The sequence below is a fragment of the Populus trichocarpa genome, chromosome 4 (assembly GCF_000002775.5).
Source record: "Populus trichocarpa isolate Nisqually-1 chromosome 4, P.trichocarpa_v4.1, whole genome shotgun sequence".
Lineage (NCBI taxonomy): Eukaryota > Viridiplantae > Streptophyta > Magnoliopsida > Malpighiales > Salicaceae > Populus > Populus trichocarpa.
The window spans coordinates 13315131-13387219 of record NC_037288.2 but is presented as its reverse complement, the minus strand read 5'-3'; the positions used below and the strand labels follow the sequence as shown (position 1 = coordinate 13387219).

Here is a 72089-nt window from a genome sequence, read left to right as displayed (position 1 = left end):
TTTTAAGAGGTGGGTTGGACACGGCCCAGCCATTTGGGTGGGCCGAAACTCTTCTAGCCCAAAGCAACGCTACATGAACTAGAATTCACGCCTACTATTCATACATGAATAGTGGAACATGAATTATAATTCACGTTCCACTGTTCAAATATAGTGATCATGAGGGTTGGGAGAAAAAGAAGAAGAGAAGGGAGAGTTACCCGACATGGAGGCTTCAACTGTGAAGAGGGTGTTTGGTTGGTGGCTGAGGAGGAGTTGGTGGAGATGTCGGTTGTCGGCGCTGGTTGTGGGGTGGAGGAGAAAAAAACTTGCAGAGGAGAGAGAGAGGGTCGTAATGGCTGTTTCAGATGAGGGGGTGGCCGGTTGGTGGTCGTGCTGGTAGCTCGTGGTGGAGCTGGTGGTGGAGAAAAAAAACTAACCAAACCAGGGTGTAGAGAAATGTCAAGTGATCATTTTGGTACAAGTGTTGTCATATTTGGTGGACATTAGAGGCATTAAATGCAACTACAAAGTGACCTCCCCGAGTTGTCATTTTAGATAAAATTGAAGAAGAAGATTGGTCCTTGGATGATTTATTTCATTTACACCCCTGATTGGCTTTAAACTTTAAAAATTATGCAATTTGGCCTTGGAAAACTTCAATTTTAACCTCAGATTTCGATGCCTTTTCATTGTGGGCCTTGATCTCAGATTTCTTTAATTTAGCCTCTAATTGACAATTAAACTTTAAAGTTTCCTCAATTTCACCCCTGATTTCAATCAATTAGGTCCCCATAGTTCAGCGCCTTTTGTAGATTGGTCCTTGGCTGTGAATTTCTTCAATTTAACCCCTAATTGACTCCAAAATTTTGATTTTCTTGCGATTTTGTCCCTGATTTCAATCAATTGACTTGTTAAAAATTAAATTTGGTCTCTTATAATTCCAATATTCTCAATTAAGCTCAAATTGGGCTTCCGAACTTAATTTTTCACCAATTAAGCTCCTAATAAAATTAATTTGACCCTTTTAAAGTATAATTAAGTCCTTGCATCTAATTAAATCCTTCAATTAGACCCAAATTAATTCCTAAACATGATTAAAATTTTAATTTGGCCCATAATTAAATCAAATCGGCCTATTAAAAATTTAATTATGTCATTGGACTTAATTTTTATGCAGGTTTGTCCAATAAATCATTTAATTTGACCTTGAATCTGCATTATCTTTTCAATCTTGGATATAATGGGGTACAATTAGGCTTCAATTTCATCCAAAATTACAGCTTGATTTTTCTATATGTTTGAAATCCTTCTCGGTCTGCTTTCTTCACGTTGCTAGTCTTTTATTATAATTTTAAAATTTTATTTTGGAAGAAAAGAAGTGAATTTAGAAAATAACCCAGAAATGAGTTATGACACACACACACACACACACACACACACAAAACTTTATTAATCACCATAAGTCTTTGACATATCATCCTAAAATAGACATAACGTAATAACCTCCTACCTAATCCAAAACTCATAGCCTTTCCTCCTTGTGGTGACCAGTTCGCTCCTAAAATCACCATTGTTTACACTATGACAGCCCCAAAAGCCTAATTGCCTTCTCAATATCTGAACAAAACTATGTCCATAACAATCCCTTTTTTTAGCCTCGCTCATATCCAAATCACCAGACATGCAAATCTTAGGGGAAAAAAATTGAAGCAATTTGATTTATGTTCAATTATGTTTTTTTTTTTAAATGTTTTGCGGGTATACTTCAATTGGCGCATGACGAGAATGCATGTCTCATTCCAGCAAGTTAATTGTTCATGTCATTAATACACATGCATCTTATTTCCCAACTGGATTTTCCAGCATTTTTTTTCTACTGTTAAGGTCAATTTCAAACCACTAAACAATATGTTGTTGTTTATGTGTTTGATTTTGTATATGCTGATATTTGTGTTCACGAAGGTGATTGTATATATTGTGAGTCTAATTATTTCAATATTAGCATTCTCATATAAATTAAAAAAATAAGTGATAAATTTAAAATATAAAAAATATAATAAACTGATTTATCTTATGGGTGCGAATTTATTTTAGAATGTTAGAATGTGTGTTTGGTATTGTGGTAGCTGTTGTGGTTGTAGTTTGAAAAAAATTGTTTTATAAAAAGTGCTTTTAGTTGAGGTTGATTTGGTAGTTATGTATGTTTGGTTAAAACTGTGGTTTAAATTGAAGTTGAACAAAAAGTAGTTTAATGTGTTTGGTTAATAATGCTTTTGAAATTGAGGTTATAAAATAATTTTAAAAAATATATATTAATATTTATGGTTTTTAATTTAAATATTGTAGATTTAACTATTGTTATTATATCATGAAATAAATAATACTTTATATAAAATATTTTTCATTGTTCCATTAAACTATCTACAATTTCATCACGTATGAAACATTTCTGACAAGAACTATAGTTTTTTTGGTTTCTTAAGCGCGCGACAACATCGGGTAAAATATAATTAGAAACAAAATTGGAATTGCGATCAAATTCTGCAAATGCTACGTCATCAAGCGATCTCTGTCTAATTTACGTGGTGTCATTGAATAATGTTAAACACTAGTTTTTCGAATAAAACATAATTAAAAAATTAAAAATAATTTTTATTTTTTATTTTACTGGGTCGGACCCGGTTCAATGCATGTTGAGCTTTGGACCGGACCCGGTCCGGCCGAAACTAGTCCAACCGGAACAGTGTAGCATGCTATACTGTTCATGCTAATTGCACTATTCACTGAACAGTACAATTAGCATGAACAATGCGGGAAAAGCACGAATTCCTTGCTTTTCTTTCAACCACAAGTTGAAACTTGCAAAAAAGCAGTCTTTTACTGCTTCCTAAAAATCGAGGTCCGGCCGCATATAAATGGTAGGACCCATGTTTTTTATTTTTTAACAATCTGTAACCAAACGGCTAATTAGTGCGTTTTTTAAGAAACGCGAACGCTAACGCGTAGACAAACGGGCTCTAATAGTGATGGTTTTAGGGTTCATTTTAAAACTAACTAAAGTAAATGGGCTAAAGGTCAAATCAACATTTACAATCTCTTTTACCACGAGTCCTGTTTAGAACGTCGTTTCCCTTTAGGAAACAAAAGGCCGATACTAATTCCACCAAAAAATCTGTTTTGAACAGTATCGCTGCCGTAAATGAACAGTTCCGCAGCAAGCAAAAATTCTGTCTCTTTTTTTTTAGAAAAATAAATAACAATCACAGCAAATAAAAATAATAGCACAAGAATCAACTAAAATTACTTCCCCGGCAACGGCGCTAAAATTTGTTGCAATGTCGCGGTCGCACAAATTAATTACCCTAGCTTCAAACACAACACACAAGATAGTATAGAGCAAGTAAGAGGTCGATCCCACGAGAAAGGTTAAAGTCAGATTTTTATGCTAGATGATATACAATTTGGGGGGTTTGGATGTTATCTAGGCTAAAACAAAAGAAAATAGAAAACTATCAAACAAAATTTAATAAAATCAGAAAATTATCAAGAGAACAAACCTTGGTCGCAAGCACACATCCACCTACAGAAATCAAAACTGATCATGGAAACAAAACATCAATTTATATTCTGAATATTTATCTCTTCTTAAGATTGGTTAGTTAACGGATCCGTTGTATAACTAACCCTAACCATCAAACAACCACAGTGTTCGCACTAGTAATTTAATTCAATGGCAGCCTTAAGAACTAGATAAGTTGATTAATCAAGAAAACATAACTGTCGGCAGTCTATATTTGATTTGATTGAATGTTCTCCCTAATATTAATAACGTAGATCCGCCACAATTATTAAACTCAGTTGCTTCACAAGTTCATATACCACAACTCCTGTTTTGATATCAAACTTAGCAATAGATTGTCTACAATAATAATTTAGAGTCCACTGTAGCAATTAAAATAAACAATTATAGGAAAAATAAGCATAGGAGAACAAACATATTCATCATATAAACTGAAAAGAAAAGGTAAAATAAATCTCACAGTTCTTGAAATCCGAAGTTTTTCATGTCCTTGCAACTAAGAAAACGAGTTTAGCCTTGCATGTTTGTTGAACAACTAATCAAAAAGAAGGAGGAAAGCATGATTTCGGGTTTCTTAGAGGAGGGAGGCGTTTTTATCCTCTTGGCTGGCTTCCCCCCTTCTCTTCTCTCATTCTTTTTATATCCTAGGAAACCCTAGTCTCTATTTTACAAAATAGTCGTCCCTTAAGTAGACAGTTTACATTTATGTACTTTAATAACTATTTTCCTAAAAAAGGAGAAATAGCCTTGCATGAAATCTTCAAGCTTTGACTTAGAGGAGCTAAATTGCTGAAATAAAAACTTAGATAACGGTTTAGATGCTTCGGAACGTAATTTGGACTCGTTTCTTCACGAAACCTGTTTGCTGGCAGAATTCAGTTGTCATCTTTGAAAAATCATATCTCCCTCATATAACATCGTTTTTTGTCTGAAATTTGGAGCGTTGATAGGAATTTGAGTCAGGAATCCAACAAAATTGAGTTTGCATCAATTGGACTTCTGTAGCTCCAGATATTCAAGTCGGAATGGCCGAAGGTCAACACTGGCAGATTGTGAGATTTGACTTTGAAGGCTGCGATTTCCATGCTCTTCATTATTTTATTTTCTTGCCTTAAATGTCCAGAAAGGTATGGATGTTAGCTTTTTAATGCCACTAGAATCACTTCATTTTGACCTCTAGAGCTCACGTTCTGCACAAAACATCGACTGAAGGTCAAATATGTGAATTACCTCCAATTTACTCATTTTTGCATCTTTCATCCAAAAGTGGCTTCAAAACATAAAACAAAGAATATCAAGGCATTATATATATAAAACATAGGCAAAACACTAGTTAAATGTGGGTGAAACTATCGAATAATATGGTTGCATCACGAACCGAGACTGGGTCATGACAGACCCTATAGGGTAGTAAGTCTGATTTGTTGATGAGCAATTATGACTATCTTGGGGGCAGAACTTGGTTCTCCTTACTTCAGATGACTTGTAGCCCCGTGTCTTAGCTTTTCAACGCGACAAACCTTGCTTGAAACAGAGTCATAAAACTCTAGATAGAGTTAAAAATCTAAGAGGAGGTCAAAATGCGACCTCTATATACAGTAACGATTCAAAAGAGTAACAGTTCAAAAGAGTAACAGTTCAAAATAGTAACAGTTCGAAAGAGGAACAGTTCAAAACAGTAATAATTTTAAACTTAAACAGTAACAATCAAAATATAAAGAAATGAATGGTTGAAAGAAAGACCTATTGACTGTTGATATCGTAATTATAAAATGTATCCTTGAATAAGAAAAATTTACGAGATAAGCCTGTGATTGCAAAATCATAGCAGCAGCAGCATTGGAGCATGAGTAGAGCTTCTATTGCAGGTAGGTGATCCGCACCTATACTTTCTAGTTAAATTCCATGATTTAATATGTTATTAATGTGAAATGTGAATTACCGAATGTTGGATATTATGTGAAAGGAGAAAAGTTTGCGTAATGATGTCGATATTTTGGATAGTATTTTGAATGTATGTGTATTCGATGTGAAAGGTTGTTGTGAGAATTGCCAAGTGATGAAATTATCGTTGACAACGAAAATATGAGAAGTATGATATGAGGCGTGGACTAGCATACATTTAGTGTATGTTAGGATCCCAAGTAAGAGGATCGCCATGTATTGGCTAATATACATTTAGTGTATGTTAGGATCCCGGGTAAGGGAATGAACATGTAGTGGCTAGCATACATTTAGTGTATGTTAGGATTTCGAGTAAGGGGATCACCATGTATTGGCTAGCATATATTTAGTGTATGTTAGGATCCCGAGGAAGGCGATCACCTTGCATCGACTCTTACGGGGTGATGATGATACCAGTGAAATTGGTATCGGTAATATGTTAAGCGAAAATAATCATGGTTGATCTTATGAAATCTTGAATGGAGGTTGATAATGGAAGAGGAAACAGTTTTTAGTAGTTGAATGAGAAAGAGTTTCCAATGAAAACAAGAAGGGAGAAGTGAATAAAATATGAATGCATGTTTGCCTTTTTAAATTGTTGGATATTTGTGTTGTTATATTTATTGTGATATTCATGTTTCAATAATATGTATTTTGTTTCAGGACCATCGTATGCACGACATGAGTAGATCCTAACTTATGTTCACTTTTTGTAATTCTAGATTCTAAGGAGTATACCCTTGTATTTTATAATATTACAACTTTTATATAACTTAATTTGTATAATTAATGTTTAAACTTGAATATATAATCTTAACTCTGAATTTCATATGATTGTATCCATGTATACATGTTTATCTCATTTATAATGATATTTGTTTTTCAATGTATGTTTAAATATTATGGTTGTGATGACCATGATGTTTGTAGGATTGAGACCCAGGATAATTGGGTCGTGATTGAGTTATAAGATATGAAATATTAGAAGTGTAAACATGTTAAATGTCAATAACTTGGGACCTCCCGATATAGGGGAGATTCTGCCAAACTTTTAGTGAAAATTTCGGTAAAATTTTAATATGAACACCTTGCACGCGCGCACACACATACGTGTGTGTGTGTGTGTGTGTGTGTATATATATAATTATTATGTGTATCAGTTGACATGATATTGTTGCTAATCCTGAATATAGGGATGTCACAATTAAAGTGAGCATTAGAGAGAGAAACAAGAAGATTTAAAGGAGAAAGAAGAAGGAATGGAAGAAATTCATCCGCATAGCATATTTTGAGCTTAAAATCAGAAGGTAAAGTGTTCTTTACCAATTATTTCATTGTTGAATGAAATTTTGGTAAATTTTAAGTAAAATCCCTAAACTTTCTAATTAAGGTTCTTAGTCAAATTCATGGAATTGAAAAATTGGTCTTGAAAAGGCTTATTGGTGTGGAATATGAGGTGATTAATGTGAAAATTTGATGGAATGAAAAAGAAAACATGGCATTAAGGAAGGGCATAGGGTTGGCTTTTTGGAAGATTTTAGGGAAGTGGATAAATTGATGAAAATCCTTATGAATTGTGTTGAATTTGTATGTATTGTTGATGTGATAATGTTTGGAAGGGTATTGGTTGATATTATTCATTGAATTAAGATTTGTTAGTACACTTTCAAGTAATGGTTACAAGTAGAAAAGTTGAAAAATAGATAAGTGATGATGGATTTTCTAAATTGACATGAAGTTAGTATAATGAGAATAAAAAGGTTGAAAAAGAATGAAATTAACTTAAGAATTTGAAAGGAAATTTTTTATATAATTGGTCAATTAAAAAAATGTAAAGATACTATGGAAGATGTAATGATCTTGAAAAGATTCATGTATTGAAGTTATTTGCAAGAATAACTAAATGTTGATAAAGGAGTTTTGTGTAATGTTTATAAGTTGTTAATTGTGGTGAAAATTTGCTGAAGATATAATAAGTTAAAAATCTTGGTATTGGTCTATTATTAAACTAAATTGTTAGAAAGTAAAGTGGTGAGATTTGAATATGAATGAATAATTTTAAGGGACTTAAAAACGGTTTAAATACCTCTAAAAGAAAATGGTAGAGTTCATAAAATAAGAAATTTTGTAGTTAAAATACATATTAATGAAATGTGAAGTAAGTTGAAAAAAATATGTGTTAATAATAGGAAAACTATATTTTTGTGGGTATGTATTATTGTGATTTTGGATTTAACATGTATTGAGAGAAATGGAAGAAAAATTATTAGAGTTGATTTACATAAATCAAATGGTTGATACATACATTACTAACACTTGAAAATGGATTAAAGGGACTACATGATTTTAAATGGTATAGCATATATAAACAAATGAAATAGATGAAAGGATTATAATGCATAGTGCAAATAAAAAGAAAAAAACAATTGTACATGTATATGGGAAATTAAATGGCTTAAATAATTTAAATGAGCAATATAGTCAAAGGAGAATCATTAAAGGTTTAAATTAAATTATATGGCCAATGTAAATCATCATGAAATAAATGAACTAGGAATAATTATTGAGATTATATGTATATTAAAGTTAAAGGAAACGATTATGATGGTGATGAAATTGTATAGTTAAAATTAAAATAATATGAATATTTACATGTGGGATGAGATTAATGATATACTGTCAATGACATTTTCTTTTTAAATTAGGAAAGGCTCTAGGAGCTGGATCATCTGCTATAAGAGGAGCTCGGTCAACTAGATGAGCAAGTAGGTGTCAGCACCTTAACCTTTTAAAGTTATTAAATTTCTATTAGCAGTTCCATAATAATTATGTTTTTAATGGTCAAATATATCTACAAAAGAAAGAATTGATTTATGAGAATAAAATGGAAGGATTATGTGTTATGGTTGAATTAAGAAAGTAAATATTTTAACAGTTGGAAAAGGGATTTAACTTAGTCACCGGGAGATTAGGACTAAGGTTATGAATTATTCTTTAGTTGACCATATGAAGGATGGTGTAACATCCCTATAATTCAATATACAACATTCATGACATCATTGAAGATTCTTTCAGAAATCACTAGCTTTTTTTCTAAACAATTGACCAGATTGTTTGATAACTCAATCGGTCGAACGATTAAACTCGATCCTTACACTTTAATTTTTAATCTTTTCTTAATTTTGAGTATTACATATAACTCTCATAATTTAATGATTTTTCTACTGAAATCTCGGTAGAGTTTTCTTTGTATTAGAACATTCCAAGTGTCGTCATAAATTCATATCAAAATTAATCACAATTTTTATCCATAAACCATACCAAATTCATAACCTCACTTCTGATCCAATCATCTTGGATCCCATCATCATTATATCCAACCTTTCATAATCTATTCTCAATAATTCATAACATTGATAACATTATTAATCTTACATACACAACAAAAATTTAACACCAAGGCATTGACAACATATTTAACATCAATGTTAGTTAGTTAGTTAGTTGATGTGAAATATGTTTTAAATGCTACTTCACATCAACTAACTAACTAACTAATTACACACACACACTACTACACTAAATACAATGATGTGTATAATAAACATATAAGACTTAAACCATACCAATATTTAAATTACATATTTACATTATTATAACTAGTCATCGATAATTGTTAATTTAATCCTATAATATCTTAGTTACATAACAAAATAAAATGTTTGAAATTACAATCCATAAACTTGACATTAAAATATAATTGTCCATATTTGCCTATATATACACAAAAGTAATTAAACTTCTGATCACTTCTGGTAAGTATGTGAGGTACCTGTAAAGAAAATTGATGATATTTATTAAGTCTCAAGTTAAATAATTTGTTTAAAACTTTAAGAAAATATCCAAATGTTTCATCTATATAATCATTTCAAATTTATTTTTACATAAGTTTATTCAGTCCAAAACAAATCTCATATTATTCATAATATAATTAATCATCTCGACATTTTCATATTGAACCCAACAATCCAGGAGTCCTTTCTAAATACCAATTTCTCCAGCAAACCTATCTCGGTTACCTATTGATCTGATATGACATTTTTATTTGGAAGCCAATAATCTGGTATTCCTTAATGAATACCAATTTCTCCAGCTAGCCCATCTTGGTTATTTATCAATCCAGCATTCCCTTATGGAAGTCAATAATTTGGTATTCCTTCACGAACACCAATCAATCCGGTCAACCTATAATAGCTGCCAATCAATTTCCGATCAATCCAACATTCCTATATAGAAGCCAATAATATGGTATTTCTTTATAAATACCAATAAATCTAACAAACTCATCTTAGTTGCCAATCAATCCAACATTCCCATATGGAAGCAATAAGTTGGTATTCTTTCATGAATACCAAATCAATCCTCTCAACTTACACATATTTCTTTCTTTCTTTCTTTCTTTTATATATATATATAATATATATATATATATATATATATATCACTATCCATATTTTCATGGATTAACAAATTCAAAAGTAAATTTTACAGGAAATTTGTAAAGAAAATTACCACAAGGTATGAAGTATCTACTTGCTATATGACTATGAACGGCTCCATTAGCTCGCTGAATCATTCTAACAGTCTCCCCTACATCGACAGATTTCTAAATTAATTATTATTATCACATAACAATATACTCCTTTTTCATCGTAACATTCATTATAATTCTATTCAGGTTTTTCATAAATACATTCAAATCATTAACTGCACAATAAAATAAACTTAATTACAAACAAATTCATAATTTCTTCAACTTTTTTCAATTTTACACAATTCCATATAATTTACAATTTCTCTAAAATTTTACACTCTAAAATTTTGCAATTTCATCATTTTAGACCCAACCATTCAATTATTTAATATTTCATCATTTCATTAATTCAACTCTATAAAAAATCATTATTCACATGATCATACACAAATTTATAACACAATTAATGGACAATATCATAAATGTGAAACTTCCCCCTTTTGTTCTCTTTATGACCGGCCCCAAGGGTTTCCCTACTCGTCAAAATTTCTTTGTTATTTCAACATAATTTCACCCTTATTACATCATACAAGGATCCTAGGAACTCAATTTCTATTAAATCCATTTTCCCTCTAATTTCATCTCAAGAACCTAATTTAATTTTGATCAATATTTGCCCAAACTTAACTCTTATTCAAATTAGTATAAAGGCGTTTCAAAAATCTTACTTGGTTACAAGATGTATTTTGGAAATCAACCATTTGAAATTTCACACAGCGTCTCCCTTTTCCTCTTATTTCTTCACTCTTTCTCTCTTTAACTCATTTTCCCCTCTCTTTGATCTTTCTTAATTTCTAGTGTGGATGTGTTTTTCTCTCTCAAAATCCTCTCTTTTCACTTCTAACCCTTACTCGTTAGCTCTCCAAGGTGAAATGAAGGAAGAAGAATTAAAAATGTCATTTTCTCTCTTGTTGCATTGTCAAGTTATATTAGGGACGATAGTCAAAATAGTCTAATCATTTTGAGAAATGGTTCAGATGTTATATTAAATCAGTTAACCATTTCTCAAAATGGCTGGACAATTTTTTATTCAAGAAAAATGGATATTTTTTACCATAAACCTTTCTTCTTTTATCTTTTTAACTTATTTTATTTTTCTTATTTTATTTTATTACACCATAATTTTTATTATATTATTATTTTCAATTTATCCCGAGATTTATAGATGGCCAAAGTTAGTCCTTTGAGATCATAATGGGAATACTTGATAAAATAGTCTTGTGAACGTGAATAAACTAAAGTTAGTTATATGAATAGTGTTCTATTGGAAATAAAAATGCCAGTGAAAGACCTTTAAATTATGTGAGAAACTATCATATGGTTACTGAGTTAATTTTTAGTATGTTGAGGCATTGATGTAAAAGATATTATAAATATATTGATTTCTTCTTCCTAGTGGACAATATAAATAAATATTATGATTATCTAATATATCTTATAATATTATATTTGTGTAGGTCAATTGCATACCACATGACAATATTCATTTAGTTGTACTATTGTATAGTTTGTTAGGTATATATATTTCTATGTAAACTATGTGGTTATAATAATTTTGTTTACGTATTAAACATGTAATGATTTTTTAAATATTTTGTACATAAATATCTTTTGCCATGTGATTGTGTGTAAACATCCAACAAAAAAAAAGTAAAGCCAAAAACGACTCCATCGTCATTGTTGATTTCTGAATCGGCAGCTACACAATTTTCATGCAGCGACACAATTTGTTGCTAATTTCTGAATCAGTAGTGACATAGTTTTCGTGTAGCGACACAATTTTAATTAACGATTTTTGAATCGGCAGCGACACAATTTTCGTTGTCGATTTCTAAATCAGCAACGACACAGTTTTCGTGTAGCGACACAATTTTAATTGACAATTTGTGAGTCAGCTGGGGCTGTGTGCATTGACAAATCCATGTGTCAGCTGTGAAACAATTTTGTTGATGATTTCTAAGTTGGCAGTGTGTAACACCCATCAAAATTTTCTGTAACACCCATGAAAAACCCAATGAAAATTTAGTCTTGGGCCGACCCATGTTAGGAAAAATTGAGGGGTATAAACCGGCCAGCTCTAAAGGGAAGTGTGAGGGAGCAAAACCGGCCTACTCTAAATAGGAACCATGAAGGATTTGACCAGCCCTAGGATGAACTAAATAGGGATAAGAACATGGGTAACCAGCCTTCCAAACACCCCTCCATATTTAAGAGGGTATAATACAGCAAAGAAGAGATTACCTTTGCTCTCCCCAAAAACAGCTGGCCAGTAGCCTTGGCTATAACAACCTCTTTTCCCAAAGCAAAACCAGCAAACCTAGCTGCATGCACCTCCTTTAAATGTTGGAGAAGAAGGGAGAATTAGAGAAAAAGAAAGGTGGCCTGAGCCATTAAAGGAGAAGAAGTCTAGACCTCTCCCTAAAAACCGGCCAGCAAACTCCACTGCAACAACCACTCTCCCAAGAAGAAAACCTAGCAACCAACTGTATGTACATTGTTTGAGTATTAGAGAGGAAAAGAGAGTTAGAGAAAAACATAAATTGTAAAACCCTGATCAAAATACTTTCAAAAGAAGAAAAAGAAGAAGAAGTAAGATAATTAGAGAACAAAAGAAAAGAGAGATAGGTAAGTTTAGTTAAAATAAAGAGTAATAATTAACCAAGGGTTGAATTGAAATAATTGAATGAGGAGGGATTTCATAGCATGAATTTAAGAAATTAAAGGACCTAAATAAAAAAAACAAATAGAAGCCTCCCTCTTTTAAAGGAGGCCGATGGTTGGAAGGGGAAAACATTCCCCTATCTCCTTCCTTCCTCTTAGATAATCACCAACTGATTAGTACATAAAAGTGCATTTTTATCAAGGTTTTATATCATCATTTTGCACTTAAAGTATCAATAACTCCTTAACTAGAACATGTTTTATAATAACAAGTTTGATAATATAAGATACCTTTAATTTATGGTAAATGTTCATTTTAAATGCAAGCCTATCACATAAATCAAAGGATTGATTGATGAGTTTAACTACTGAAAGTGAGAAGACAAAGAGAGGGCTAAGCTTAGAAAAGAGATGCTGGTTGAATTCAAATTGGAACACCATTTGATTATTGGATCATAACTAGAGCTGTAGAACTTGGATTTAGGTATGGTTTATATGGATAAAAAGCTAAGGCATACGCCTAAAACTTTCATGAAGAGTCCAAGATTCAAAAGGACCGTTTTCAAGTTCTAATTCTAAGTCAAAATCTGTCCTGCAGCCTAGACACTGTTTAGTGTTTAGCCCTTATCTCGAGTTCTAGAAGTCCAAATGACCTCATTCTTGTTTTGTTGGAAAGCTGAGACAATTTCTCAGAACTTTCATGAAGACTATTTATTCAAATTCTGATGTTAGCAATGATGTTTTCTGCAGACAAGAAGATAAGGATTGTTACTAAGTCAAGAGGTGGCCACCCACTCAACAATTAGTCATCAAATCAATAGTTTCAAATTTTGGCCTATAAAAGGAGGCATTTGCCATGCATTTAGGCATCTTGGTTTTCAGATCAAGATCATGCTCTTTATTTCTTTCTTTATATTTTTGTAATGTTTAAGTTTTATTTCATATTATATTTTCCTTAATCTCTTGTTTATGCCTTTCATTTCCTTTACTATACTTAAGTTCTTATCTAGTTTATTTATGTTTCTCTTCTTCACAATGTTTAGCTAAGTTTATTATGTCAAGGTGATTTCACTAATGGTGTTAGAATAGGTATAATATAAACTCAACATGGACTTCAATGTTTATATACAAGAAAGTTTATTATTAACATGTCTTATCTTTTTATCTTACTAATTCTTAATACCTTGCTTGTTAAATGATTAATCTAGATTTGTGTTGTACAACCCTTGGTACAACAAATACTTGGCACTTTCATAGCCTACTGTATGGTATAATTGACACTTGTGCTATGAAAGGAACTTGATTTGTTGTTAACATAAGTTAACATCATGAATTCCTTATAATATTTAAAAGTATGATGTTACTAAAATAAGATAATTAATATGATCATGTTAAAAATTTATAATGAACTATTAAGGATAAATCATCTGATTGGAACCTCCTTTGTGTGTGGTTTTCAGTTGAATAATAAAAAGAGTTTATATTATATTTACTTCTAATACCATTAGTGGATCCTCTAACCTTGATAACTATTTTTATCATTGTTTAATCCTCATATTAATCTCACATCTCAAAGATCTCTTTAACTCTTTGTTAAATTATATATATTATTTATAATTTATATAGTTCACCTCCATGTGGTTCGACCACGGTCTTGCCGAATTATTTATTACTTCGTCACTCCTGCACTTAGGATAAGACATCAATCTTTTGATCGTGTCACCAACCAGCCTTGCATGCCACCATTTACCCTCCTTAAAGTGTGAAAAAACAAAGAGGGATGAGAGTTAGAAACATGAAAGGAGTAACTAAGGTGTTACCAAGAGAAGAAAAAGGATATTGATTGAAGAAATAGAAGAAAACGTGAAGAAAAATGAAATAGGAGAAGAAGAGGATGTGAAAAAGGATTTTGGAGACCAAAGAGCATAGACTAAAGTATTTTAAACACTTCCTAACTAAAATTACAAGTAAAACCCTTAATTTTCAAATTTTGTTTATTAGGGTTCTTAAGCAAAAATTGGAAAAAAGAGAAAAAACTCATAAATTTTGCACTTAGAAGACTAATTATTTAATAAAATGACATTATTATTCAAGATTGAAGAAGATATTGGGGTGGGAGAGAGGCCCTTGGGTTCGGCCAAATGAAAGAAAAGAGTAAAGGAAGATTTTCTTTAATACAAATGTGCAAATAATTAATGTTTAATTAGTTACATTATTTTGATAAATTGTTGATTTTAATGTTTAGCACAATATTTAAATTGTTGTTTATTTTTAATGTTCCTATTTGATGTTCATGAATGAGTTACATAAGGTTATTTGAATTGAACATGAGAGGATTGCCTAGAGTAGAAACATGTATCAAAATAGAAGACAGTGAAGTAGCTAGAACTATTATTCCTTAAGTTTCGGCCAAGATTATTACAAAGAAAAGAAGGGGGATGACTTGTTTGAATTTGAGTTTTTGTTGGAAGTTATCAAATCTTGAATTTCATCATGTTAGCATGATCATGGAACAAAAACATTGAAAGACTTGAAGAAGAAATTTCACTCCTCACTTGATACATGTTTCGGCCATTATAATAAAGTAATGATTTGGTTTCTTGCATTGTATTCAAATTATACTAATGTGGTTGAATGATGATCATTGAGATATAGGAACACTCCTAGGGGATGGAACATTCTAGTGTTAGTCCTAGGTATTAATTATTGATGATGGGAGACATTGAACTGCAGCTGGACAACCCTGATGTCCAAGTTGCAGCTGAGTTTGAGGATAGAAACCCAACGAATTCGAGATATTTTTCTTCTTGTGTGTAGGTATGTTAACTTTACATTGCAACAATATTTGGGTCATTTGGAGTTATGGGACTCCAAATGTGGACGAAATACTAATGAGGGGTCAAGTTATGCATTCCAAAACTGAAATTGTTACTTAACTTGTGAGTGAATTTTGGACTAGTTAAGCACGAAATTTTGGATAAGTTTCCTCTTAAAATTTGTGCATATGGTTGTTAACTTTCATTAGAAATTGGTCTTACCTAATTCGAGTTCTTAAAACTCAAGTTAAGAATAAAATACACAACATAGGTTCTGCTGTATTTTGTGTTACAGCTTATAATGATTGAATTGTAGCTGAAATTAGGAATAGATGGGAATGGAATTTTGAGTATACCTCTTTATGGCATTGGTACTAGGGATGTTAACTCTCATTTGAAGCAAACTTTGCATAAGTTGAACCAACTCCGGTTATGGATAAAAATCCATAGAAACATCAGGCTGCCATCTAAAAGACAAATTTGTGAGAGTGTAGAGAATGAGAAAAATTAGATATGTTAATGGGTAAATCTAACCTCTCTTTTCTTAATAATAGAAAAGGGACATGTTAACGTGTGACAAAATAGAATTAAACCACATTCCCAATTAAACAAGATAAGTTGTAATCGGAACGCAAAACAGTGTTTAGTTGTAAAAACACATTAGTGAATGAATGACAACTATTTGAGAGGAATCTCCAACCATGGATATTTCAAAAGAAATGGTCATGGGATTTTGAATGAAAAATACATGAATGAACTAATATATTTTAAATTTTTGGATGAAAGAATATGTCAATTAAGATTTGTGGTCCGATCCAAAGTTTCTTATTAAAAAACTTTGATCTCGTTATGGTACATGAGAGGGGCCCGAGTCAGTCCAACGTACCCACACCGACACATCACATCATACTCCTGGTAGGTGGCAACACTACTTAAATGTCTCTTATTAAGCCATATCAATCCGGTAACGGATTTATTTGAGTTGTTGTATTAATTGCCATAAAGATAAAATTTCTGATATGGGTTCAATATTAGAATGAAGTGATTATTGAATCCTAAAATGAGATTGGCTTCCAAGAATGGAATGCCAGGTTTATAGCAACCAATAAAGTCGTTGATGGTGATTGATAAATCATGGTGTGAAATTGGCTTCCGAGAATGGAATGTCGGATGTATAGCAATCGAATAAATTGCTAGAAGTGATCGTTGAGTCATGAAATGAAATTGGCTTTCAAGAATGGAATGTTGAATGCATAGCAATCAATTAAATTACTGGAGGTGATTATTGAATCACAAATGAAATTGGCTTCCAAGAATGGAATGCTAGATATATGTATAGCAATCGATCAAATTACTAGAAGTGATTATTGAATCACAAATGAAATTGGCTTTCGAAGATGGAATGCTGGAATTATGGAAATTGATTTGGTTGCTAAGGGTGACTAAGAAATCTTGATAAGAGATATTCATCCAAGAATGGAACGCCATAATGAAAGATAGAAGTATTAAAGTGTCTGTGTTACAAAACGAATCATGGAAATCTAACTAAAAAAACAGAATGATTAACTACGCTAAATTTTATTATTATAGAAAGAATCTTTTTATTGGAATATTCATGACTATCTTAGTAAAATAAATTTTATTGTATTATTTCATGAACTGTAGGAACTTCTTATACCCTTTAGGTTCGTCACTCCATCCGTGTGACTTGTAGATTTTAGGGAGACTTTTGTGCATGTATTGACTTCCTCTTTTGGCATGTAATTATAACGTAAACTCTTGCAGTATTGCATAATGTTACTATTTGTAACTAGTATAACTTAGACTCTTGATTGGAGGATCATAATACATGTAGCAGTAATTTTCATGTTTATTATTACAAGTCAAGTCTTCTTTATTTTTGGTTACTGTTATTTTTGTACTTCATGAGTAAGCATTTTATACTTGTTTATGATGCGGAGATGATGAGATAAATAACAATTATTATTGATGTGAATTCTTGAGATTCAAGTTGCTAATGTGAGTTGTATGAGACTTTAATTAGGATGTCAATAGCTTGGTAAGGATAAATACAAAGAAAACTCTGCCAAATTTTTGATAGGAACCTACAAAGAATTCCATTGATTTTTTGCTTTGAAAAAGCTGGGTCGTTACATAAATGGCCGAAACTATGGAAGGAGGATGGGTGTAGGAGGCCGGCTAGTGGACCTGGAGAAGGGAGGAAGAAAACCAAAAGTAGAAGGGAAGAAAAACTATTAAATCGCTTCCTAAAGCTGTTGAAAAATGTGAGGTGTGAACCAGAACCCTTCTCCACCTGTTCTTGTGACTTTGGGACCAAAAAGAAAAATAAAACCCCAAGTAAATGGCCTAGGATTCTTACACCAGCTGTTAAGGAAATCTATACTAGGAAGAGGGATGAAAATGGGGCTGAATAGGGGACCTAACTCCAGAACATTCAATAAGAGAAATGAAGAAATTTGAATGAACAAACTTGAAAGAGGGTTGGCCATAGTTGAAGGGCTGGACAACATGTAATTGTGTGATGAAATGCATAGCAATGACCTTGTTGAACTCCTAAGAACATATTCAAACTAAAACAGAATGTATATTGATGATTAATGCCTTGAATTTTCACATATAATTAATGAACTTACATTAAATGTGTAAAGAAATGAGGAGATGCATGGAGTGTGATTATGTTGGATTCCTAGGAACATTTTGTGTGCTAGAACCGAAATTTCTGTTGACGTTCATGCTTGAATTTTGATATGAGATTGATGGGTTTACATGAGAATGGTTCAAGTAAATGAAAATATGTTGTGGCATGATTTTTGTAATTACACTTGTGATAAAAATGAAATAAAACCCGTAAATGTTGTAGAATTGTTATTAGTTGTGTTGATACATTGCCATGAAACAAATGTGAATGCAAGAATGTATGGTAGTAGGAATGTTAGGTGCTGGTATTGGAAGTGATGATTTGAGAAAAACCTTAGTAGATGAACATACAAAGATGTTTTTGTGTTGTTTGATAATGTATGATGAATGGAGAGTGGTTCAACGAGGTTCTATGTCCAAATAGATTGAGAAACGTTGGGAGGGGGAGAAAGCCTAGTGTAAACCTTATGCTTAGCTAAAAGAAAGAAATAGAACTAGAAACAACTCCATCGCCACTGTCGATTTTTGAATCGACAACGACATGGATTGCGTTGATGATTTTGGGTTGGCAGTGACTCAGGTTTCCTTAATGATATCTATGTCAACAGTAGAATATGTAAGCTGATGATTTCAGCATCAATCATAGAACTGATTGCGCTGATGATTTTTCAAGTCGGCAGCGACTCAGTTTTCATCAACTATTTCTGAGTCAACTATGAACCATATGCGTTGATGATTTCAGCGTCAGCTGTGAAACCGTGTTGCGGTGATGATTTTTGAGTCGGCAGTGACTAAGTTTTTATCAACGATTTCTGAGTTAACGAAAGACTAGGTATGCAGATGATTTCATATGTCAACCATAGGACTGGATTGCATTGACGAATTCTGTGTTGCTAGTGAATCAGTTTTTACTGTCAATTTGTGTCACCAGTGAACCAGTTTTCGTTGTTGATTTCTGGGTTACCAGCAAACCAGTTTTCGTTACCGATTCCAGTGTCACCAGTGAATCAGCTTTCGCTGCCGATGTTCTATGATAGACTTCCATATCATAATTGACTTAAATGCCTGTAACAAATTCATTGTATGATTGTGTAATATATGGAACACTTAAAAGTGAACATGTTGATTCTTGAAATATATATGGTGATGAGTTATGTGATTTTAAAATGAAAATATGCTGATTTGTGGTCATTGATGTGATTAGGTGGTCCGACTGGTATCAAACCTTTGACTAGGAAAAGACACCCCACGGGAGGAACAAGTAAGTGACTACCACCCCTTCTAGCATAATGTTAATTTCCCAAAGTGAACTTATTACAAAGTGTCATTTATTGTGTATAGCTTGCACCAAACTGTTATGGAATGTTTGTGAGGTGGAGGTAGTGTAGTGTAGGGTGTTTTTGTAAAAGTTATATTTTTAAAATGTTTTTTAAGCTTTTTTTTTCCCTTAAAATATATGAAGTTGATGCATTTTAAGTATTTTTTTTGTTAATTTTGATATGCTAATATAAAAAAAATTTAAAATTTTTTTAATATATTTTCAATTTAATAACATTATAAAATACTGTATAATAAAATTTTAAAAAAATCAATTAAAAAAATTCAAATTAATTAGGTTAAATTGTCATACCCATAATCTAGGTTATGATACTAGAATAACTTCATAAAACAATTAAAATAAATAATAAAACTTATTCTCTAACAAATCAAATATAGTGCTTTGTAAGGTGGAGGTGGTGCAATGTATGGTATTCTTGTAAAAGTCTCATTTTTAAAAGTGTTTTTCAAGTTATTTTTTACTTGAAAATATATCAAATTAATGTATTTTTAAATATTTTTTTAATAATTTTAACATGTTAATATTAAAAATAAAAAAAAATATTTTAAAATATTTTTATTTTAAAAACACTTTTATAAAATTAGCTGCGAATATCAAACATATTAGTCTTCTGTTAATTTGAAGATATATAAATTTAATGTTGTTGACTTAGAGGTAAGATATTATTACTGTGAAGTGGGCAAAGTGCACGTGTAGTTTGGAATATCATATCCCGAGGATACATGATAATTGAAAGTGGTGAATAATGGCTTAAACTATAATTTTTTTTTTTTTAATAATGGCTTAAACTATAATTAATTATATCATTGGCGACAAAAAAATGTATGCCATTCCTCATGTTATCATATTCTTGTACAAATCTTAGAGCATATTATTATCTCCTTACAGATTTTAAAGAAGGTTGTGATCAGAAAATTATTTTTCTAAAATACATTAATCTAAGTTTTTTTTTTGTTTTATATATATATATATATATGGTATGATTAACAACTAAATGGAAAGAAACATACTTTTAATATATGAAAATTATTCCAAGGATATCTTATGGTTAAAAAAGTCATGTGTACGAAATATATGAGTAATTAAAAAAAAGAAGAAGCACTCCCTAAATAAAGATGCGATTGCTTGTGAACAAAGTAGCTTAGGTGTGTTCATGCGCTAAAACATCATTTATTGTATGTCGGAGACTCCAATCCACCTTTAACATTTGAATTAAACAAACAAACAAACAAAACCTGGCAAATCAAATAGAGGATTGTATTTGTCGGAGACAAATGAATCATTATCACTTCCAACATTTGTTTTTCTCAATCAAATGGCGCAATTAGGGGTGGATTAATTACATAAAATAAAGTAGGTCCTCGAACTTCACATATACTATATCTCAAACTATGTGATCTATCAAATATTTCTTGCCGACCCCGAACATGCATAGTCAAGTGAATATTAAACTGCAGCAACGTTTTACTTGCTTGACTTTCGTTTATCACGGAAGGGAAATCATACAAAATAACGATATTGCTCTAATTTGCATGGTTTTCCCACAAATTCGTGGCAGGGCATCATGACCAAACAAGATAGATAGGGTTAAAAACCCATGCTTGTACGTTTAGTTCATCGAATCTTCATTTCTTTAAGACATTTAACACACTCTCCTTTTGGCCAAAGTCTGTCATTTCAAAGAAAGAAGAGAGATGAGAACATTTCGCGTTTACGGTGATCACAAGTCTTCTCCATCCTCTTCATACATCAAGGTCATGTGTTTGTTCCATAAAGGTTACATGATGTTACCTGATTTTCACGGAAAACTCACATGGACTAACATGAAATGCCACCATTTCGAATTTGCAGTCCTTGATTTCTAACAAGAAGTAAGGTGGTGAGCCATGAATGTCATCTTGATATTGACTTTCTACACACAATCGAGCTATCCATGTGTATGTGCCATTACTATGGCCCTTTGCCTAATTTATATGTCCGTTTCCATTTGACATAAAAGTTGAAACAGTTTCACGTTATTCTATTAATTTTTACTATATTGGCAAGCCATGTGTGATGTGCGTGTATATATATATATATATATATATATATGAGATAACCTTTCCATTTGTGTATACTATTCACCTTGCAATAGATACCAATTAGAGAACAGATTCAATATATATATATATATATATATACACATGTCTTTTATCATATTATAAACCACCTTACACTACCTTCTCTCCACCCACTCCCTTTTTAAAAAAAAAAATTAATTCCTAATCACAGGAAAAAGAATTAATGTTAAATAAATATGTCGAGGGATGTGAGAGAATATTCTAGTACTCTTAATATTTTTTAAGGTTCAATCAAAGAACTAATTAAAGTAAATAAAACACTAGTTTTATCAAGTTTGGTTTTATATATTAATTGCACCAATCACACACACCGATTACGAAAAGCTTCCAAACATATATATTATTAAAGGGGTAGCAAAAGAAATATATATTAATCATTATCAGTCTAGAAGAATCAAATTAAGATGGTGATGATAATCCTAATTGAAGAACTTAATTGTTGGTTGTTGACAAAAATATAAGCTGGTTTATGAACTTTGTTGCAACAATTGTCTAAATTAATTTCTTGTAGCACGTGACTCTGCTAGGCAAAAGCGTTAATTTGAAATTTCATATACATTCCTGTATATATTAGAGATTTTCTCCCAATAATACAATGTACTAGCCAATGACATAACACGTGCATGTCGTGTATGCCAGGGAAATGGCATGTGAAATGAGGTTTTGATGATCAAGCTAGGAACACTAACGTAGTTATGTCCCAAACAAGGAAGAAAAATAATAATGTGTAATGTATGAGATATGAACATTGAAATATTGATTTTGCTTGGTTGCCATCTAGATTTGCAATAATGTATAATGTATGAGAGAGGTAAAAAGACATGATCATTCAAATATTTATTTTGCTTGGTTGCCATCTTAGATTTGCACCAGTTATCTTGCCCTTGATACACTGCAGAAATAAATTGAACTTAATTTCATGTTGTGATATGGTTGTGGTATGAATCCTCATAATATATGTTAATTAAAAAATATATAAAAAATTCATGATTATACTTAATATATATATATATATATATATATATATATATATATATATAGTGAATTTAGAGGAAAATTTTATTGTGCATATAGACTAACTAATAACATCCTATTTGGTATTTCTTAAAAACTCACTTTCAAGAAAGAGATAGTAAAATCTATAACACATAAAAAATTATAAGAATATCTTAATCTAGTAGTTCTCTTTTTTATTTTTATTTTTTTATTATTTTAAAATAAATTTTAAAAAAATAGCTAATAAAATACCATTAGTTATTCTTAATATATCATAATAAAATTACACGGAAACATGGTAATAATAAATCTTAGAATATAGGAAAAGGCATTGGTTAAGTTTACAAGGAATAAATTAGCCCCATTGTTTAATTGCGAGTTAAGCGATCTTCGTAAACTACCTACGCATTTAATGCAATACTAACTCATCCTGCAAAAGGGAAAACTAGATAATTAGTTCGTATATGGATCGGATCATAAACTTTTTAAATGTAAAACAATTGTGTAGATGTGTTGTTAATTTCTATTTCCAAGTAAGATTTTAATTATAAACTCAAACATTTTTTTTTCTCAAGCACGATGACGTCTTTGATCGATGAAGACCAACCTAAGCTAACTTGTTAAATCGACAACTCAAGTCATGGTTCCAACTAGACTTAATAACATTGTTTTTTTAAAATAATTATTTAATTATATGACAATAAAAAAATATATGATATCAAGAAAACAACCGGTTAAAATTTAAAAATTAATAATGATGATGGGTTGTATAAAAATACTTGCTAATATCATAAAAAGATTTATATATTCTTATTCAAAAATAAAGTAAAAATTAAATGAAATTCAATCAAATGGAATCAATTAACACAATTATTCTCTCTTTTTTAATTCGGATTGTGGTCCAACAATAACTTTTTCTCTCCTTTATATTTTTTTAGTGACTTTCTCTTTTATCTTTCAAGTTTAATTACTGAAAAATAAACAACATGAATGTTTGGACCAAAATAAAATTTTTAAAGATTTCGAGATTGACAATATATTTTTTTTGTGTTTTACATTGTGGTCCTTTCACTTTTGATTTTGTCTTTCTTCTATAATTTAAAATTTTATTTTATGAAATTAGATCACAAAAAAATTAAGTTAATAACATAAACGTGATGAAATTAAAAAAAAAAAAAAAAACAAAGGAGGTTGATGCTTCACTCTTTATATCAACACTAAAGTACCATCACAAGCCCTAGCTATTTTAGTATATTTGTTAAGTATCAAGTTTTGTCTGGATGGAATAGATTGTAGAAAAGCAAGGTAGCCAAAAATACTTGTCGGGAAAGTATTGTAAATAATAAAAAGAAAACCAGCGCAGTGAGAGAAAAAAAAGTTACACAATTAGGTAAACTATTGAAAGGAAGGATGGTAGATGTATTACAGATCAATTTAATGAAGAAGACTGATAGACATAAAGGGGGGGTTTTTTTTTTTGGGAGTGATATGAATTAGATTATCCTTGATAATTTGCTTGCACTCCACCGTGAGTTAGACAAAAAAAATAATAATGTAAATACAGGTGTTACTAATATATTTTTTATTTGTAAGCGAAATTTCAATCATGAATTAAAAATTATCAAGTATACGTTCAACAAAAAATAAAAAATAAATTAAAGAATATACACATAAAAAAAAATGTTACATAGAGATTTAAACACTAATCAAAGACTAAGTAGTTCAATATTAAAAGAATTATGAAGGGCAGTATAAAAAAAGCGTTTGTTAATACAATAAAAAAATATTATAATTTTATTTGAAAATAAATCCAAAATAGAATGGTACTAGTAGAATGATACCAAAAAAAATTGTATCTATTTTATTTAATTAAATTTATAAAAAAAAAAGTGTTAAAAAAGTCACTACTTTATTGAGTAGTCCTTGCTGGCCAACAAAATAGGCCTAGTGAGCATGGGCTTGTAAAGGCAGGCCTTCACACTTGGACTGATTAATTTTTTTTATTAATGTGGGTGTCCGGGTCAGCTTGTGCGCACCTCAACTAATCCCACGGGTCCTGAAGTTAACGACCATGTAAGTTTCCAGTGGTCCTGAGATTTGTGGGACTCGAACTGGTGACTTCTAGGGAGCAAACCTAGAGCTTGACTAGTTGAGCTACACCCCTCAAGATTGACCGATTAAATTTTTTAATTAAATTGGAAGAACAACATGTTGTCCATTCAAAATCTTTAAAAAAAACCATCACATGACACGATATTTGTAGTAGAAGAGAACACACAACCCACTAGTTCATTTTTTGGCCACATTTAGTGGCCAAAAAGTTGGGTTAGATCTCAAGCACCCTAAAAAAAACTTAGTTTTCACTAAATAAACACATTAGAGGTCTCGTTAAACCTATTTAGAGTCTTAAATAATAATTTTTGAACCTTGATCTACTTTGTCAAGGAGGATGACAAGTGAAAAAACACCTCAATATAGCTTCTTTTGTTTTAATAAAACTCATTGACACCAAGAATGATTTTTTTTTTTTAGTTGTAGGAAAGTGGTTCCACGACTTTCTCTTTTATTGCCATTTTCCAATGACTTTCTCTCACCTCTCTCAAACAAAGAACTGAAAAAATAAGAAAAATAAAATCTTAGACCAAATTAATAGATAGGAAAACTCAAAGAACCAATAAGTAACTTTGAAAAATACCCAAGGAGAAATCTAGGAGGAAACACGAGAACCATTTTTTCATTTTTTTTAGAGGCTTGCCATTTCACTTCTTTCTCAATTTTAGTCCTTTAATTTCTAATCTCTTTTAAACTATAAAACCAAATTATTTTCTGCAAAATCGAGCACCAATCTAATGCTGAAATTTTTTTAAGACTATGATAACCCTATAGAACGCATACATAAATAAATCACAAAGCCCAAACTCTAATAAACACAATATGAAAGGACTAAATTGAAAAAAAAATTAAATGACAAAAAAAGGGACAAAAAAGAAGTTACTGAGTGAATATGTACTAACTTGTAGTAATTTATAAGGGAATGAATAGTAAAATTAAAATAAAAAATAGATTACTTTTTAATTAAAACCAGAAAACTACTAGACTATCAATAAATAGATAGTTAAAACTATTAGGCTATGATTTGATTCTTTATATTGAAATATGATAAACTTAAAGACCAATAGTTCCTCCATGACCATATTGTTTTAGGTTTCGTAATGGAGTCGTCATATAGCAACATGCACAATTAAAGTGGAAGGGAAAAAATAAGGGGATTAGTAGCATGTTATTTAGCATGGAAGAATATTATAAGACTTTTGATTACGGTAAGAAAGTTTAAGGAAAACTTATATTATACATATTAAGTAGGTTGAGGAATTAAAAAAAATAAAAAGATGCTAAAAACTGTAGAAAAACAGTTCATTTCATAAAAACAAATTAACGAAACACAGACCAACAATTATTCCAAATATAAATAATGTTATGTGAAAATTTAGGCACAACAAAGCATTATCCATTGCATTGACAACAATATCAATTCAAGTCCTTTGTCTTTAACTCCATAAATCTTCACCATTATTTAAACATGGACCTTGCAATAGCAATATGAAACAAACCTAACCAAACTGCATGAGGAAAATAATACCCAAGGACATGGCCCCAAATAAAACCATGGCAACTATAGCTGCAAGGGAAAAAATGAAAAATAAATATATCCAAAACGCTAATCATGTTAGACTTTAGGGACTGAAACAAAAAACAATAGTGATGTGAACAAGCAATTGTGAGTGGAAGAGCATGGCATTAATGGGGTAAATGTATGAACTCTTTTAATTGTTTTTTTTTGTTAATATTTCCTTCTTCGTATATATAGGCATCAAACATTAAATTTTGCACATGGTCAAACTTCCATTGTAATTTATTGACCATAAAATACTTGAAAAATAATAAATGGGCAAATGCTAAGTGAAAGAGGAGGGTACAAATTAGTTGTCATTAATTGTAGAACCTCGTGAACTGATGTTTGATTTATTTAGGTCAATGACCAATAAGAGCATGTCATGTCAAGAATGGTTTACTAGTAAAAATTGATTTTATCTAAAACATTAGCCAAATAAGTTAAAAATATTAGTGGAATAGCAAAATTTAAAAAAAAAATAGTCAAACAACATAATTTTAACCTATCATGATTCACAAATGTAACATTTCATGGATGTCGCGATTCTAAAGCATGACAATTTATCATATCACGTCTCAAAATTATGACATATCATGAAATTAAACCCCAACCTCCTTTCTTCTCCCCCAACAAAATAGACTCTCCCTCTCTCTCTAAAAAACCAATGGTCAGCCCCCTTCCTTCTCTAAAAAAAAACCTAAAAAATGATTGGTTTTTATCATAAAACATCTAAAAATCACATCCACTTCATCTTTAAGCCTTAAAGAATGTTTTTCTCATTAGAAACCGTCGCCCCAGCTGTTGCCTCCTCTCCCCAACCATAACCACCACACAGCCACCACTTCCCAACTAAAAAGTAAGGTAAACATTCTACATTACTATTAATTTTATGGGTTTTATATTTAATTTGTGATTGGTATATTTGTGATTAAATTATTGTTTAGGTTTAGTTTAATTTTATTTTTTTGATAAATTAGGTATAGATTAATTCAATTATGATTGATTTCATGCAATTGAATATGAAAATAACATGAGTTTGGTTAAGTTTTGAAGAATTTTATGTCATAGTACATGCCTACTTGGCTCGTTGATACTTTTATCTTGTGGTTATAGGACAAACACAAATCAGAGGATAAATTTGTTGGCATTGTAACTATATTTAACTTTAATTAACACTTTCCTGACTTTATATTCAATGTATTTATGTTTTAAATTGTATTATAGGATAAGGTTAAGATATATTACCAAACACATAAGTTGATGAAACTACGTGATTGAATTAAGCTATTTTTGTTCTAGGCATAATGTTTATGCATTATTTGCTTGAAGCACTTCAAGCTTGATCAAGGATTGATTAATGCACTAATTGAGCGATGAAAACGTGAGAAACACATGTTCCAACTCAGGAACTTGGAGATAACACCTATATTACAGGATATAATAGTTCTGTTTGAACTTCTTATCGATGGACATGCAATAACATCCAATGGAATGTGTAATCTAGTTACGCTATGTGAGCATGTATTTAGAGTGACACCTCTTCCCATTGAATTGAATTGAAAGAGGGTAGGATATGCCTTAAATGATTTGATGAGATATTTGTCACACCATCAGATGATGTTGACGATGAGGTCTTCTGTATGTATGCATTAAATTATGACTTTAATATATTACATATTTTAGAATTATTTTTTAATCTTGTTATGATCATTGAAAGATGATGCAGGTATGCCAGCGTATATTTATTGCATATGTTTGGTAGCATTCTATTCATAGATCTTACACATGTATTTATTTTATGCTTCTTAAGGATTTTAATGCGATCTCCATATATAGCTGGGGTTTTGTTGTCTTGGCATGTCGTATGGATAGTGTGTTGCATCCATGAACGGGACAAAACAAGTTGGGGGATATATCTACTTTTACAGGTATAAATGAAACAATTTAAAATTCTCATTTGCATTTACATTTCAAATCTTTGTAATAAATGAAAAAAAAAAAAACCACTCATATGTTTTTTTCAAAATAGCTATGATCATGGGAGCATCTCAATATGGGCTGACCTTAAATTCTGAGGAAGTAAGTTATGACTGTCTATATTATATAAGTTACACTTCAACTCCCATTAGGTAATGCAATGTTTAAAATAATTATATGCAACTATATTGTCTAAATGTGACTTGAAAAAAGGCTAATAAGCTTGTGATTTGTAATGTTAGGTGGTATGTGATTAAGGTATTTGATAATAATCCTACATATTTATTGTAATTATATTGGAGTGAGCTAGATAGGCAGCATCCTTTCCAGGTATAAATGAAACAATTTCAAATTCTCATTTACATTTACATTTACATTTCAAATCTTTGTAATAAAAAAAAGAAAGCACTTATATGTTTTTTCAAAATAGTTATGATCTTGGGAGCATCTCAATATGGGTTGACCTTAAATTCTAAGGAAGCAAGTTATGACTGTCTAGATTATATAAGTTACACTTCAACTCCCATTAGGTAATGCAATGTTTAAAATAATTATATGCAACTATATTGTCTAAATGTGACTTGAAAAAAAACTAATAAGCTTGTGATTTGTAATGTTAGGTGGTATGTGATTAAGGTATTTGATAATAATCCTACATATTTATTGTAATTATATTGGAGTGAGCTAGATAGGCAGCATCCTTTCCAGGTATAAATGAAACAATTACATTTCAAATCTTTGTAATAATAAAAAAGGCACTTATATGTTTTTTCAAAATAGCTATGATCTTGGGAGCATCTTAATATGGGTTGACCTTAAATTCTAAGGAAGCAAGTTATGACTGTCTAGATTATATAAGTTACACTTCAACTCCCATTAGGTAATGCAATGTTTAAAATAATTATATGCAACTATATTGTCTAGATGTGACTTGAAAAAAAAGCTAATAAGCTTGTGATTTGTAATGTTAGGTGGTATGCGATTAAGGTATTTGATAATAATCCTACATATTTATTGTAATTATATTGGAGTGAGCTAGATAGGCAGCATCCTTTCCAGGTATAAATGAAAACAATTTCAAATTCTCATTTACATTTACATTTACATTTCAAATCTTTGTAATAAAAAAAAAATCACTCATATGTTTTTTCAAAATAGCTATGATCTTGGGAGCATCTCAATATGGGTTGACCTTAAATTCTAAGGAAGCAAGTTATGACTGTCTAGATTATATAAGTTACACTTCAACTCCCATTAGGTAATGCAATGTTTAAAATAATTATATGCAACTATATTGTCTAAATGTGACTTGAAAAAAAAGCTAATAAGCTTGTGATTTGTAATGTTAGGTGGTATGCGATTAAGGTATTTGATAGTAATCCTACATATTTATTGTAATTATATTGGAGTGAGCTAGATAGGCAGCATCCTTTCCAGGTATGTGTTAAAAAACATGTGTTCTCGTTATTTTTGAAACGTGTATTGTAGGTAAATTAGGCTTTGTACAAAGATAATAAATTGATAGTTGCACTTATAGTTTACATTAGCAGGATAGATAAATAGACTGTAGTGGTCCTGTTAGGTTTTTTTAGATGGTTAGGCTATATTTTTCTAATCGAGTAATGCGATAGTTTGACTACATGAAACACATTCTGGTTGACATTGATATGGGAAATGAGTTGCACGCCGTAAATTATCAAGGTAAAATTGACAATTATAACTCGTTAAACTTCCATGGAACTTATATATCATAGTGGGATGCATGAAGTAATGAGGTATTTACCGAGATTCATCATATGATTACATAGGAGAAGTATATGATTTGGTATATTGGTATAACATGTCGGTCATCACACCAGACCCCGTGTAGGTTCTTCTAGCAAAAGACTTGCAATATAAGCAATATGTGTAACAGATTCAAAATACTAGAAGTAATTGTAACTTTTTAGAATGAATATATGTTGAATGATGCATTTTATTTATGGAACCTTTAATGTATGAATTTGATGAATATCATGTTGGCTTATTGATATGAGAGGGTTGAGAGGTCGCCTTTGTGCTTTTAATTTTGATGAAGAAAACGAAGGATATATCTATGTGTTTTCTTGGTTCACTATTTACCGTAATGCACCTATAAGCTTTAGAGAAACGTTAACTCTTGATGATATCATGGCTGAGAATGAGGCCACTCAAACAAAAAATAGTCATGTTATTGATGAACCTGTTCATCTAATAGAATACAATAACGTGGATAGATAGACATACTTATATGTTATCGATGTATTTTATTATGTTAATTTGTTAATTATGAGTTTTATGTTGTTATTTTGTTAGTTATGATTTTTTTATAATTTTAGATAGGGTTAAGGTTTAGTGTTTATAGGTAACTTTAGGGGAAAAAAGTGGTTTGGTGATTGTCGCGGTTACCAAATGCGACATTTAAAGAAGTTTCATTTTGAAAACATCAACTTAAATTTTTTCTAAATTCAAATGAAATTTTTATTATAAAATGCTTGATAAAAAATTAATTACAATGATGAAATGAGAACAAAAATCATAGTTATTATGTAATTCATCATAAATTCAAAAGAAATTTTGATTACAAGCTAATTAAAAACTAGTTTTTATGCAATATTTAATTTTATAAGTAAAGAAGCCTAATCTAAACAATATTATGATTATGTCACTTCCAAAAGGTCAATCATGAGTACTCAAACCCCATGGATAATTTTTATTTAGCTTAAGTCTCCAAACTGCCCTCGCTTATTAAAAATATACCAAGATAAGCACGATAAGTAATTCCCTTCATTAAAACAATTAAATACAAAGGTTGCTAGTGTTTTGATGGTTATCGCGGTTCTAAAATGTAACATTTAAAAAAGTTATATTTTGTAAATATAACATTTATATAAATGTTGTATTTTTCAATCGCAACCATTTTATATTTCATGTTTTGAAACTTAGCACAAATCATATTAGTTCATTTTTTTTTAACAGCTGTGTTATTTCATAAAAAAAATAATTAAATTCTCTGTACTAATAGAAAAATATTGGTAAAAAATTGAGTAAAGGCCTGGAAATGTAGGCTTCATGAATCTTACGGATACATGTGGAGTAGTAGCATAATGTGGCAAATTGACATTTTGTATGAAATTCAGTGATTGGAAGTCCCTGATTGGTGATGAGAAATGTCCTATGATCACATGGTGTTGTGTATCGAGACATGCACATAAAGGCCCACTTTGTTTGAGAAAAACACACACATTTCTCTTAGCCCACTTGAGATCAAACCCCGTGTTGGGAACACACAGAAGAAGTACATGGTCTCCTTCTTCTCTCTCTTTCACTTTAAAAAAAATATAAAACATCAAGCCTAGTCCACTTATTTCTCCAAGGCACTTGTCTTCATCACATCCAGCATCTCTCTCTCTCTCTCTCTCTCTCTCTCTCTCTCTCTAACACACACACACACACACACACACACACCCTGTTAACTTGCTTTTGTGGTCCTTCTCTTTATAACTCTCTTATCACTATCTCCATTTCTTCACCTCCCTAACTAAGCTAATTACTACATCTAACACATTCCTTCTATCTTTACTTTCCTTCTCATCTTCCCTTACCGCCGATATACCTTCCCATTTGCTCTTTTGGGTTCTTCAACACTCTTCCTTTTACCAAAACCAGCTGGGTTTCAAAAACTTTGAAGCAGACACGTGCCAAAATTTTGTTTATAGGCTGCAGGCATGTCTAGCAGAAGGTCAAGGCAGTCTAGTGTTCCAAGGATCACTGATGATCAAATCATCCACCTTGTCTCCAAATTACGCCAGCTTCTCCCTGAGATTCGTCAAAGGCGCTCCGATAAGGTACTTTAACCCCCACTCTGTCTTTCACTCTCTCTTTTATGACAGTGAAGGAAGAGAGCGACATGAAATCTTGTAGGGGAAAGTAGGTGGAGAAATACATGAGTAATGTTGCACATGATGCATGTTCGACAAGAATAGTGTATTACAGTTATAATAATTGCACTCTCTAGACATTTTGAACTATGACCCGGCCATCAAGGAAAGTATTTTCATAGCTATCCAAGTTCTCTTTGACCTTCACAGTTTTCGTTGTTGGATTGGACCACCCAAAGGAAGAGCCGAATAATGCATTTTATGGTCTTATAATTGACTGCTGTTTTTGACAATTTGGTCCATACCCTTTGGCTACATCATGTCAATGTTATGGATAAAAGTAGTAATTACTAGTTCCTACTATATGGTTTAGACTAATATAAATAACACGCATATATTTATGACAATTTGGTAGTTTGCAAGACATTTAGAATTATAATCTCTCCAATAATAATGTTAATTAATAATTAGCAAGGGTTTATATATACTTGTTCTTGAATGATATGAATTTTGACTTTTTTAAATATATGATATGATATGATATGCAGGTATCAGCTTCTAAGGTCCTACAAGAAACTTGCAACTATATCAAGAACTTGCATAGGGAGGTTGATGATTTAAGTGAGCGATTGTCTCAGCTTTTGGCAACAATTGATTCTGATAGTCCTGAAGCTGAGATAATAAGGAGTTTAATTATGTAATATTATGATCAGGACAGGTCCTTGGGTTAGTTTATATATATGTTCTCATTTTAATGTACTTGTTATTAGGTTTTTATCGCTTATCGACCAAACAAGGGTTAGCATATGCATGCATCAATTTTAATATATGCCATATGAGATAGGCAATGTATTTAAGTTGTATAATAAAAGGGAATTGCACTAGCAAAGCCAAATTTATGCATTATCTATATAGAATATGGGATTTGAGTTAATTGGTTTATATATATATAAAAGGTTGATACTAAAATTCAAGGGTATGCTTGAAAGTGTAATTAAAGTTACTTTTTAAAGTGTTTTTTTTTTAAAATACATTAAAATAATATTTTTATTTTATTTTTTAAAATTTATTTTTAACATCAGTATATTAAAATGATCCAAAAATAAAAAAATAATTAAAAATTAAAAAAATCAAAATTTATTGAAATTTCAGTGTAAATGGAGCCGGGGTCTAAGTTTACATGAAATATATTTCGAGTAAGACTTGTCCATCTTTATAGATAGACACTAGTAACATAATACATATTCATCGGGTGTTTTTGTCGGTAAGTAGGGGATCAAGTGGCACATAATGGAAGCACAAAACCTAAAAAAATAAAGTATTACCGGGTACTGATTTGATAGAACATCAATTAATTCATTATTTAGTTAATTAAGTGATATATACTGTAATATACTCTGCCAGGTTTTTAGTCAATTCGCTTTTTAGTTTCTTAATTTTTTATTTTAGTATTGGGATTTATTTGTTAATTAGTATTCATGCCTTAATAGGATACTGGTCGCGGGAGTTCCAGAATTCTTTGGAATTTTGTAGGAGCAAAACCAAAATAAATTATTTAAGAAAATCTCGAATTTTACTATTATTTAGATCTTAGCTTAATAACTTGATTCCATGAAATTTGTTTTTGAAAATTAATTTTTTTTTTTACGGTAATGCTAAGTGTTATAAAATCATAAATTAAGTTATTAAATGATAGTTTAAAATAAATTTATATTATTCTTTTAACATTCTTTTAATAAAATAAAAATTTAGGCTTCAAACTTTATACTTATGTTTACTATTATCTAGTGCCTACTATTTTAAAATTAATTACAGAAAATAAAGATGATAATATTCAAATTTCTAACCATCTACTCATCATCAAGATTATAAAGTACCAAATACAATATTAAAAGCTTAAACTTTTGGACATAAATTATTTTTAATAGGATATCACAATCTTGAAGAAATCAAACATCCCAACAAAGATTAAGGAGCCAAAGCAACTTGGTTACAAGTTAAGGAAAGTGTTAAAAAAATATTTCATATCTAAAAAATAATATAACAAAACAAAATAGTATAAAAGATTGATAATCACTCAATCACCACAAGGTTTCAGTCTTTCGAATAAAATTCAAACTCAATTATAAAATTTGAATGTGGAATTGTCCTTTAAATTGTAAATTTGAGGTTTCAAGAAAAATTTACAACTTGACCTAACAAGAATCTTATCTTAGAGAACCAAAGTTATATGTGATTGATCATTCATACCCTATACCTATAACGAGACGCGAACAATAAGTATAAATCACAACAAAGTTGATCAATCCTTTAAAGAGTTTGCATGTTTAATCAAGAACTTAGTGTCAAAATCAATCAACTACACAAAGAGAAAAAGACATACAATATGCGACAACCTTATTTAAAAATACATTAACTCCATAAAAATCCTTACATAAAAGTATTTATATGTAAACCCTAAAACTAATGGTTCAAACATACATCTAATTTAAATAAAGTTTAAACTAATTAAAATCAAGTTTAAAATAATAAAACAATAGTCTAAGATTACTTTTCATCCTTTGCCACATATAACAATAAAACATATCCAAGAAAAATAATTGTTAAAGAATCCTTACTAAACAAAAGCCTAATGCCTTGTAAAATAAGAATAAATTTCTAACCAATTAATTTTTCTTATTTGATATGAAATCCTTATAAAATAAGTAAGCCAAAGGCTGCCATATAAGTTATAATAGCATTAAGAACTCCTTGTAGTGAATGAAATTCATAAATCTTAAGGAAACAATGTCTTTTTTGTTTTTTGCACTTCGTTGGCAGATTCTAGGCCAAATTTTAAACATGTTGTTTTCTCTTGTCCAGATAAATTTTTAAAAAGGTACAGATGTCTAGTTTCTAACCCAATTCGAATCACATCTGAACGCCTCATATAGCTTCATATATGATTCGAAAAGTAGATAAAGGTCTAGATTGACATATTTGAACTTTTTTAACCAAAGTCTCTTAACGTAGCCTATTGAAATCTTCTTGGATCCACTTCGTTTTGGGCCTTAGAATAGTCCTAATAGACACTCTTCATGGATTTTTTAATGTTGTAGCCAAGATCACATCATCTCCTCTCTCTTCAAAAGGATTCGACTTCGAATCATCACTTACATCATACAAAGAAAGTTAGAAACATTGAATATAACACTAACATTATATTTACCTTATAGATCCACTTTTGAAGGGATTGACTCCTTCAAGGAATCTAAATGAATCTTCTTCTCTAAGCATCAACTTTGATTTTCTATGTTAAGAAAATCTTTGTTTGCGTATATGCATACAAACTCAATCTCCCAATTCAAAGACATCCCTTTTTTGTCTTTTGTTTGGTTGGAATGCATACTTCTCATTATTTTTCTCAACATGTTGTTGTGCTTTATTAAACAATGCTTTCATCACCTGTACGTTTTCTATTACTATTTAGTCAAACTCTTTCATCAACAAGTAAAGAAATTAAATCTAGCAGAGTTAAACCATAAACTATTTTAAATGTTGAATAATTTCCCAATGTAATAGATTAGCATATAACAATTTATTTTGTAGCATATTAAACAAAAATCATAAACTCTCAATATGCTTACCTAGATTTTTACTATGAATATCATCAAAGTAATCAACAATCAAGCTACCTATGTGTCGCACGTGTGCAGCGTCGCGGCGATCGTCCACCACTCTCAGGGAAAAATGTAATGGTCTATTTGATAAATGTGGAGAGACAAGGAATTCTTGTCTTTTATCAGTAAAAAAATTGAATGAGAGTCGCCACCTAGTATTCTAGTAACTAGGAACCCTAACTGGTCTCAGAGATCGGGTACAGAGACTGGTTGTGTAAAGGGAAGGTATTAGCACCCCAACTACGCCATACCTAAGGTAGGCTGCATTGTTTTAATGTCTGATAAAAAAACTATGGTCTTATTGCATTTTCTAATTGTTGGTCTGTTTGTCTAAAATTCAAGAAAAGCCCTCCTCAATAAGAAGGTTTTTATCTTAATGGGGTAAAACCTAACTGTTCTAGCGTCCGAAAAAAAGAATTTAATATCCGGAATACGTATTACGTATAATGTCGTATCCTGCATACTAAAAGACAAACAAAATAATATTTTTGTTGTTTTTAAAATTTTTGGCCAATGTTTTCCTGACTTTAATAAACTGGTTATTAAAGCCAAAATGCATGCTAAAACATTGTTTTTTTTTTTTTGGTGTATGAAAAACACAATATGATTTTTTAGTTTTGAGACACTTGGCCATATACACAAAAATATTTTTTTTTAAATTTTTTTTTAAGTTGAGGAAAACCGGGTATTTTAATATCGGATATGTATCTTTACGATATAAAAATATAGACCGATATTAATCAAAATGACAAAAAAAAAAAATAAGCGGGAAAATTGTAAAATTCTGAAAAATATTTTTGAATTTTTCTTTTAAAAAAACCTGGGTCAGACCTGGCCCAACCATTCTGGGCTGGGCCTAACCTGACCCATATGCTGTGGGCTAGACTCAGCCAAGCCACGTGGGATGGGCTGATGTTCCAACCTATAACCAAATAAGCTAGTTACTATGCATAGGTATAGTAACCAGCCAATTCTGCATTTGCTGCAGAACGTGATTTATTCACGTTCTACATGCAAATGTAGACGAGGCTAACAAACAGGGAAGAAGGAGGCGCCGTTACTTGGAGCGGTGGCAACGCTGGCGACTGCTGGCCGTGGTGGTTGCAACGGCGCTGCTAGTGGCGGCTGGGGGGCACGGTGGCGCACTGCTGGCTTCTTCTTCTTCGCTGTGTAGAGGCGAGAGCCTCTTTTTTTTTCTTCTTCTTTTCTCTGTTCTGCTCTCTTCTCCGTCTCTCATCTCTTTTTTTTCTTTTGGTCCTTTTCTCTCTTGTCCTCTCTCTCTCATGTTCTCTCTCTTGTTCTCTTCTCTTTTTTCTTTCAGTCTTGAGCTCCTTCCCTTTTCTGTTCGGCTCCTTCCCCCTCTCCTTTTTTTTTCTCTCTTTGTTTGCTCTCCTCTGTGCCCTCACTTGTTCTCTTTTCGTCCCCTCTCTTGTTCTCTTTGTCTCCCCTGTATTTATAGGAAAACAGGGGAGAGACATGGCTGGGGTGGCCATTGTACTGTCGCCCGACTATTGCCCGAGGAGGCACGTCTCCTCCGTTTCTCAAACACGTGGGAGGCCACGAGTCAGCTAAGCAAGATAAGGTCTTTGGTCGGCGTCTTTTTGAACTAAAAGGAGGAAGAAAAGACGGTGAAAACAGGGGAACAAAACTTTCTTCTTCCCCTGTTTTCTGCGCGTCCAGGGGAAGAAGAAAGGCTACAGTGCCGTTCAAAACGACACCGTTTTGAGCTCTTTTTTTTTAATAGTGTATGAAACGGTGCTGTTTTAGCCAAAACGCGTTGTTTCATTTAAATGAAAACGACGTCAAACTTATGTCAAAGTCCAAATCAGTCTTCAATTTGTAATTTGTTCAATCAAGTCCTAAATTGCAATTTTGATTTAAAAATCAATGCAATTGCATCCCTGCCAAAAATCAGATAGCGGCCCTGAAGTTGGCCGCCTTTTTCACTTTGGTCATTGGTCTTGAATTTATGCAATTTGACCCTTAATTGATCAATAAACTTCTAATTTCTTCAATTTACCTCCTGATTCGGTTTAATTGCAGCCCCTTTATTTACGCGCCTTTTCCTGTTTGGTCCTTGGTTTCGGATTTCTTCAATTAAGTCCCTAATTGACCATCAAACTTCAATATTTATGCAATTAAGCCCCTGATTTGACCAAATTCACTCTAAAAAATTATAATTTGACCCCAGAACTTTAATTTCTTCCAATTAAAGCCTAAATTGACTTCAAAATCAATTTTTCTTGCAATCAAACCCTCTATAAATTCAATTAAGCCTTCAATAAAATTTAATTGAGTCCATAAACATCTGATTTTGAACTTTTCTTCCTCAAATTGAATTTTCTTTGTCAATAGGGCTCTCATCAGTAAATAAAATATATCAAATTTCAATCTTTGTATTTTTAAAGCTCCTCAACCAATTATTTTTTTATCATTTTCTGAACGTTTTGGCATCCTTTTTTCAATGTTATATTTTTTTATAATATTTTTTGATTTTTTTGTATTTTATTTTTTTAAGAGAGAAAAAAAAATGTGAATTGGGGAATAACCCAGAAATGGGTTATGACACTATGAATGCACACAATATATTATTCATAAATCTCATTAAATTATTATGTGCAATAGTAAGACTAAATAACATGACTAACCATTTAAACAATCTATATTTAGTCTTAAAGTTATTTTTCCCTTCATCACCTTCTTTAATCTTTATTTGATGATAAACGATTTTCAAATCAATTTTACTAAACATACAAGATCCATGCAACTCATTAAGAATATCATCAATTCTAAGAATAAGATGTTTATACTTTACCATACTATTATTGATCGTATCTTATATCAATAGCAAACCACTATGGATCTCATCAGGAAATACATAGCTAAATCTAGACAGCAACTTCGATCCTTTATCATAGAGCCTTAACAAACTCTGATTGACTTGTAATTTTATCCCAAGATAAAAAAATGATCTCTGAAAACTTTTGGAACAATTTTAACTTGATCCAATATTTAGATAAAAAAAATTATGCTTGTTGGCATAAAGTTGTGTAGGAGGACAAATTAAGCTAAATATAAATTTGATTGTCCTATATCATCCTCAAAATCCTGTAAAACAAATGTAGGAACACTGGGAATAAAAGAATCAAGATTGTTAGTGTTAAAATATGTCTCCTTATACACAAGTAAAACATAGGCTTATTAGTAAAATAAATACTCTTGATCTTTCTCTCTTTTCTCATCCTTATTTTCTTCTCTCCATTCTCGACTCCAATTGACTTTTTTTCTCTTTTAGCCAAATTCGAGTTTTTTCTCCTCTTTTATTTTTTCCTTAAGTCTCACTTTATTTTAACTCTTTAGACTTATGACCTCACATGGTTTATTTGTCTCCTTGGCATTGCATTCTCGTTTCAGCTTTAATTGGTCTTGTTTAAGCCTTCAAAGCTCTCTTTTTGCCAACTTTTGCCTCCAACAACACTATATGAAAATAGTAATAATTTCAAATAACCACACCTTACTAACCACTTTCGTATATATTTTTGCATTGTAACCACGATCTCATATTGTTGTATTACCATTTCAGCTTCACTTTTCTTTTTCAATTTCAATTGGTCTTCATAAACCTGTCTAGGTGACAATGATGCAAGTGTGTATGTCCTTCCATCCTTCTCAAGAGAATACCTTTTTTTTAAATCTATCATGCTTGGCCTTCCTCTCAAATCGCCAAGGTCTCCCTAATAATAAATGATTAGCATGCATAGGAACCATATCACACTAAACCTCATCCTTATACTTTGCAATCGAAAAAGAAATCAAAACTTGTTTAGTCACCATAACTTCACCATATTTATTCAACCATCGAAGCTTATAAGGTCTACCATGCTTAACAATATTTAGATTCAATTTATTAACAAGTATAGTACTACCACTGCTAATGTTGTTACCCATTTTGGGACCCCCATATAAATATACCAAGAAAAATATAAAAAAATTTAAAAAGTTTAAAAAAAATACATCAGTGGGAAAAACATGAAGAATGTCAAGAAAATTTCCAAAAACTAGTTGGAGAGGATCAAAATATCCAAAGTTAATAAATTAACAGTCCAATTTTGACTCATGAAGGCCCTATTAACAATAAAAATTCAATTTGGAAAGAACAATTCAAGATTAGATGTTTAATAACTCAATTGGAATTTTATAGGGCTTAATTGCAAGGAAAATTGTGTTTTTTTTTTAAATTCAAATTGGGCTTTAATTTGAAGGAATTGAAGTCCCCAGGACTTGACTAGACAAATAACTCTCTTGTCCCGTGTTTGGTGTGTTTTGGATTGGACTGGATAATTTGCCTTATTGAATTGCAATTTTAAAAAGCTATTTTGGTCAAATCAGGGGCCCAATTCCATAAATATTGAAGTTTGATAAGCGATTAAGGACTTGATTGAAGAAATAAGGATCAAACCATAAAAGACGTGAGACTTAAGGGACTTAAATTAGCAAAATCAAGGGTCAAATTGAAGACAATTGAATGTTTGATGGTCAATTAAGGGTCAATTTATATAAATCGTGAACCAAGGACTGAATTGGAAAAGATGCTGAACTTTGAGGCTGACAATTGAGTTTGACATGGGTGAAATTGCATGGAATTAAAACTTGGGTTGCAATTACAGGTGCAATTAAAAATTGAAAGAATAGGGACTACATTGAAATTTGTGAAATTCCAAATTAAAAACCCTAATTTTTAGGGTTTAACCTAGATGACGCGTCACTAGAATTTAATGAAAGGATTGAATGATGTGTCATTCAACCACTGTTTATCATCTTCTTTGATAGTTTTTGTAACACACTCAGTTTAATTTACGTCATATTCATTGAAAAACAGGTAAGTTTTTTATTTTTTATTTTTTTTAAACATCATTATCCCTATCTATCGATCCTAATAACAATTTAAGCTTATTATTATTATAATAGCTACTAAAAATTCAGTAGAGTCTTCTCTGTAAATTGATCTTTCCAAGTTTCAACATCAACCAAAAACACAATTGAACATACATATTTATGATCCAATCATTTTGGACCTTCTTCATCACAATCCAATTTCTCATCATTTCATCCACTTTTACTTATACCTTCTCCATTTCTCATTCTAATAACAATGTCATACATCTTTTCTTTTTATACATGATGTCATTAAAATAAAGCATATTATAACATGCATACTAGAATTTTAAATACATACATAAAAGATATTTAATTATCAAAATAGTGGTATATGGTTTTATATTAATTACAAGCCAAAAAGATAACTTCAAATTCTAATGAACTAGAATATTACTTAACCAAATACCAAAATATACCTTGTAGAACACTACCCTTAAAATGAAGAGAATTAAGGTTGTCCTATAATATGAGAAGGACCTACAACAATGTAATATAATTTATTTATTAATACCAATTATATATATATATATATATATATATATAGAATTTACTTTTTCTATGTCATATCACCATAATTTCTATGAAATTATCTCTAGACATATCATACAACTTTAATTACTCTTAGATGACTTCTCCATTACGAAGCTTTATAGTTCACTTGTAAAGTTTACTCTTGCCACCTTGGTCCCCATTTTAATGGAAACCAAGTAATCATACAAATAATCCAAGTCTTCCTTTAAAATCTGATGAAGTTTATTACCATATTAGCCATCACTTACATAGATGACTAGTCCCATCATAACACATTAGTTTCCATTCTTACTGACAACTAAGTCAATTTTTTCATCAAGTCTCTTTAGTTCTTGTTCGTAAGGGCTATAGTTCTCTTGTTGGCCTCTTATGCTCTACTTTAACTTGTTAACAAATAGCACTCTTGGCCGTAAATTTGGCTATCTCCTTCTTCATCCCTGGCCACCAATAATATTACTTTAAATCTTTGAACATTTTTGTGCTCCTCAAATGTATTGTAAGCCATGATTCATATGCTTCCGTTAAATTTTTTTCTTTCAAGTCTTTATCATTTGGTACATAAACATGTTTCTTCATAGCCAGGATTCCATCTTCCCTTAATCCAAATAAGGTCTCTTATTTTAGCTTTATCTCACCTTTTATCTTCTTCGTTCCCGTATCATTCTTCTAAGCTTATAGGATCTTATCCCATAGCATTGGTTGAGCTACCATTTGTGCTAGTAAAGATCCATTAAGTCCCATACCTATATGTGTCTTCAATGCCCAAATTCTATCAGTTCCTTTACATTAGTGACCACCATTCCACCAATCATAGCTTTGTTATTTCTGCTTAGGGCATCTGCTACAATATTTGCCTTCCCCGAGTGATAATCAATAAGACAATTATAATCCTTTATCGATTCTATCCACCTTCTTTGCCACATATTTAATTCCTTCTGTGACATTAAGTACTTCAAACTCTTATAATCTATAAAAATTTATACTTAGGCTCCATACAACTAATATCTTTATATTCTTAATGGAAGACTTCTGCTGCCAACTCCAAATCATGCACTGGGTAGTTTACTTCATGAGGTCTTAATTGCCTTGAAGCATAAGCAATTACCTTTCCATTTTGCATTAACACACATCCTAGTCCTTTGTTTGATGCATCACTGCACACTATAAATCTTTCTTGTCCTTTAGGTAATGTTAGTATTGGAGTAGTTGTTAACCTTTACTTGAGTTCTTGAAAGCTTATCTCACATTCCTTAGACCATTCAAACTTAACTTCTTTTCGAGTTAATTTGGTCTTTGGAGAGACTATAGTTGAGAAGCCTTCTATAAATCTCTTATAGTACCCAGCCAGCCTTAGAAAACTTTGAATCTCAGTCACATTGGTGGGTCTCTCCCATTTCAATATAGCTTTATTTTCCTAAGATCTATATATATGCCTTTTGTTGAAACTACATGTCCCAAGAAAATTACCTTGTCTAACCAGAAGTCATATTTGCTTAGTTTAACATACAGCTGGTTTTCTCATAATACTTGCAAAACATTTCTTAAGTATTGCTCATGATCCGTTGAAGATTTTGAATATACTAGGATATCATTAACAAACACCACCACATACTTATCTAAATAGGATTTGAACACCCGATTCATCAAATCCATTAACATTGCAGGGGCATTAGTTAATCGAAATGACATTACTAAAAATTCATAATGCCCATATCGAGTTTTAAGAGCAGTCTTCGGTACATCCTGCTCCTTGATTCTTAGTTAATGATATCCCAATCTCATATCTATCTTGATACTGTGGTTGTTTGATGGTTAGGATTAGTTATATAGCGGATCTGTTAACTAATCAACATAAGAAAAGATAAATATTTAGAGTATAAATTAACGTTTTGTTTCCATGATCAATTGTGATTTCTATAGGTGGACGTTTACTTGTGACCAATGTTTGTTTTCTTGATAAATTTTGGTTTTCTTTGATTTATCATTGATTGTTTCTTTCTATTTACTATAGCATAGCATATATAACTTTACATTCCCCCCCAATTGCACATCGTATAACATAAAAATCTGAACTAAAACTTCCTCATGGGATCGACCCCTTGCTTGCTCTATACTAACTTGTTTATTTAAGCTACGGTAATTAATTTGTGCGACTGCGACACCGCAACAAATTTTGGAGTCATTGTCGGGGAAGTGATTTTAGTTGATTCTTGTGCTATGATTGTTATTTATTTTATTGAAAAAAAAGAAACAAATTTTTTGCTTGCGCTGGTACTATACAGTATGGTAGAGTTATTGTTCAAAATCTATTTTTTGGTGGAATTAGGTCTCAGCCTTTTGTTTCCTGAAGGGAAACAACGTTCTGAACTAGACTAGTCGCCATCAACCACTAGCCCCACTTTATCGAGGCCAAATTCCACTATTTTCTAGGGTTTTTAGGCAATTTTTGTGTTTTAGCGTAGGATTTTCATTCAATTTACACAACTTTAAATCTTTTGTGTGGTTGGTTTCTTTTGAGTTTTCTTGACGATTTATGCCTGTAACCCGTTCTACTAACCAAAGACAAGTGTAGGTAGATCTCGAAATAGAGAACATTTTACGCAGGTTACGAAAGGAAGCTCACGTCAACACTATCACTGTTGCACGACAATAGACACTCAAGGAGCTTGCTGCTCCTAACATGGAGAATCAACCATTGTGCATAAACATCGACAACAATGCCAACTTCGAGCTCAAGTTTGGTTTTATACATTTACTGCCAATATTCAATGGACTTGCTCATCTTAAGGAGTTCCATATGGTTTGTGTTAGCATGAAACCGAACGGAGTTGACGAAGAACAGGCTAAGTTGAAAGCTTTCACTTTCTCTTTAAAAGGGGCAGCAAAGGCGTAGCTTTTCTCTATTCTCCTAGGTTCCATTGGAACTTGGAATGGCATGAAGAAGATTTTCCTTGAAAAGTATTTCCCAGCCTCTCGAGTTGTCAATATAAGAAAAGAAATATGTGGGATTCAACAATCTCATGGGGACACACTCTCTAAGTATTGGGAAAGATTTGAGCAACTATGCATTCAATGCCCTCATCATCAGATACCCGAGCAGCTGCTCATTCAATACTTCTATGAAGGACTGTTGCCTACTGACCATAGTATCATTGATGCGGCAAGTGGAGGGGCATTGGTAGATAAGACACCCGAGGCTGCACCCCAATTGATCTCAATATGGCAGCCAACTCGAAACAATTTGGCACGCGTGGAGACTTCCCAAGCAAACGAGTAAATGAGGCAAGTATTTCTAACCTTGAGAATAAAGTTAATGATCTTACTTCTCTTATGTGTTCTTTGGCTTGTGGAAATGTACAGTAGGTGAAAGTTTGTAGCATATGCTCCTTATAAGGACATGCTTCGGATATGTGCCCAACAATGCAAAAAGATTACATTGAACAAGCTAATGCAGTTGATGGAGCATTCAATGGACATCCCCAGCATAGAGATCATCCAAACTTATGCTATGGGAACCCGCCTCAACAAGGCAATCAAGGTCGATAGTTCCATGGATTTCAGCCTTAATAGAATTATCAAGTGAGACAACCCCCTACATTCACAAATTTCAATGTTATGGGGTTATCGAGTGATGATCTTCCTGAGATGATGAAAACCTTGGCTTCTAATACAGTGACATTGCAATAAAATGTCATGTCTTTTAAACAGGAATCAAGGTCAAGCATTCACAACTTAGAGAAGCAAATGGGACAAGTAGCTTCAAGTGTAGGGAAATTGGAGCCACAAATGAATGGAAAATTGCCCTCCCAAACATTGAATCCAAAAGAGAATGTTAGTGTGATCACGTTGCGAAGTGGGAAAGAACTTGAAGAGTGAAGGTCAAAACAAATTAAGATGGAGGAAGAATAGGAGATAAAAACCGAATTGAGTATAAAGAAGAAACGTCCTCCTCCTCCTCCACAAACTGAAACAACGACCAATACTTCAAAGGTAAGTCCTAATTCAATGAATTCCAGTTTAAAGATAATTCCCCCCCTTTCCTGTGAGTTCTTCTAGGTCTAAGAAAGAAGACAAAGAAAAAGAGATTTTAGAGGTTTTCAAGAAAGTGGAACTCAACATTCCTTTGATTGATGCTATCAAGCAAATTCCCAAATATGCTAAATTCTTAAAGGAGTTGTGTACTACCAAGAGAGCATACAAGCTAAAAGGTTACGGAATAGTGAGTATGGGTGAAGTTGTATCTGCTGTTGTTCAAAAGAATATGTCTTTGGAGCAAAAAGACTCAGGTGCATTTACTATCCCATGTGTTATTGGTAATGCTAGTTTGAAAAGAGCCCTATGTGATTTGGGTGCATCCATTAGTGTTATGCCTAAACATGTTTATGATTCTCTTAGTCTTGAGCCTTTGATTAAAACTAGCTTTGTAATACAACTTGCGAATCATAGTTTTGTTTATCCACTTGGTGTGATAGAAGATCTCCTAGTCAAGATTGATAGTTTGGTTATTCCATGCGACTTTTATATTCTTGATATGGAACGTGATTCTTGTGATGCATCAAACAACACTCTTATATTATTTGGGAGACCATTCTTGAAAACTGCTAATACAAAAATTGATTGTGGTAAGGATACTTTGTCTATGGAAGTAGGAGATGAAAAGATTAAATTTAATTTTCATGATGCAATGAAATATCCTTACAACAATGTTTATTCTATCACATCTTATGACCAAGTTGATAAGTGTGTGCAACAAGTTTTTGATTTTGATTGTGAGGATGGATTAAGCGTAGCTTTGAGCTATAGCTATGATTTTACCAAGATAGAAGAGATAGAGAGGCACATATATGTTCCCCAAACCATGCAGGAATCAACATTGGCTTTGTAAGCTTTGCAAATCGTTCCCCATGGTAATGTCTTTGTTGATTTAGTACTTTCACATAAAAAGCTTTTGCCATCTATTTTACAGGCCCTTGAGTTAGAGTTGAAACCGTTGCCTGATAATTTGAAGTATGTATTCATTGGAGACAACAATACACTTCTCATTATCATAGCAAAAGGTTTGACAAGTGCGCAAGAGGAAAAACTTGTGAAGTTGTTGTGCGATCACAAAACAGCCATTGGATGGACTTTAGCCAACATCAAGGGCATTAGTCCCTCGATGTGTATGCATCACATACTATTGGAGGATAATGTGAAACCAATGAGGGAAATGCAAAGGAGGTTGAATCCGCCTATGATGGAGATAGTGAAAGCTGAGATTTTGAAATTATTAGATGCATGAGTCATTTACCCCATCACGGACAGTAAATGGGTGGTGCCTATCCATGTGGTGCCCAAAAAGACCGGAATCACGTTGGGAAAGAACAAAAATGATGAACTCATTCCTACTCGTATCTCGAGTGGTTGAAGAATGTGTGTTGATTATAGAAAGCTTAATCTTTCTAGACGCAAAGATCATTTCTCATTACCATTCATGGACCAAATGCTTGAACGCTTAGCAGGTAAGTCTTTTTATTGCTTTCTTGATGGATATAGTGGATCTAATCAGATTGTTATTAATCCTGAAGATCAAGAAAAGACTACATTTACATGTCCATTTGGTACATTTGCATAAAGGAGAATGACATTTGGTTTCTGTAATGCACCTACAACTTTTTAAAGACGCATGGCGAGTATTTTTTCTAACTATGTTGAAAGAATAATTGAGGTTTTCATGGATGATTTCATGGTGTTTCTTTTGATAGGTGTTTAGAACGTTTATCTTTAGTCTTGAAAAGATGCATTGAAACTAACCTTGTCTTGAACTATGAAAAGTGTTATTTTATGATAGAACAAGGAATAGTTCTTGGGCATGTTGTGTCTTCGCGTGGATTAGAGGTTGATAAACTTAAAATAGATGTCATTTCATCATTGTCTTACCCCTCATGTGCGAGGGAAGTTCGTTCTCTTCTTGGCCATGCAGGTTTCTATCGACACTTTATCAAAGATTTCTCGAAGATTACAGAACCCTTGTGCAAATTATTAGCCAAAGAAGTGAATTTTGTGTTTGATCAAGCATGTAAAGATGCCCATGATGAGCTTAAGAGGCGTATCACATCTGCCCCTATCATCCAAGCACCAAAATGGTATGAGCCTTTTGAGATAATGTGTGATGCGAGTGACTATGCGGTAGGGGTTGTACTTAGGCAAAGAATAGGGAAGAATTTGCATGTTATCGCCTATGCTTCCCACATGTTAAACAAAGCGCAATGCAATTACCATACAACTGAAAAGGAACTTTTTTCAGTGGTGTTTGCTCTTGAAAAATGCAGGTCATATCTACTTGGTGCAAAAGTCATTGTTTTTAATAACCATGCAGCTTTAAGGTATCTTTTGAAGAAAAAGGATTCCAAACCAAGATTGATTAGGTGGATCTTGCATTTACAAGAATTTGATCTTGAGATCAAAGACAAAAAAGGTACCGAAAACCATGTGGCTGATCATTTGAGCCGATTGAGGCCCGAGGATATACAAACCAAAACAATAAGAGAGACATTCCCTAATGAGCAGTTGTATGTGTAACATCCCCATATCTGGGATAAAACAACAATCTCATGTTCATTGATAAACAAAGTAATTAATTTATATATATATACATGGTGTTCATATTAAAATTTACCGAAGTTTTCACTAAAATCTCGGTAGAGTCTCCCCTATATCGGGAGATTCCAAGTTATCGACATACAACCTGTTTACACTTCTAATATCCCGCATCTCCTAAGTCAATTCAACCCAGCCATCCTGGGTCTCAATCCCACAAAACATCATTATTCATATCAACCACAATAATTTTTTTTTTATCAAAGGTAAGTAAATATATCAGATAAAAAAATATACAAGGCTGGAAAACCAGTAAATTCATATACAAGATTTACAAAAGAGGGAACATACTCCCTAAACAAAACACCAAAACCAAAAAGAAGCATTATCAAGCGAAAAGAATTAGCTGACAATGGTTAGATGAGGAACCTAATCAAAGACAAGGTGCCGAACCTAACACATGGCACAAAAAATATAAACAGCGAGAATGACTAAAGCGGCAACCAGAACAAAAAAAGAGCTCTTAGCTACAACACCAAAGCAAGACAAGCATCAACAACCTCAGCAAACTGAAAAGCAATACTAGCAGCCATCCTGAATGGTAAGCAACTATTCATGAAAGTGCAAAATCATGTAGAACAGAACCTGGAATCTGCGAAAAACAAAAGAGACTGGATTGCAAGAGTTATCAAAGACTCTCTTTGATGCGAACCCTAGCAGAATTTAATGGTATTTGCGACCCTAAGATCAATCTAACCCAAATTTGTTGAGATTTGAATGAGCTTATCACAATGGAAGACTTGCTCCAAGGCAACAAGACTATAAACCAACTCGATCACAACGCCTACACCTGGAGACGAGCAAATAAAGTATAAATTCACAACAAATAATGGTCAATTCTTTGAAGAGTTGAAAGTTCAATCAAGAAACGAGATTGAGCAACCAAAAGTCGGCTACAATGCTGAAAATATCATCAAAAGTCCGACCTAAAATTATTCCTAAAGAGTATTTAAACTCCAAGCCAAAACCCTAATTTCCCTAATGGGTCTCACATAAACCCAATTTAAATAATAATCAACCCAAGCTAAAACTAGCCCAAACTAATTAAAATAAACAAAATAAACAAGTCAAAAACCCAAACAAATTGTCTCCTCTCAAAATAATTAAAGTTTGATAGCCCAACTAATTAAATAAGATAAGTTCGTTGTTTCTGCATTCTGTCTGGCAGCAGCAAGACCCAACTTAAAATGGATGGTTCTCTCTCGTCTTAATGAATTAGAAGACGTGCCATATATCGTTGGAAAGGTATGGAAGTCTAGTTTCCAGAACAACTAGAGTCACAGCAAAATTCAATCTGTAGCTCTAGTTATGATAAAAAGAGTAACGAAATGTCAAACTGTCCGAATCTAGTCTTCTTCTCTCAATCCTTGTGTAATGGTCTTGGTTCCACCAACAAGCCCCTCTTGAACATGAATCAGATTAATCAAGGCTTGCTCTTTATTATTAAAATCCTCTTGAAGTCCACCTTAGCCCATGTATCTTGAAGAAGTCCATTGAAAGCTTCTTTGAACTTCTTAGCCCTAAGCCTAGTAACTGGACCAACTGGAACCTCCAATGGATCCTTTGATGGTTGGATCGCATCACTCTTGTTTCTCTCTTCCCAAATCAAGTAGATAAGAATACCAAGGGAGACTCTTCACATTCTGCTAGCAGTGTTGCTTCTGCAAGAAGGAAAACCACGAATTGCATTATTAATGGTCGACATTCTTTTGTACAGATGAAGCCAAGATTTTATCATCCTCTAGAGAAAAGAGGTCCATGGACAACTGAAAAATAGATGATTGTGGGACTCTTCATCAACCCGACAACCACAATATTTATGATAAACATTGAACAACAATTATCATTATGGATGGATAAAAGATATAAACATGCATACATGGAACATGATTATATGAACTACAGAATTAAATTCATCTAATCAAGTTTAAATATTAATTATACAAATTAAGTTATACAAATGTTTCCATGTTTATAAAATATAAGGTCATCCTTCCTAGACTACATAACAAAAGGTGAATAAAAGCTAAAATCAACTCTTGCCTCGCATGCGATGGACCTGAAACAAAATACATATTATTGAAACATGAATATTGCAATAAGTACAGTTATACCAATATCCAATAATTTGAAAAGGTAGATATGTATTCTTGTTTTGTTCATTTCTCCTTTTCCGTTTCCATTAGAACTCCTTTTCATTCATCTACCAAAAACTATTTCCTCTCTCATTAGCAACTCCATTCAAGATTCCATTAAAATCAACTGCAACTATTTCACCCAATGCATTACTAATACCATTTTCATCAGTATTATCATATCCCCTTGGCATTAGTGTATGGAGATCCCTTACCCGGGACCCTGATATACACTAAATGTATGCTAGTAAAAAAATCATGGTGATCCCCTTACCCGGGACCCTGACATACACTAAATGTATGCTAGTAAAAAAATCATGGTGATCCCTTACCCGGGATCCTAACATACACTAAATGTATGCTAGTCAAATCACATCTTACACTTCTCATATTTTCTTTATCAGTGGTACTCCCATCATTTGGCGAATTCACACCAACTTCCACCATTTCACATAACATCAAACGTTTGCAAGTTCACATCTCACATTATTAACATATTAAATTCTCAAATTTAACTAGAAAGCTTGGGTGAGGATCACCTACCTACAGTAGAAGCTCTACTTGTGCTCCCCTGCTACTGCTACTGCACTACGTCGGTGGTCCCTCCTGCAATCACAGGCTTATCTTGTAGTTTTTCCTCATTCAAGGATACATTTTATATCATATCAACAGCCGATAGATCTTTCTTTCAATCATTTCTTTCTTTATAATTTATGTTTTTTTTCTAAGTACACCCATTAATATCGTCATTCTTTGTCCAACCATGGTTATCATTCTTTTCTTTATATTTAAACTGTTACTGTATTGAACTGTTACTGTTTTTGTTTTTAAACCGTTACTATCTTGAACTGTTACTGTATTGAATTGTTACTGTATTGAACTATTACTGTTTTTGTTTTTGAACCGTTACTGTCTTCAGAGATCGTATTCTGATCTCTCCTCAGATTGTTAACTATATCCAGAGTTCTAGAACTCTGTTTCAAGCGAGGTTGGCCTATTTGGAAAGCTAAGACACGAGGCTACAAGTCCTCTGAAGGAAGGAGAAGCCAGTTCTATCCCCAAGATAGTCAAAATTGCTCATCAACTAATCAGTCCTACAGCCCTACAGAGTTAGTCATGACCCAGTCTCGGTTGGTGACCGATAATTGGAGTTCTACAGCTCCAAATTGAGAAAGACTAGTTTCTTTCGTTAGATAACATCCAAAAATACAATTTCTATGAAGGAACCTGATCCTAATTCCCTCATGCTCCTACTTGAAATCATACTGAAAGTTAGGAGACGAGCCTATCCAGATTCGTCACCCCTTTCCATTCACACATAACATTCACAAACTACATTTTCTAGTTAAATTATCATGGTTTCACGCCCCTAATCACATACCACACATGAATTAACTTAATTTTAATAACTAATGCTTTTTCCCCAATTTAAGTCTAAGAACCCTAATCTATAATTCAACATCAAGGCATCAATTCATAATCGAATTTGAAATGAATTATAAGATCATGTTTAGAACACCTTACCTGATAAGAATTAAGGTTTCGATCTTCAACCAGTTGAAGATTTTCGACTCCCTTCTTCCTTTTTTTTCTAATGACAGTCAACCCTCCTTCTTCTCTTCTTGTTCAAATTTTCTTGTTACTCCCTTGCCCACAAGTGTTTATTCCATCTATAAACCCTTAATCTTGGATGGGTTCTTGAAATTTTGGCGTTTCTCTCTTGATTTTGCAAGAATGGATACAAAAACTCCCTCTTTTCTTTCCTTTTGATTGCTGTGGATTTTTTTGGTGAGGAGAGGAATATTTATACTCTATAATTTCTCTTATTTGTACTTAGGCCCCATTTCCTTTATGTGTACTATTTTTTACCCCCACATCTTTTTCTTCTTATAATCAAGCTATACCTCTTTTCATTTCTTATAACTTCATCCCAGAACTTTTAGTTTAGCTTATTTTTCTCAATTTAATCCAATCCTCAACATTTTCGGGTTAATTTATAATGTCCTGAAATATTTTTCCTGGAAATTTATATCCTAAAATTTTTTGAATTCCCATTTTTTTAATTTAACCTTATGCATGAATTTCTTCACTTTATTTCCATTTAGTTAGTTTGCAATTTATGTAACCTTATTTTCCCGGGGTTTACCATATGTGTTACATTCCTCTACAAGACCATGGTATGCTGATTTGGTGAACTATTTAGTCACCAAAGAATTCCCTCCAGGTTTGTCTAAATCCCAAAAAGACAAATTACGAGCTAATGCTAAATATTATTTTTAGGACACTCCTTATCTGTGGAAATTTTGTGTGGATCAAGTAGTTAGGAGATGTGTACCATAAGATGAATTTCATTCCATTCTCACTTTTTGTCATTCTTATTCTTATGATGGGCATTTTGGAGCAAAAAGAACGACCCATAAGGTACTTGAAAGTGGTCTTTATTGACCTTCTATTTTTAAGGATGCATATCACTTTTGCAAATCATGTGAAAAATGCCAAAGAACAGGTAATATCACTCATAAGAATCAAATGCCTTTAACGAATATTCTTGTAAGTGAAATTTTTAATGTTTAGGGTATTGATTTTATGGGTCCATTCTATTTTTCTTTTTGTAATCTTTATATCCTTCTTACTTATGATTATGTGTCTAAATGGATTGAGGCGAAAACCACATATACTAATGATGCTAAGGTTGTTTTGGATTTTTTCAGGACTCACTTATTTGACAGGTTTGGAGTCCATAAAGCTATCATTAGTGATCGCGACACTTATTTTTGCAATCATTCAATGGAAGCATTACTCTACATATACCATATGACTCATCAGACTTCCACAGCCTATCACCCTCAAATGAATGGCCAAACTGAAATTTCAAATCGAGAAATCAAGTCCATTTTGGAGAAAACAGTGCAACCTAACCGGCGAGATTGGAGTCTATGACTTGGTGATGTACTTTGATCTTATCGGACTGCTTACAAATCATCTATAGGAATGTCACCTTATAGGATGATTTATGGAAAAGCATGTCATCTGCCGGTGGAGCTTGAACACAAAGCTTTTTGGGCCATTAAACAATGTAACATGGATTATGATGTTGCTGGGATTGCCAGGAAGTTGCAATTGCAAGAGTTGAAAGAGATACGAAATGACGCTTATGAGAATGCAAGGATTTACAAAGAAAAGACCAAGAGTCTTCATGATCGACTGATTACAAGAAAAGAGTTTCATGTTTGAGACAAAGTCATTCTTTATCATTCGTGTTTGAAACTTTTTCCTGGAAAGTTGCGCTCTCATTGGATTAGACCCTTTGTTGTTTATAATGTTTTTCCTTATAGTGTAGTTGAAATTACAAGTTTAGAAATAAACAAAGTGCTCAAGGTCAATAGGCATCGATTGAAAACTTTTTATGAAGGTTGGACTACAGAACTCAACGCGTTCGTGGAGTTAGCTGAACCAATCTATGAGGCATGAGCATGTGATATGTCGAGCCAATAACATAAAACAAAAGCGCTTATTGGGAGGCAACCCAGTACGGAAAGAAAAAAAATTAGATTTTCTTTCTTTTTCCCTTATCTTTTATTTTTCGCATTTTACTTTATTTTTGTCATTCTCTTATATTCCTTTTATTTTATTCCAACATTGATTCTCTTATGTTGTGTTTAAAGTGTGGTGACATGATCAAAAGATTGATGTCTTATCCCAAGTGTAGGAGTGTCGAAGTAATAAATAACCCGGCAAGACTAGGGTCGAACTATAGGGAGGTGAACTATATAAATTACAAATAATATATATATTTAATAAAACAAAGAGTTTATGAGAATTTTATGGGATATTGATGTAACAACTAAACAAGGATAAATCAATTGTCAAGGTTAGAGGATCCACTAATGGTATTTCAAAGAAGTATAATATAAACTCTTTTTATTACTCAACAGGAAACCACACACAAAGGAGGTTCCAATCGGATTATAAATTATTAACATGATTACATTAGTTATCTTATTCGAATATGTTGATACTTGTAAATGTTGTCAGGTATTCATGATGTTAATTTATGTTAACAACAAATCAAGTTCCTTTCATAGCACAGGTGTCGGTTATACCATACAGTTTGAGCTATGAAAGTGCCAAGTATTTGTTGTACCAAGGATTATACAACATAAATCTAGATTAACCATTTAACAAGCAAAGTATTAAGAGTGAATAATATAACAAATACAAAACATGTTAGTATCAAACATTAAAGTCCATGTTGAGTTTATAGTATACTTATTATTACACCATTAGTGTAACCTTTTCACCTTGACATAATAAACTTAGCTAAACATGATTAAGAAGAGAAACATAAACAAATTAGATAAGAACATATTTATGATGAAAAGCATAAACAAGAGATTAATGAGAGTGATTAGTACTTAAAAGTGCATTTTTATCAAGGTTTTATATCATTATTTTGCACTTGAAGTATCAATAACTCCTTAGCATGTTTTATAATAACAAGTCTGATAATATAAGATACCTTTAATTTATGGTAAATGTTCATTTTAAATGCAGGCCTATCACATAAATCAAAGGATTGATTGATGAGTCCTATCACATAAATCAAAGGATTGATTGATGAGTTTAACTACTTAAATTAAGAAGACAAAGAGAGGGCTAAGCTTAGAAAAGAGATGCTGGTTGAATTCAAATTGCAACACCATTCGGTTATTAGATCATAACTAGAGCTGTAGAACTTAGATTTAGGTTTGGTTTATATGGATAGAAAACTAAGACATAGGCCTAAAACTTTCATGAAGAGTCCAAGATTCAAAAGGACCGTTTTCAAGTTCAAATTGTAGCAACAACAGAGAAGTCAGAATATGTCCTGCAGCCCAGACATTGTTCAGTGTTCAGCCCATATCTCGAGTTCTAAAAGTTCAAATGATCGTATTCTTTTTTTGTTGGAAAGCGAAGACAATTTACCAGAACTTTCATGAAGACTATCCGTTCAAATTCTGATGTTAGCAATGATGTTTTCTGCAGACAAGAAGATAAGGATTGTTACCAAGTCAAGAGATGGCCACTCACTCAACAATTAGTCATCAAATCAATAGTTCCAAATTTTGGCCTATAAAAGGAGGCATTTGCCATGCATTTAGACATCTTGGTTTTCAGATCAAGATCATGTTCTTGCTCTCTTTCTTTATATCTTTGTTATGCTTAAGTTTTGCTTTCATTAATCTCTTGTTTATGCCTTTCATTTCCTTTACTATACTTATGTAATCATGTTCTCCTCTTGTTTATTTATATGTTTATCTTATTTATTATGTTTAGCTAAGTTTATTATGTCAAGGTGAAAAGGTATTCACTAATTGTGTTAGGATAAGTATAATATAAACTTAATATGGATTTCAATGATTATATCCTAAACAACTTGCTATTAACATGTCTTATCATTTTTATCTTATTAATTCTGAATACCTTGCTTATTAAATGGTTAATCTAAATTTGTGTTGTATAACACTTGGTACAACAAATGCTTGGCACTTTCATAGCCAACAGTATGATATAACCTACACCTGTGCTATGAAAGGAACTTGATTTGTTGTTAACATAAGTTAAGATCATGAATTCCTAACAATATTTAAAAGTTTGGTGTTATTTAAATAAGATAATTAATATGATCATGTTAATAATTTATTATGAGCTATTAATGAAAAATCATCCAATTGGAACCTCTTTTGTGTGTGATTTCCAGTTGAGTAATAAAAAGAATTTATATTATACTTATTTGAAATACCATTAGTGGATCCTCTAACATTGACAACTGTTTTTATCATTGTTTAATCTTCACATTAATCTTACATTTCAAAGTCCTCATCATCATCATCATCATCATCATCATCATTATTATTATTATTATTATTATTATTATTTATAATTTATATAGTTAACCTCCATGTGGTTCGACCCCGGTCTTACTAGGTTATTTATTATTTCGACATTCCTGCACTTGAGATAAGATATCAATCTTTTGATCGTGTCAAGTTTTTTGCGCCGTTGCCAAGGAGGTAAGTTACTGTATAAATTATATATTTTATTTGATTTTATTTTTCTTTTCACTTTTATTGTCTTTCTTATTTTTGTTTCTTCTTTTTCTTATTTCTTTGTTTTCCTTTTGCACTTGCATGAGAGTTTGGTCACGCACATTAAGTGGTAGACTTTCTAGGAAATCCTCATCATTTTCAGAAAACATGGTCGAAGAGGATAATCGGTCGCTTCATAATGAGAATAATGAGAATAACCGTGTTAGAATACTTGAAGACTACATGAATCCAACAAGAACAAGTGCACGATCATGTATAATTTTTCCTCCTGATGCATCTCATTTTAATTTTAAGCCAGACATTATTCAACTTTTATCTACTTTTCATGGCTTAGATCTAGAAAATCCATACTTGCATTTAAGGGAATTTGAGGAGGTCTGTAACACCTAAAATGACTTAAATTGTAGCATGAACACCATAAGATTAAAGCTTTTTTCTTTTTCATTAAAAATAAAGCTAAAACATGGCTATAAAATCTGAGGTCAGGATCCATTCGTGCTTGGGATGAAATGCAACAACAATTTTTAAAGAAGTTTTTCCCTTCTCACAGAACAAACTCTTTCAAAAGACATATCACCACTTTCACTCAAAAACCAGGAGAAACATTTTACCAATGTTGGGATAGGTATCGAAACTTGCTTAATACTTGCCCTTATCATGGTTTTGAAACATGGAGATTGGTTTCACATTTTTATGAAGGGTTAACACCTAAAGATAGACAAATGGTGGAATTGATGTGCAATAGAATTTTTGAAGATAAAGACCCTAATGAAGCAATGGAGTACCTAGACTTGCTAGCTGAAAATGTTCAAAATTAGGACACTGCAGGCACTTGTGAGGCACCAGGTAAAACTCAACCTCATACATCTAGTGGAGGTATGTACAACCTTAGGGAAGATCATGACCTCCAAGCCAAATTTGCATCTTTAGCTAGAAAAGTTGATACACTGGAATTGAAAAAGAGTGGTCAATTAAAATCTGTTCAAGAAATTGTGTGTCAAATCTGTGAAACTAATGAACATTCAACCAATGATTATCTAAATTTGCCTTCCTTCAAGGAATATCTCCATGAACAAGCCAGTGCTTTAAACAATTTCCAATGGCCAAATCATGATCCATACTCACAAACGTACAACTCTGGTTGGAGAGATCATCTAAATTTCAGTTTGAAGAGTTGTAACAACAATGCACAAACTTCAAAGCCACCATTCCAAGCACACCATAATTTTCAAAATTCTCATGGATATTGATTAGTACTTAAATGTGCATTTTTATCACGGTTTTATATCATCATTTTGCACTTGAAGTATCAATAACTCCTTAACTAAAGCATGTTTTATAATAACATATCTAATAATATAAGATACCTTTAATTTATGGTAAATGTTCATCTTAAATGCAGGCCTATCACATAAATGAAAGAATTGATTGATGAGTTGAAGTACTGAAATTGAAAGGATAAAGAGATGGCCAAACTTAGAAAAGAGATGTTGGTGCAGTCCAAACTGGAACACTGTTTGGTAATCGGGTCATAACTGGAGCTGTAGATCTCGGATTTAGGTCTGCCTTATATGGATGGAAAGCTAAGATATAGGCCTACAACTTTCATGGGGAGTCCTAGATTTAATAAGGCCGTTTTCAAGTCCAAATTATAGCAACAACGAAGAAGTCCGAATCTGTCCTGCAGCCCAGACACTGTTCAGTGTTCAGCCCATATCTCGAGTTCTAGAAGTCCAAATGATCTCAAATGTTTACCCTGGAAAGCTGAGACAATTTCCTAGAACTTTCATGATTTAAGTCTATTGAAATTATGACGTTATCAATGACGTTTTTGGTAGACAAGAAGATAAGGATTGTCACCAAGTCGAGATGTGGCCACCCACTCATCAATTAGTCAACAAATCAATAGTTCCGAATTTTGGCCTATAAAAGGAGGCATTTGCCATGTATTTAGGCATCTTGGTGTTCAGATCAAGATCAAGCTCTTGCTTTCTCTCTTTATATTTTTGTAATGTTTAAGTTTTGCTTTCATTAATATCTAGTTTATGCCTTTCATTTCCTTTTCTTTACTTAGTTAACTTCTTTCTCATTTATGTTCTTATCCTGTTTATTTATGTTTCTTTCTTTCATTATGTTTAGCTAAGTTAATTATGTCAAGGTGAAAAGGGTACACTAATGGTGTAAGAATAAGTATAATATAAACTTAACATGGACCTTAATGTTAGATATTAACATGCTTTATATTTGTTATCTTGTTCACTTTTAATACTTTGCTTGTTAAATGGTTAATCTAGATTTATGTTGTATAACACTTGGTACAACAAATACTTGGCACTTTCATAGCCCATACTGTATGGTATAACCGACACCTGAGCTATGAAAGGAACTTGATTTGTTGTTAACATAAGTTATAATCATGAATGTCTGACAACATTTACAAGTATTAGCATTATTCGAATAAGATAACTAATGTAATCATGTTAACAATTTATAATATGATTGGAACCTCCTTTGTGTGTGGTTTCCAATTGAATAAAAAGAGTTTATACTATACTTGTTTGAAATACCATTAGTGGATCCTCTAACCTTGATATTTGTTGTTATCATTGTTTAATCCTTACGTTAATCTTCCATCTCAAAGTTTTCATCAACTTCTTCTTCTTCTTCATCTTTATTATTATCATTATTAATAGTATTATTGGTATTATTATTATTATTATTATTATTACTACTATTATTATTACTATTACTATTAGTATTATTACTATTACTACTAGTATTATTATTATTATTATTATTATTATTATTATTATTATTGTTATTCTTGTTACTATTGTTGTAGTATTATTGTTGTTTATAATTTATACAATTAACCTCCCTGTGGTTCGACCCCGGTCTTGCCGGGTTATTTATTACTTCGACACTCCTGCACTTGGAAGAAAACATCAATCTTTTGGTCGTGTCAAGTTTTTGGCGCCGTTGCCGAGGAGGTAAATTCTTGTACAAATTATTATCATTATTAATAATTTATTTATTTATTTTCTCTTTTCACTTTTCGTGTATCTAACTTTGTTTCTTTTCTTTTGTTTCCTTTTCTTTTGCTTTCTTCTTCCTTTTATTCTCTTCCTACATGTGTATGAGAGTTTGGTCACGTACATTAAGTGGTAGACTTTGTAGGGTATCCTCATCATTTTCAGAAAATATGGCTAAAGAAGATAACCAATCGCTTCATAATGAGAATAATGAGAATATTTGGGTTAGAACACTTAGAGACCACATGAATCCCACAAGAACAAGTGATTAGTACTTAAAAATGTATTTTTATCAAGGTTTTATATCATCATTTTGCACTTGAAGTATCAATAACTCCTTAACTAGAGCATGTTTTATAATAACAAGTCTGATAATATAAGATAGCTTTAATTTATGGTAAATGCTCATTTTAAATGCAGGCATATCTCACAATTCAAAGGATTGATTGATGTGATTAACTATTGAAAGTGAAAGGACAAAGAAAAGGCGAAGCTTAGAAAGGAGATACCGATTCAATTCAAATTGGAACACTGTTCAGTTATTGGGTCATATCTGGAGCTGTAGATCTTGGATTTCAGTTTACTTTATATGGATAGAAAGATAAGAAATAGGCCTACAATGTTCATGAATAGTGGAAGACCCAAATCTGCCGTTTTCAAATCCAAAATTTGGCCACAAAAGAGAAGCCAGAATCTGTCCTGCAATCCAGCCCAAACACTGCTAAGAAGTTTACCCATATCTGGAGTTCTAGAAGGCTAAATGACGTGAAATGTGGTGGGTTGAAGGAAAATACAATTTCCAACAACTTTCATGAAGAAGACCTGCTCCAATGCTGATGGTAACAATGACATTTCATCCAAACAAGAGCTTGAGGGCTATCCACCACGTCCACCAGCAGCACTACTCAGTATTGTAGCTATATCGCGAGTTCTAGTGATCCAAATGTTCTGAAATGTTATGGGTGGAAAGATAAGATGATTGCCAACAACTTTCATGAGGAACACGTTGCCAAATTCTGATTGCATCAATGTCACTTTATCCAGCCAAAATGGTTGAGTGCTGCTGTCCACCAAGTCCACTAAATCAATAGTTGGCCACTACATCAATAATCAATTACCAAATGAATAGTTCTGAATTTTAGCCTATAAAAGGAGGCATTTGCCATTCATTTAGAAATCTTGGTTCTTCATATCAAGATCATGTTCTTGCTCTCTCTTTATATTTTTGTAATACTTAAGTTTTGCTTTCATTAATCTCTTGTTCATGCTTTTCATTTCCTTTACGATACTTAGTTAATTTATATCATGTTTATGTTCTTATATTGTTTATTTATGTTTTTCTTCTTCATAATGTCTAGCTAAGTTAATTATGTCAAGGTGAAAAGGTTTCACTAATGGTGTTAGGATAAGTATAATATAAACTCAACATGGACTTTAATGTTTATATCCAAGAAAGTTTGCTATTAACATGTCTTATCATTTTTATCTTATTAATTCTTAATACCTTGCTTGTTAAATGGTTAATCTAGATTTGTGTTGTATAACACTTGGTACATCAAATACTTGATCCTTCATAGTCTTCGGCCGACATCGTTATCATGAGAGGAACTTGATTTGTTGTCAACATAAGTTAGCATCATGAATACCTGATAAAATTTATAAGTATGGTGTTACGTAAATAAGATGATTAATATGATTATGTTGATAATTTATAAAGAGTTTATACTTTACTTATCTCTAATACTATTAGTGGATCCTCTAACCTTGACATTTGTTTTTATCATTGTTTAATCTTCACATTTATCTTACATCTCAAAGTCCTCTTTAACTCATCATCACCATCGTCATCATCATTGTTGTTGTTGTTGTTATTATTATTATTATTATTTATAATTTAAATAGTTCACCTCCCTGTGGTTCGACCCCGGTCTTGTTGGGTTATTTATTACTTTGACACTCCTGCACTTGGGATAAGGCATCAACTCTTTGATCGTGTCAAGCTTTTGGCGCCGTTGCCGGGGAGGTAAATTCTTGTATAAATTATAATATTTATTTTATTTTCACTTTTTACTTTTCTTGTATCTAACTTTTGTTTCTTTTGTTTTGTTTCTTTTTCCTTTTATTCTCTTTCTACATGTGCATGAGAGTTTGGTCACGTACATTAAGTGGTAGACTTTGTAGGGTATCCTCATCATTTTCAGAAAATATGGCTGAAGAAGATAACCAATCACTTCATAATGAGAATAATGAGAATAATCGAGTTAGAACACTAAGAGACCACATGAATCCAACAAGAACAAGTGCACCCTCATGTACAGTTTTCTCTCCTGATGCATCTCACTTTAATTTTAAGCCAAGCATTATTCAACTTTTACCTTCTTTTCATGACTTAGATCTAGAAAATCCATACTTGCATTTGAGAGAATTTGAAGAAGTCTGTAACACCAATAATGACTTAAATTGTAGCATGAACACCATCATATTAAAGCTTTTTCCTTTTTCGTTAAAAGATAAAGCTAAAACATGGCTACAAAATCTTAGGTCAGGATCCATTCGTGCTTGGGATGAAATGCAACAACAATTTTTAAAGAAGTTTTTTCCATCTCACAGAACAAACTCTTTCAAAAGACAAATCACCACTTTCACTCAAAAACCAGGAGAAACATTTTACCAATGTTGGGATAGGTATCGAGATTTGCTTAATACTTGCCCTCATCATGGTTTTGAAATATGGAGATTGGTTTCACATTTTTATGAAGGGTTAACACCTAAAGATAGGCAAATGGTGGATTTGATGTGCAATGGAACTTTTGAAAATAAAGACCCTGATGAAGCAATAGAGTACCTAGACTTGCTAGCTAAAAATGCTCAAAATTGGGACACTACAGGCTGTTATGAGGCACCAGGTAAAACTCAACCTCATACATCTAGTGGAGGTATGTACAACCTTAGGGAAGATCATGACCTCCAAGCCAAATTTGCATCTTTAGCTAGAAAAGTTGAGGCACTAGAATTAAAAAAGAGTGGTCAATTAAAATCTGTTCAAGACATTGTGTGTCAAATCTGTGAAACGAATGGACATGCAACCAATGATTGTCCAACTTTGCCTTCTTTCAAAGAATGCCTCCATGAACAAGCCCATGCTTTAAATAGTTTCCAAAGGCCTAATCATAACCCATACTCGCAAACATATAACCCTTGTTGGAGAAATCACCCAAATTTCAGTTGGAAGAGTGGTAACAATAATGCACAAACTTCACAGCCACCGTTTCAAGCACACCATAATTTTCAAAATTCTCATGGATATGCACCTCCTTATGCTCCACCTCCTAGAAGAAATCTTGAGGAAACATTGCATGCATTCATTGAAAAGCAGGAGACAATTAACACTCAAAATGCTCAAACCATGGCAGATCTAAAAGATGCTCTTGCAAAATTCACATCTTCTCTCAGTTTTCAAGAGAAAGGTAAGTTTCCATCTCAACCACAGCAAAATCCCAAGGGGCAATACAATGCAAATGCAAGTAGTTCCGGAAGCCAACACATGGATCAAGTCAAATCAGTCATCACTCTTCGCAGTGGTAAGGTTATTGAAAAACCCACTCTTGAACCTTGTGAGAAAGATGATGAGTTAATCTCCGAGGGTAAGGAAGGGGTTGAATCTAAACATTGTAAAGAAAAGACTGATTCCCTGCCAGCACTTCCATTTCCTCATGCCATGACCAAACAAAGGAAAGTCAATCACAACTCTGAAATCTTTGAAACTTTCAAACAGGTAAGGATCAATATACCTTTGTTAGATGCTATTAAACAGGTACCTTCTTATGCTAAATTTTTAAAAGATCTGTGCACTGTGAAGAGAAAACTAAATGTGAAAAAGAAAGTCTTTTTAGCCGAACAAGTGTCATTCTTCAGAACAATAATGCTTTGAAATATAAAGACCCTGGTTGTCCTACAATTTCTTGCTTTATTGGAAAACATAAAATTGAAAGAGCTTTACTTGATCTTGGAGCTAGTGTGAATTTACTTCCATATTCAGTCTTTCAGAGTCTCAATCTAGGTGAGTTAAAACCAACTTCTGTAACTCTTTTACTTGCCGATAGATCTGTAAAAGTGCCTAGAGGAATAGTTGAAGATGTGTTAGTACAAGTTGATAAATTCATTTATCCTGTGGATTTTGTTGTCTTGGATACACAACCTGTTGAAACATGTAATTCAATTCCTGTTATTTTAGGACGTCCGTTTCTTGCAACTTCTAATGCATTGATTAATTGTAGGAATGGACTGATGAAGTTATCATTTGGAAACATGACATTGGAGATGAATGTTTTTAACATTTGCAAGCAACCTGGAGATGATAATGATTTACAGGAAGTAGACTTTATTGAAAAATTAGTTTATGATCAATTTCAAACTACTTCCAATGAAATTGAGTTTAATGAATCTGAAGATTTGCAAATGGTTTATTTTTAGGAAGAATCAAGGGCAAGTAATTGGAGACCACAAATTGAAGAATTGCCACCACGATCAATTGAGTCTATACCTTCAAGTGTTCAACCACCAAAACCTGATTTGAAGCCGTTACCATTCAATCTGAAATACTCATTTTTGGGAGAAAATGAAACTTTTCTGGTAATAATCTCTTCCAAACTTAATGCACATCAAGAAGGTAAGTTGTTACAAACTCTGAAAATGCACAAAAATGCATTAGGATGGACCATAGCTGACATAAAAGGAATTAGTCCTTTGATTTGCACACACAGGATTTATTTGGAGAAAAATGCTAAACCCTCTAGAGAAATGCAACGAAGGCTTAATCCTAATATGAAAGAAGTCGTGAGGAATGAAGTCATTAAGCTTCTAGATAATGGAATCATTTATCCTATTTCTGACAGCAAATGGGTAAGTCCTACCCAAGTTGTACCCAAGAAGTCTGGAGTTACTGTGATAACAAATGAGAAAAATGAGTTAATTCCAACTAGGACTATTACTGGTTGGCGCATGTGCATTGACTATAGGAAACTTAATTCAATGACTAGAAAAGATCATTTCCCTTTACCTTTCATGGATCAAATCCTAGAAAGAGTTGCAGGTCATGAATTTTATTGTTTCCTAGATGGCTATTCAGGTTACAACCAAATTGAAATTGCATTGGAAGATCAAGAGAAGACTACTTTCACATGTCCATTTGGAACTTTTGCATATAGAAGGATGCCTTTTGGATTATGTAATGCACCAACCACGTTTCAAAGATGCATGCTTAGCATATTCAGTGATATGGTTGAACGTTTTCTTGAATTTTTTATGGATGATTTTTCTGTTTTTGGCGATTCATTTGATGATTGTTTGACTAACTTAGAAAAGGTTTTGAGCAGGTGTGAAGAGAAGAATCTTGTGCTGAATTGGGAAAAATGTCATTTTATGGTAACAAACGGCATTGTACTAGGTCATATTGTTTCATCGAAAGGAATTGAGGTTGACAAATCTAAAATTGAGTTAATTGCCAACTTGCCAACACCAAAATCTGTTAAAGATGTTAGATCATTCTTAGGACATGCTGGATTTTACAGAAGGTTCATCAAAGATTTTAGTGTCATATCTAAGCCATTGTGTAACCTTCTAACAAAGGAAAATGTTTTTGAATAGACTGAACAATGTGAAAAGCCTTTGTTAAACTTAAAAGCTTGCTCACTTCTGCTCCTGTCATTCAACCTTCTGATTGGTCATTACCTTTTGAAATAATGTGTGATGCTAGTGATTATGCCGTTGGTGCTGTCTTAGGACAAAGAAAAGATAAGAAACCCTATGTAATTTACTATGCAAGTAAAACTTTAAATAGTGCTCAAATGAATTATACTACCACTGAAAAGGAATTACTTGCAATAATATTTGCATGTGACAAGTTCAGATCTTATCTTGTTGGCTCACCTGTTGTTATTTTTAGTGATCATGCAGCTTTGAAATATTTTCTTTCAAAAAAGGATTCTAAGGCTAGATTGGTACGATGAATTTTGTTACTTCAAGAATTTGATATCACAATCAAAGACAAGAAAGGCACCGAAAATGTTGTCGCGGATCATTTGTCAAGATTGACAATAGATTCCACATCTGACATCACACAAATCAATGATTTCTTTCCTGATGAATATTTACTTTCTGTTGCTACAATGCCTTGGTTTGCTAATATTGTTAATTTTCTTGTTTCAGGACATTTGCCAGCTCATTGGAGCACCCAAGACAAAAGAAAGTTCTTGACCAAAGTGAAGAACTTTTTTTGGGATGACCCATATTTATTCAAATATTGTCCTGATCAAATATTTCGAAGATGCATTCCTGACAATGAGGTAAGTAGTGTCATTAAATTTTGTCATTCTGAGGCATGTGGGGGTCATTTCTCATCAAGAAAGACAATTGCAAAAATCTTACAAAGTGGATTTTATTGGCCCACCATGTTCAAGGACACGCATGCATTCTGCAAGATTTGTGAAAATTGTCAAAAGTTGGGATCTATTTCAAAATGTCACATGATGCCTTTAAATCATATTCTTGTCATTGAGATCTTTGACTGTTGGGGTATAGATGTTATGGGTCCATTTCCTCCATCATTTGGTTTCTTGTACATATTAGTCGCAGTAGATTATGTTTCAAAATGGATAGAGGCAATTCCAAGTCGAAACAATGATCACAAAACAGTGATAAAGTTTTTGAAAGAAAATATTTTAAGTCGATTTGGAATCCCTCGAGCCATGATAAGTGATGGTGGAACACATTTCTGCAACAAGTCATTTGAGTCTTTAATGAAGAAATATGGAATCACACACAAAGTTGCCACCCCTTATCACCCTCAAACAAGTGGACAAGTAGAACTTGCTAATAGGGAGATCAAACAGATCTTGGAGAAAACAGTGAACCCTAATAGGAAAGACTGGTCTTTAAGACTTAATGATGCACTTTGGGCTTATCGAACTGCTTATAAAACATCATTAGGTATGTCACCTTATAGACTAGTCTATGGGAAACCTTGTCACTTACCTGTGGAACTTGAACATAAAGCTTATTAGGCTATTAAAGCTTTCAATTCAAATCTTGATGATGCTAGTCAGCTGCGAAAATTACAAATAAATGAGCTTGAGGAAATAAGAAATGATGCATATGAAAATTCAAGAATTCATAAAGCAAGAATCAAAGAGTTTCATGACAAGAAAATATTGAGAAAAACATTCAATGTTGGTCAAAAAGTCTTGCTTTATAATTCTCGACTCCATTTATTTCCTGGAAAACTAAGATCAAGATGGAGCGGTCCTTTTATTGTGAAACATGTGTATCCATATGGGGCCTGTGATATTGAGAATCCAAAGAGTGGTAATGTTTTCAAGGTAAATGGACATCGTTTGAAAGTTTACTTTGACAATTTTTCAGTTGAAAATGACTCTATTGAATTGGGTGATCCTGTATATAAAGATTGATTCTTTTCCTCACATTGTTTTTGTGTTTCTTTTTGGTGTGACCTTTGTTTTGCTAGTTTCTCTCACCCCGGTCAAATGGCGGATAACGGTACTCCGTGACTCTTAAAGTCGGTTCTTTCAGTTTCCCATGATAACTGATATCTGTGTATATGTTTGTGCAATTCTTTGCTCTTTCTCCCTTCTTTGCATCTCTTTTCCACTTCTCATCTAAAAAAAAAAATGGACACCACTCTTGAAAAATTGAAAAAGTATTTTCCTGCTCTGCCTCAGAATGCGATTACAAAAATTTACCGTGCTAGATGTGCAAGATTGCGATTGTTAATGAACCATGGAATTCCTGAAGATATTCGCTGGCTAATTGAAGCAAAGGTCCGATTATCAGGTGAGTCCTCCAATTCTTTCATTTCATACATGCCTGGAACAGGTCAAAGCACTTTTGCAAAGAAATGTCGTGCAAAACGACTACAAGTCTGTCACAGATGTGCCAGATGGACTTGTAATGCAAAATGTCGTTCTTTAGGAATGGTATCTATAAATCGTGAAGATAAAATACAGTTCATTAAGGATGGCCTGAGTAAGGAGTCTTTAGATAATCTTCTGTTGACTCTTGAGACGCACCCTAGTGGAGATGTGCATCGTGCAATTCATGATTTATGGCCACAATTTCATAAGGAACATGCTCGACATAGTCTTGGGAATCTGACTAAAAAAGACCCTGTTTGCCAGTTTTTAAGAAAATTGGATGGGAAGCATATCCCCGACCCATAGAGGGCGTTTAAGCCGTTCTTGGACGTAAAACCAAGGGAAGATGTGAGCCACAATCACAACTGCTTGTACATACACATTTTTTTAAAAAAAATAAAGAGAGAGAGAGAGAGAGAAAAGAGAGAGAGAGAGAGAGAGAGAGAGAGATTCTAGCTGGCCTATATATAGGTGGTATGATTGCTTTTTCAATTTCTCATCTATAAAATCTTCTCTTCCTTCCCTTCATTTTTACTCAACCCACACATTTAACAGATAGCGAAGTGTGTAGAAATGGCAGGTTCCTCAAGTCCTCAAATAAGAAATATTTGTGTTTTCGGTGGATCCAGTCCTGGGAAAGAAAAAGAGTTTTTAGAATCAGCAAATCATCTTGGTCAGGTATTAGCTGAGAGAAAGATTCATTTAGTGTATGACGGAGGCAGCCTTGTGTTAATGGGAGGTGTGTCCATAGTTGCATTTTTAGGAGGTAGTCAAGTTTTGGGGGTCGTCCCCAAAGCTTTCGCAAAAGAGGACCTCCTTGGAAAAACAATTGGAGAGGAACTACAGGTCTCTACAATGTCTGAACGATTGAATACAATGTTTAAACACGCTGATGCCTTCATTGCCTTACCAGGTGGTCTGGGCACATTGGAAGAGATCTTTCATATTTCCTCTTGGGCCCAACTTCACATTCACCATAAACCTATAGGTTTGTTAAATGTTAATGGTTTTTACGATAAATTGTTGTCTTTTCTTGATCAAGCTGTGGAACAGGCATTTCTAACATCTTCGGCACGACAAATCATAATCTCTGCTGCTACTACTGAACAATTGATTGACCAACTACAATCTTTCATCCCTATCATTGATCCCTCCATGAGTCACATACATTGGTCAACTGAGGAAAGCCATAAAAGCTTAGATTGGATTTGAGCCTTCGTTTGTGAAACCTTGTGTCTTTTGGTTTTATTAATAGCATATTATTTTGTTTTGTTATTTCTTATATTTGTTTAAGTGTGTTTCAGGTTTTTCAGTGTTCGTTGTTTCAGGTGATGTCTTCTATACTCTATCTTTCTACCTTAGGACATTGAGGACAATGTCTCGTTTTGGTTGGGGGGAAAGGGTAGTAGTTGATTGATACTAAAAAAAATAAAATTAACTAACTATGTTTTCTATTTGCAAAACCGTTGTTACTAAGATGGCAGAGTCAAGGAGTTCTTTTGTTAAAGTAACTCTCGAGACGCATCTTAGTAAACATTCTTAACAAGGTCTATCATAATACTTCTTGAAATATTCAGGTTTACAAACTCTCGCATTATTATCAATTGATTCTGCTTATATACTAATTGAACAAGTATTCTTAAACCTTCATTTTCACACACACACTTTAACATATGATTGTGGATCGCACATTGGATTATTACATTATTTATGTTCTTTTGTTAAAGGTAACAACTAAGGGAAAGGGATAGTATATAATTCAAAAAAAAAAACAAAAAAAAACAAAAAAAAATGAAAAAATATACAATAATAATAAAAACGTAGATAAGTTTGGTTTCGTAGCCTCCCTAATCTAAGCAATTAAGCCCGAAGGGGTGTTTTAACATCTAATACCCTAAAGTCAACTGACTTGGGAGTTATTGGCCCAACGCTTGTTACATGGGTTTAGGAGAAAAGCTTAAGGGAATCAAACATTGCACTATCTACGTATCAGAATCTGCAACTCGAGTTATTAAGCTCGAAGGGGTGTCTCAACACTTAATGCCCTAAGACCAACTGGTCTGGGAGTCATTAGTTGAAAGCTCATTACATGGGTTAAAGATGCATTGTGTTTTAAGTTATATGTATATAAAAAAAAGAAAAAAAAAAGATAATAATCCCAACCCGAGGAAGTTAACCTTAAACATTAGAATAGAATATTGTTTTCTTCCAATAAAAGCCCCATCATCTATGTTTTCATACATTTGAGCACATAAAAAAAAGAAAAGAAGGTTTATTAATATTTTTTTAAGAGGTATTGAGCAGACATATATAAATTTAACGAGAGTTTGTTTACTTGGATAGATTAATGGAAGTTAAATGATGAATGCCTTGCTTTGTGGAACTTGCAAATTGTTTTTTTCTATTTTAACGCTTTGATTACTAGGGACTAGTAATAAGCTGGTTGGGGGGTGTGATTAGTACTTAAAAGTGTATTTTTATCAAGGTTTTATATCATCATTTTGCACTTGAAGTATCAATAACTCCTTAACTAGAGCATGTTTTAAAATAACAAGTCTGATAATATAAGATAGCTTTAATTTATGGTAAATGCTCATTTTAAATGCAGGCATATCTCACAATTCAAAGGATTGATTGATGTGATTAACTATTGAAAGTGAAAGGACAAAGAAAAGGCGAAGTTTAGAAAGGAGATACCGATTCAATTCAAATTGGAGCACTGTTCAGTTATTGGGTCATATCTGGAGCTTTAGATCTTAGATTTCAGTTTAATTTATATGGATAGAAAGATAAGAAATAGGCCTACAATGTTTATGAATAGTGGAAGACCCAAATCTGCCGTTTTCAAATCCAAAATTTGGCCACAAAAGAGAAGCCAGAATCTGTCCTGCAATCCAGCCCAAACACTGCTCAGAAGTTTACCCATATCTGGAGTTCTAGAAGGCCAAATGACGTGAAATGTGGTGGGTGGAAGGAAAATACAATTTCCAACAACTTTCATGAAGAAGACCTGCTCCAATGCTGATGGTAACAATGACATTTCATCCAGACAAGAGCTTGAGGGCTATCCACCACGTCCACCTGTAGCACTACTCAGTATTTTAGCTATATCTCGATTTATAGGGATCCAAATGTTCTGAAATTTTATGGGTGGAACGATAAGATGATTTCCAACAACTTTCATGAGGAACACTTTGCCAAATTCTGATTGCATCAATGTCACTTTATCCAGCCAAAATGGTTGAGTGCTGCTGTCCACCAAGTCCACTAAATCAATAGTTGGCCACTACATCAATAATCAATTACCAAATGAATAGTTCTGAATTTTAGCCTATAAAAGGAGGCATTTGCCATTCATTTAGAAATCTTGGTTCTTCATATCAAGATCATGTTCTTGCTCTCTCTTTATATTTTTGTAATACTTAAGTTTTGCTTTCATTAATCTCTTGTTCATGCTTTTCATTTCCTTTACGATACTTAGTTAATTTATATCATGTTTATGTTCTTATATTGTTTATTTATGTTTTTCTTCTTCATAATGTCTAGCTAAGTTAATTATGTCAAGGTGAAAAGGTTTCACTAATGGTGTTAGGATAAGTATAATATAAACTCAACATGGACTTTAATGTTTATATCCAAGAAAGTTTGCTATTAACATGTCTTATCATTTTTATCTTATTAATTCTTAATACCTTGCTTGTTAAATGGTTAATCTAGATTTGTGTTGTATAACACATGGTACATCAAATACTTGATCCTTCATAGTCTTCGGCCGACATCGTTATCATGAGAGGAACTTGATTTGTTGTCAACATAAGTTAGCATCATGAATACGTGATAAAATTTATAAGTATGGTGTTACGTAAATAAGATGATTAATATGATTATGTTGATAATTTATAAAGAGTTTATACTTTACTTATCTCTAATACTATTAGTGGATCCTCTAACCTTGACATTTGTTTTTATCATTGTTTAATCTTCACATTTATCTTACATCTCAAAGTCCTCTTTAACTCATCATCACCATCGTCATCATCATTGTTGTTGTTGTTGTTGTTATTATTATTATTATTTATAATTTATATAGTTCACCTCCCTGTGGTTCGACCCCGGTCTTGCTGGGTTATTTATTACTTTGACACTCCTGCACTTGGGATAAGACATCAACTCTTTGATCGTGTCAACAAGTGCACCCTCATGCATAGTTTTTCCTCCTGATGCATCTCATTTTAATTTTAAGTCAGGCATTATTCAACTTTTACCTTCTTTTCATGGCTTAGATTTAGAAAATCCATACTTGCATTTAAGGGAATTTGAGGAGGTCTGTAACACCTATAATGACTCAAATTGTAGCATGAACACCATTAGGTTAAAGCTTTTTCCTTTTTCATTAAAAGATAAAGCTAAAACATAGCTACAAAATCTGAGACCAGGATCTATTCGTGCTTGAGATGAAATGCAACAACAATTTTTAAAGAAGTTTTTTCCATCTCACAGAACAAACTCTTTCAAAAGACAAATAATCACTTTCACTCAAAAACCAGGAGAAACATTTTACCAATGATGGGATAGGTATCGAGACTTGCTTAATACTTGCCCCCATCATGGTTTTGAAACATGGAGATTGGTGTCACATTTTTATGAAGGGTTAACTCCTAGAGATAGGCAAATGGTTGAATTGATGTGCAATGGAACTTTTGAGGATAAAGACCCTAATGAAGCAATGGAGTACCTAGACTTGCTAGCTGAAAATGCGCAAAATTGGGACACTACAGGAACTTATAAGGCACCAAGTAAAACCCAACCTCATACATCTAGTGGAGGTATGTACAACCTTAGGGAAGATCATGAACTCCAAGCCAAGTTTGCATCTTTAGCTAAAAAAGTCGAGGCACT

The 72089-nt window shown here is 32.5% G+C and overlaps 1 protein-coding gene and 1 long non-coding RNA gene across 2 annotated transcripts; both read left to right on the top strand.

Annotated features, from left to right (window-relative positions):
• Positions 1 to 31727: 31727 nt before the first annotated feature.
• Positions 31728 to 33173, top strand: LOC7472556 (transcription factor PRE1). Its single transcript, XM_002305284.4, has 2 exons — positions 31728 to 32206; positions 32788 to 33173. The coding sequence occupies exons 1-2, from the start codon at positions 32087 to 32089 to the stop codon at positions 32938 to 32940; spliced, it is 273 nt and encodes a 90-aa protein (XP_002305320.1). The 5' UTR covers positions 31728 to 32086; the 3' UTR covers positions 32941 to 33173.
• Positions 33174 to 62887: 29714 nt separating this feature from the next.
• LOC127905166 (uncharacterized) lies at positions 62888 to 66149 on the top strand. The gene is made up of 4 exons (XR_008058918.1): positions 62888 to 63163; positions 63634 to 64637; positions 64738 to 65606; positions 65742 to 66149. It is a non-coding gene; the product is annotated as an uncharacterized LOC127905166 (long non-coding RNA).
• Positions 66150 to 72089: the final 5940 nt, after the last annotated feature.

Excerpts from the sequence above, each read along its gene's own strand:
- LOC7472556 (XM_002305284.4), top strand. The coding sequence starts at position 32,087 with ATGTCTAGCAGAAGGTCAAGGCAGTCTAGTGTTCCAAGGATCACTGAT. Across the intron at positions 32,207-32,787 it reads GTCAAAGGCGCTCCGATAAG|GTATCAGCTTCTAAGGTCCT; the intron begins GTACTTTAACCC and ends TATGATATGCAG.